Below are 72,089 nucleotides of genomic sequence, written 5' to 3' on the forward strand. Positions count from 1 at the left end.
ACTGTTTTCATCTCCTTCAAAGTTCTTACTCTTTTTACATATTCTCTCCCACCAGCACTCGGGATTAATCAGCAACAATCACAGTGATTAAGGAGAAACCAAGGGACTGGAAAATGAGCGTCATCTTCTAAATAGTTTCACATTTATAATGTAAGGCCTGAGCATCTCCTTATGGCTACTATGATGACAGGGGTCTGGAAAGGATGATTAATATGCAGACCACACCAGTCCTCGTTCAGTAGATTTTACAGGAAGTAGAAGTAGAATCTCTGGGAACAGGATGATTCATCACCATATGTGGGCTGAAAGGGGACAGGTGAAAGTATTTGCTACCTACACTTTCAGCAGAAAGCTCAAGCCATCATATGATAAAAGCGAGAAGATGAGCTTCCTGTCTGCCTCCCTCTAAAAGTGCGGAGATGAGCTTCCTGCCTCCTTCAGGTGATGGTGATACAGGGATGAGAACTTCTGCTAAGCATGTTTTTGTTTGTTTGTTTGTTTGTTTTTGAGATGGAGTTTTGTTCTTGTTGCCCAGGCTGGAGTGCAGTGGCGCGATCTCGGCTTACTGCAACCTCTGCCTCCTGGTGTCAAGCAATTCTCCTGCCTCAGCCTCCCAAGTAGCTGGGATTACAGGTGCCAAGCACCACACCCGGCTATTTTTTTTTTTTTTTTTACTTTTAGTAGAGATGGCGTTTCATCATGTTGGTCAGCTGGTCTTGAACTCCTGACTTCAAGTGATCCACCCTCTGCCTCCCAAAGTACTGGGATCACAGGCGTAAACCACCATGACTGGCCCAAGCATTGGTTTTTAAAGGGACATACTGACAACACCTGGGATGTGTGTGCAGTGCAGCCCTCCAAACCTACTGACACAAAAGCTCTGGCAAGGGGGCCCTGCAATCTGTGTTTTAGCCAGTCTTCCATTCTGATGCTAGCTAAAATTTGAGAATAACTATATTAAAGTATATGAAGAATAATACACTCCTGGTACCACTGTTTGAAAGTCATTGTAATATATTTAGTCTAACTCTTGTTTAAAATTGATGTTCATCATTTAGGGAATATCTTTGAATATATTTGTAATAGAAAAATGTCAATATTTAGAACCACAACTGCTACCTAGGGATTGTTGATCATTTTGAAGGAAAGTCTGTAATCTCAGGCCCTCTACTGGGTTTAGGTTATCTAAAGCCGGGCCTGGAATTGATTTGATAAGACAGACCTGGAGAGAACTGAATTGCCCTAAACAAGAAAGTAAAATAATTTAGAATTTTCTTGCACATTGTGGGAAGTGGAGGGGGAGAGAAGAGCAAGCAAATAGTGAAGGACCCAGGTGGAATGGCCTTGTGAGAATTCTTGAAAAGGAAAGAAATAGAAAGGTCTTTTAAGAAAGCATTAAGTTGTTGACTGGGCAGTGCTGGGCAGTAACCTCTCCTGCTCACCACCAAGCTTTGTGCTAAGTGCAAGAGCTGTAAATAACTGTGTAGCAGGAAGAAGGAAGGGGAGGAATTGAGGAATTGTGCATCTGGGCCTTTGCTGAGGTTCATGAAAAGAATAGCTGCTCAGTGTTGAGCTATGGATGAGAATTTAGCAGAAATGAGAAATAGAGGCCACAGCACCTAAGACTCCAACATTTGCTAAAATATTGAGGAGGATATTGGATTTTTTCATAGGATGCAGAATGGAGGTTTGAGCCAAACTTCTCTTTTAAAGGATTCCATGGTTGACGGAGACACCTGGGCTCAGAGATAGTCTAGATATTTGTCTCCCCAAATCTCATGTTGAAATGTAATCCCCAGTGTGAGAACCGGGAACTGATGGGCGGTGTGTGGTCATGGGGGCAGATCCCTCATGGCTTGGCAGTCCTTGCAATAGTAAGTGAGTTCTCACAAGATGTGGTTTTATCAAAGTATGTGGCACCTCCCACCCTCTCCCACTCTCTTGCTGCCACTCTTGCCATGTGAGAGGACTTCTCCCGTTGCTATGATTGTAAGCTTCCTGAGGCCTCCCTAGAAGCTGAGCAGGTGCCAGCACCATGCTTCCTGCACAACCTGCCAAATCGTGAGCCAATTAAACACTCTTTTCTTTATAAATTGCCCAACCTCAGATAGTTCTTTATAGCAACACAAGAACAGGTTAGTGCAGGGTCCATGTTCATTACAGCAGTTACATAAATGTTTTTGTAGTGAAACTAAAAAATGACCTATTGGGTACTGTGCTTATTAACGGGGTGAGAAAATAATCTGTACACTGAACCACCATGACACACAATTTATCTATATAACAAACCTGCACATGGACCCCTGAACCTAACATAAAAATTTTTTAAAAAAGTAAATAAAATATTAAAAAAAGAAAATAAAAAAGAATGGCAATTCCATATTAAAAACCTGCGTAATTGAGGCTGGGTGCACTGGCTCACACCTGTAATCCCAGCAATTTGGGAGGCCAAGGCAGGTGGGTCACATGAGACTGGGAGTTCGAGACCAGCCTGGCCGATGAGACAAAACCCTGTCTCTACTAAAAATAAAAAAATTAGCTGGGCATGGTGGCACATGCCTGTAATCCCAGCTACTCGCGAGGCTGAGGCACGAGAATTGCCTGAACCTGGGTGGCAGAAGTTGCAGTGAACCAAGACCGTGCCACTGTACTCTAGCCTGGGCAACAAAGTAAGACTCTTCTCAAAAAACACAACAAAACAAACAAACAAACAAACAAAACACCTGCATAACTTGCCTTTTAAACTTTTGATGAGGAAAGGGTGTGAAATGGCCCAGTAGCAGTCCTCTGAGTGACTTCTTGGGCCCTGCATTACATCAGGCTGTTTCCTTTCCCTTTCAGACCTTATGTGTTACCTTCCTGTTATCACCCCTACCCCCTTTTCGTCAGTTCTGCAGGCTGCAGGACTTTCTCACACATCTCACAGTTCCTTAAGTGCCTTCTTTCCCTCAAAACTGCACCCCGCCCCCCCAACTTTTTCTTCACTGCTGCAGTGAATATACTGGCACTCTGTTCAGCAAAGTGCCCTGTCAAAAATGTAAAATGCTCTACAAGGTGGATCAGTATTCTATCAACTTGGATTTGAAGCCATATGTCACATTTACTTAAAAGGACATCGCCTTTTACACCAATAAGATAGACTTTTTGTAGCAGCCTCAGGATCAGGCTATTAGTCATGCTCTAACTCTGTAAAGGAGGAAACCAAGTCATGCACAAGTCACAGAATCATAGCATATGAGAGCTGGGAGGACCTATGAGATTACTGAGTCCCTTTATTAGCAGATCAAAAGCCTGAAGGGTAAATGAGATGCCCCAGCTGAAATGAGTACTGTTTCACAACACAACGGCCTCTGAAAGTCCTTTCTGTCAACAACATTAGAGAAAGGCATCAGATCCTGTACCCACTGCAGTTTTATTTGGAAAAGTCCATGCTAATATAAGTCATTATAGTAAACTTTGCAAACCCTGGCAGTTACAATTATTGATTATTTCAGGACATCAGTGAAAGATTGGAAATGACAGATTTAAAGAATATTGTTTTTTTTCTTACCTGGGTCAAAGTGAATCTTAAGAAAATACTTAACCTATGAGAATGTTATATAGGACTTTGCTGCCTGCTTCTAACTGATAGAGAGGGAACTTAGCAACTAAGAATATATTGAGTCAAATATTTTGAATAGAATGTTTAGTACATTTTAGTTACATTGCATTTTAGGGACCGCAGGACATCCTTTTAATTAAAAAACAAACACACCTGAAAACTTGCCAACTATTCTATGGTCCAGAGATTTAAAAGATTATTGGGATACCTATCAAATGAAATTTCACAAGCAGAATGATCTGTAAATGTACTTACTGCAATGCTGCTTTTCTTGAAAAAAATGAATCAGAGGCATGCATACTACCTGTCTTTCCTTTTTTGTTTGTTATTAACTGAAGCGATCTCACAGAGAAGAGAAACATGAAACTGTATTTTTAATGCTGTCTTTTAAGTAAAGATGTCTTTAATGCCTATATACATTTAAATAGAAAATAATTTATAAATATCAGTTATATTGTTACATACACTGTAGTTGCTCACATCACTCAAATATCCTCTCAACAGAAATTTCTTCCTTGACAGTGCTCTCTCTCCTCACCCCAAGCAGGCATTTGTTCCTGGAATTTCCCAAGCTTTCCCATCTCTGGCTCTTTGGAGAGGTGCTAGGCCCTGTGCTGTCAAGGCCCTTACTACATATAAGCTGCACCATTCTCTCTTTGGGTTAACCCTTTCAGATGAGGAGTTAACCAGAAAAATTCAAGATTAGTTCATTAGAAGATGAATATTAGAAGATGAATAGATTCTACATAAAATTAGAAGACAAAATTGGCGACAAAGGAATCTTCCAAATTTTTACATTTGTGCCTCTTTTAGTCTGCTGGGGCTATTATAACAGAATACGGCAGACTGGGTGGCTTAAACAACCAATATTTAATTCTCAACAGTTCTGGAGCCTGGAAAGTCCAAGATCAAGGTGGCAGCAGATCCAGTGTCTGGTGAGGGCCCACCTTCTGGTTTGCAGATGGCTGTCTTCTCCTATCCTCACACAGTAGAGATTGGAGAGAGAAGCAGAAGCAGCAAGCTCTCTGTTGTTTCTTCTTTTAAGGGCACAGTCCTGTTCATGAGGGTTCTACTCTCATGACCTGATCACCTCCCCAAAGCTCCACCTCCTAATACCATCCCATTAGGGGTTAGGATTTCAACATATGAATTTTGGGGGGACACAAACATGCAGTCCATAACGCTGCCCCCTCTTTACCAAGTCACATGCTCACAATGCAGCACTTACAATTGAAGTCTTCAGTATCATAGCACACACTGCTTATTCTGAAACACCCTTCCTCCCAACTAACCACTGCTGCATGAAATGAAGGATGTCAGGTGTGATTAGTAACAGATGATCTGAGATATCACACCCACAGACTATTTAAAATATACCTTATTGTTCAGTTCACATGTCAAGTCAAAGTTAGGGTGCCCCTTTACTGACCTTGGTAATTTGTATATATGGGAGAGGAAATGGATCAAAGAAAGTAGGAAGAACAAAAGTAGCAATGTTATGCTTGGCAGTCATCTACACATGAATGTAGTTTTGTGAATGAAGAAAACCTCGCATTACTTAGCATAAATAAAGACATTGGGCAGCCAGGAAAAAAACAATAAGAACAGACAAATTGAAAAGGGATGGGAAAGGAAAGAAAAACCACTTAATTTGGAATTCATCCCTGATCCACTAGTGGCAGCCACAACTAGCTTGGAGACCTTGCATAAATTCCTCAACTTTGATGGAATGCATTTATCTTATCAGAAAATAACACAACATTACCTATCTATAGTCACTGTGAGGATTAAATGAATTAGTGCACGCAAAGCACCTAGAACTGTGCCTGTAAGTGCTCTATGAAAGCTGGCAGGTATAATAACATTACCTGTGTTCAGAGTAGAAATTCTGTTTTACTGATTCCTCTACAGGTAGTGCCTGCAACAGGGCCTAGGTTAAGACGTGGCATGTAGTTGATTTTCAATAAATGTTTGCTGTGCGATTGGATGAATGTCAAAGCTGGAGAGATCTGATAAATGTACAGATTTAGATTGTAAACAATCCTCCACTGAATAGTGCTAGATATTTCAGAACAATGAATAATTCAGGAGGATCATGATTATGTTACTGGCTGCCATTTAATTGTACATCCTTTTAATTGTCAGTATATTTATGATCCTGTTTTGGATATCTCGGGGGTGGTATGAAATGAAAATCAAAAGGTGGGAAGATGTAATGGGAAGGAAGAAATGAGCAAGGGTTTTCAGGCATCAAATGACAACTGTAGCAGCTCCTCATGGTAAAGCCACAGGAGTTGAAGGAAGGTGTAGCTTTGAAGGAGAGAAAGTTTTAGGGGACCAGCTCTTTTGTGGATTAGATTTATGCTGTGTAGCTGAGAATCAAAGCACAACACTAACTGGAGACAAGATTTAGATTCATTGTAAAGAAGACATTTCAGAAATGGCAACAGTGACCTTATCAAAGGGGTGAGTCATTGGAACTGTTAAACAGAGACTAAATAACCACATGTCATTCATGCTATTGATAAGATTCCAGTGTGGCCTAGAAGACTGAAACTGTAACCTCCATGGGGTGTTTCAATACTGATTTTTAAGGTGGGGAAATGAATCTACAGATTTGGGTTCCAGTCTAGGCTCTGCCACTTAGGGAGTGTGACCCTGGGCAAGTCATTTACTTTCTCAGGGCCTCTTAAACCACCTGCACTGAATGGAGTTTTTTTTAAATCACATGAATTAACGTACAGTCTCGTTGAACATGTTGTTAAGGCCTACTTGCTTTTACTATTTTTCATTTCCTGCACATTCATCAAGTGCTCTTTTCATTGGAGGTTGTGCTTAGCATTGTGATTTATTTTAGTAAAATGCATATTTTCTTTGGGAGCTTTTTTGGTGGAAATTCTACTTATTCAACTAAAAAAACCTGATATCAAGAAATAGAAAATTTTACTAAATAAAATATATTAAATTTATATCTCAATTTTTTTTCCACAAAGAATTTAAAGCAGGTTATTTTTCTGATGAAAACACACCCTGTAGAGTTGTTAGAAGACATTCTCCTGTTGAATTTTAGATTGTTGGAATTTAGTGGGTGAAAAATTTATGAACCTTTACTCATGCTGATAAGGACAAGATTCTCATCAAAACTTTCTATAATTTGCTTTTTAACTTTGTAGAACATGAATCAATAGTCTGTGATGACCCTGATGATTTTCCAGCTTTCAAGGACCATTCAAGTAGCTTGGATTAATTTTGCTAGAAAATCCTCAAGCAGTTAATTTTTAATGGAAACTAATGAGAATTTTATCCTGAAAACCATGTTCTTTCATTTTAATATATAGTGTATGGTTGGCTGCCTTTACTGATACACCACCACCTTTAGGAGAATAGTATCAAGAAGCAGTCTATAAGGTGCTGATTGATATAATTTTGTCATTCTTTTGGGCATAGGTGGCGGTAACTAGGTTGGGAGTGCAGTGGGGTTTGGAGGAAAGGAAAGGGATCAGATTGGAACACTCACTGAGCACACCTACTATATGCCAGAATTCTCATTTAATTTCACAGTGCATATTATCCCTGTTATCTTGGTGATGAGTTGAGTTCTAAGAAGTTGATTGACATGCCCAAGATCCCAAATTTAATAAGCAGTAGGAGTGTGATGTGTATCTTCATTTCTGTTATTTTAACAACCAGTGCCTTTTGCTGGCATGGGCCTCCTCTCACCCCGATGAACTCCAAACACACACATGTACACAGGTTGTTATCATTGTTATCCTCACTTTTGTTGTGGTGCCACTGAAGAGATGATTTAAAAAAAAAAAAAAAAAAAAACCCCAAAAGGTATACATAGTCTGATTTTGTTTCTACTCATGAGATTTTGCTGTTTCATATTATATCTTTTAGAAATTAATTATACTAAATAAGTTATATTGTAGTTTTTGAAAGATATCAATAAAACAAAATAAATATTAGTCTCTTATAACCATATGGCATCTTGTTTCACTTTATCATAGTGAAAGGAGGTAGTGTTATATGCACATTTTGTTTTATATAAAGGCATCTAAAATAACATTGGAGAGGTATACTGGTATTTTGAAGTTTTGAATGAAGTATAGTTACAGTTTTAATGAGAGATAGTGGAATACATTTGTGAACTCTAAGTTATTTCCCTTGATACCTACAGAACTCCATATTTTCATGGGGAATACTTTTTTTTTTTTTTGCAGACAAAACTTTAATGTTTTAAGTAAAAGATGGCATGACTCTTCTGTAGCTAGAATGAAAATTATGCTGAATGGACTATTTCTACAGCCCATGCCTCAGTTGGAATGATAGCATACAGGATGTAAAGTGTGTATGTCTCACTCTTGGCTCTGACCTCAGGGCCTAACTTTTACTTAGTTACTGTGTTTGCCAGGATATGTATTGAATTTATCTAGTTTTATATACTTACCTCTCCTGCTACTTTGAGAACAATTTGAGGGCAGGAACATATTCATTTTTAGATCCCTAGAGCCTAGGATGTACAGAGTCTCTAATAAACAGTTTATTAACTGTTTTTGTTTTTGAGATAGGGTCTTGCTCTGTTGCCCAGACTAGTGTGCTGTGATGTGCTCATAGCTCACTGCAGCCCTGAACTCCTGGTCTCGATTCTCACCTCAGCTTCCCAAAGTGCCAGGATTACAGGCACGAGCTACCATGCCCAGCCAATTAACTGTATCACACCTGATGACTTATTCATCCACCCCATTTTCCCAGATAAAGTTGGTCTTAGCTAAGGGAACTGCTCTCAGCTTTGGAACCAGCATAGGGCAGATGAATTTCAAAGTCTCTACGTCTCCTGTGGTTTGATCTAGCAACTCGCCTCTGATACCTCAACTATACCCCTTTTTTCCTCCAGCCACTTTACCTGCTCCCTAGTGTTGAAACTCTGCTTTCTCTCTCTTTCTCTCTCTTTTTTTTCTTTTGAGACAGAGTCTCGCTCTGTTGCCAGGCGGGAGTGCAATGGGGCCATCTTGGCTCACTGCAGCCTCTACCTCCCGGGTTCAAGCAATTCTCCTGCCTCAGCCTCCTGAGTAGCTGGGACTACAGGCGTGTGCCGCCATGCCTGGCTAATTGTTGTATTTTTGATAGAAATGGGGTTTCACCATGTTGGCCAGGATGGTCTCGATCTCCTGACTTCGTGATCTGCCCTCCTTGGCTTCCCAAAGTGCTGGGATTACAGACATGAACCACCACGCCTAGCCTGAAAGTTTGCTTTCTCTTGAAGATACTGCTTCTCTGGCAAACTTCACTATTGGAGGCCCTGCCTTCTCTTATTTGTCTGGGTTCATGGGAACTGATATCAAATCTGCAGAATTCCTTACATACCCCTTGAACCCTTCTAGACAGTGCTGCCAACAGAAATATAATTCTGGCCTCCGTATGTTGCTTAAAATTTTCTATTGGCTGTATTAAAACATAAAAGAAACAGGTGAAATTAATTTTAATTATGTGTTTTATTTAGCCTAACACATCAAAATTATTATTATTATTATTATTATTATTATTATTGAAATGGAGTCTCACTTTGTCACCAGGCTGGATTGCAGTGGCATGATCTCAGCTCACTGCGACCTCCGCCTCCAGAGTTCAAGTGATTCTCCTGCCTCAGCCTCCCAAGTAGCTGGGATTACAGGTGTGTGCCACCATGCCCAGCTAATTTTTGCATTTTTAGTAGAGATGGGCTTTCACCATGTTGGCCAGGATGGTCTTGATCTCTTGACCTTGTAGCCACCCGCCTTGGCTTCCCAAAGTGCTGGGATTACAGGCATGAACCACTGTGCCCGGCCAAAAATTATTTTACATGAAATGAATATAAAAATTATTTTAACATGAAACGAATATAAAATTATTTTAACATGAAACGAATATAAAAATTATGAATAGGTTGTGTTTTATTCTTTTATTTGTACTAAATCTTTGAAATCTGGTATTTATTTTATACTTTAACAATATGTCTCAATTCAGACTAGCTATATTTCAAGTGCTCGATTGTCCCGTATGTCTAATTGTTATTGTATTGGACACCTGGTTTAGATCATGTTTCCTCTGCAATTTCTCAATATTTCAGAGCCTTTTCTTTATACCACCTGTTTGTTGTAATCTTTGCTATGACCAATAAGATAATTTTTCACTTTTGTAAATTACTGTAGCATCAACTGCCCCTTTCTCTGCTATCATCTTTGAAAACTCTAATATCTATTGAGAGATAGTGATCTCTCAATGTCTTATCACATCTCCACTTTACCCATCACCATCATATCATCTCTACAATCTCTTAAGCCGCATAATTCTTTCCTCTGATTTTGATTAATAGCATTCTGTTATTATCTATTCTCACACCCTTTCTCCAACTTTTTTTGAATTTGGGGAGAATCATTTTTACAGTTATTTTAGGTATGAGCTTGTGTATTACTTAATTAAATTGTTGTGCCTACCAGATCTCAGAAAAACTATCATTGATCCATATGTCAAATATTTATTAAACATCAGCTATTTATTTGTTATGCACTTTTCTAGGTGCTGAGGATAAAGCAGTGAACACACAGCACAGACCCTTGCTTTCATGGAGCTTACGTTCTCCTGGCGGAGCAGATGAGAAAAACCATTGTCACATGTAGGATGTCAGTCAGTGATAAATGTCATGGAGTAAAAGAAAGCCGAGAAAGGTGGCCAAGTGTCAGGGGTAGAGTTTAAAATTAGATAACATGGCCAACAAGGATCAGTAGAGAAATGACTTTTATGCACAGCACTGGAGGAAGTTAGGCAGTGAGCCACTTGGGCATCTCAGGGAGGTATGTTTCAGGTAGAAGGAAAAGCAAGTGCAAAGGCCTCAAACCTACCTTCACGCTTTTGCTAATATGAGAAGCCAATAGAGAAAAATCGTCGAGAGAAAAAAGTGATAATTGGTTTTTCCTCCAAATAGATGACTAATGGAAGCAGTAATAAAACGGGAAATGGCAGAAGCCACCAAATCCAGCCCCACTCACTGATGAGAAAATTGACACTCAGAACAGTTTTGTGACTTTCCCAGGATCAAGCTCTAAAACGGGAGGTTTGACCCTGGACCCAGGTATCCTGCCTCTAGGCCTGCCATTTTTTTGTTCATGCTGAATACGCATGCTAATTTTGTGGTTCCCCTGGTGGCATGGTGTAATGGTTTAATGCAGTTCTAATGCTAAACTCCCCTAAGAGTTACACAGATTCCCCAGGTTAAGTACAGAGTCCCCAGCAAGAACACCCTTACTACAGATACCAGTCACAAGTTTAGGGGTGCCCAGGCCAACTGCATTTCTGACCAGCTACAAATTTGGGTTTTCCCTCAGATTTGATAATTCACTAGAATGACTGACAGAACTCAGGAAAGCACTGTCCTTAAGGCTACATTTTTATTATAAAGCATACAAATCAGAACCAATAAAATGAAGAGACATATAGGACCAGGTCTGGAAGGGTCTAGAACACAGAACTTTCATGTGTTCTCCCCACTCTTTTTGTTTTTGTTTTTTTTTTGGAGACAGAGTCTTACTCTGTTACCCAAGCCGGAATACAGTGGTATGATCACGGCTCACTGCAGCCTCTACCTCCTGGGCTCTAGTGATCCTCCTGCCTCAGCCTCCTGAATAGCTGGGACTACAGGTGAGTGCCACCATGCTCAGCTGATTTTTGTTTTTCTGTTTTTTGTAGAGACAAGGTTTTACTATGTTGCCCAGGCTGATCTCAAACTTCTGGGCTCAAGTGATCCTCTCACCTTGGCCTCCCAAAGTTCTGAGATTTCAGGCCTGAGCCAAGGGGCCCGGCTTATTCTCCCTTAAGGATCAGGACACACTGTCCCCTGGGCACATCAGTGTGTTCACCTACCTACCAGAGAGCTCACTGGAGACTTCGTGTTCAGAGTTTTTGTTGTTGTTGCTGTTGTTTGTTTGTTTCATTACATGGTGTTAAAGCAAACTAAATACGGCCTGAGAAGGCCTCCATATTTCTATGTTTGAGTCCTTGTGGATGCACTGTAACCTCTCTTAGTAGTCAGACAAAATTGAAAACCTAAATTAATAGTGTGCACTTTTAACAATAACTGAGTGTTGGCCAATCCCAGTGGCCATACTTCAGCCACTCATAGACTGCTGAATGTTTAAACTGTGTTCAAATAAGGCAAACGCAGAGCTGTAACCAATCTCACTGTTTCTGTACCTCACTTCCAATTCCTGTATGTCACTTTACCTTTTTTGTCTATAAATTTGTTTTGACCACAAGGCACCCCTGGAGTCTCTGTGACTCTGCCATGATTCTGAGGGCTGCCCAATTTGCGAATCGTTCTTTGCTCAATTAAACTCCTCTAAATTTAATTTGGCTCAAGTTCTTCTTTTATCAATGGGCATGATTGATTGAATCATTAGCTACACGATTGAATTCAATCATTAGACCTTTTCTTCTCTCCAGAAGTAGGGCTAATATCACCTGACTCAAAAGCCCCAACCCTTTGATCACATAATTGGTCTTTCTAGCTTGGCAGCCCCCATCCTGAAATTATCTAGGGGCCTACCTTGAGTAGCTTCATTAGCTACTCATTTAGCTACTCATATTGTGGAACCTATGTGTGGTCTGAGAATCTACCAGAAATAATGGAGACTTCTATCAGTTTGGAAATTCCAAGGGCTTAGAAGCTTTCATCACAGGAACCTGGGACGAGGACCAGACACATTCTTTATTTATGCAACAAACAGAAATTTAAAAACTGTTTGGCTTATAAATTTTATTATAGGAAAGCTGGCCCAGAGATAGGAAAATAGAACTAATTGAGGCCAAAAATTCCTATGAAGAGAATCTTCATGGTCAAAACTCAAGTTCATCTCTTTGTTAGAGAGGTAGCTACTAAGGATATAAGAGAACAATAAATGAAACGTGTTTAACTCACGTTTCTGATTCAAGCCTCTTCTAGAGGACATGGCATTGTAGACACATTTAAATCACTGAGGATAAAGTTGATGTCACCCATTCCTTGGCTTGAGGGCTTTGGCAATTCCCCTTTCATTACCTCATAGAAGAAGGAAGATCTTTGCTAATGAAGTTCTTTCTGGTGTCTCCTGGGCAGAGGGTAAATCTCACAACAGATATTTGTTCAGTTGCTTACTGTGTCTCCTCCATCATCGTCCATGATCCCTGTAGGATTTTTCAAGTTTAAACAAGCACTTACTTGTATTTGATATCTAGTTAAAAAGCTAAATAAATAGCTTGGTTGGAAAAGAAGGAAAACATTGCACAGAGAGTTAAATATTCTGTGGTAGACAGAACTTGATCATTTCACAAGTACTTTTCATTTGCTATTTTTACTGTTGCAAATTTATTGAAGTATTTTAAAAATTCATTCAAGTGTTTGTTCAGCAAATCTGTTTTTTGCATATTTGGCATGTGAAGGGCACTGTGTGAAACCATGCTAATAAACAGGACTAGGACTTCATTGCCCCTTTCACATCTGCAACTAAATGATTACAGTACAGTGTGGTAAGTTTAATTGATGTAGTTATTTCTCATGTGTTGTGGAAGCACAGAAGAGAGCTTAAACGAATCCCAGGGAGTAGAGATACCGGGTCAGAGAAAGCTTCTCAGAGGAGATAATGTCTGAACTAAACTGTTTAAGGATGAATAGATGTTTTTCTGGACAAGGGCATAATGAAAGATTTTTCCGGGCAGTCAGTAAGATGTGAGCAGAGACCTGGAGGTGAGACGTTGCATGATATGCTTGAGAAACAAAAGTAGTTCTGTGGAATGTCAAGTGAGTTGTAAGAAACGACCTGAAAAAAAGAAGAAGTGATCACATCATGTGCCATGTTAGTAGACCATGAAGGTCTTTTCAAAAAGATCAAGAAAAACAAGAAAGTACCATTAAAACAAGGTGCTCTCATGTGAGAATATAAATTGTGAGATAACATGTTTTGTACACCTTAGGAGAATGAGTAATGCTGCTGTGGGAGGATAGTAGAGTTAGGAAATAAAAGAAGAGATTCTGTTAGCGATAACGAGGTAATGGTTATGCAAAAGACAACTTATTCTAGGAAAAAAGGGTTCACTGAGTACTATTATGTAAATCTGAATACTTGGATCTGGTCTATAGCTTAATATTGTGCAGAATGGAGGCTGCTTAGTGACATGTTAAGATCTCTATTCAAATATTTCCAAGTTTAGAACGGAAGCAAATTCCAGCTTGGGATGAATAAAAATTATTGTACTATATATGTAGGTGGTTTATTTATGGGTATGAATGTACATTTATGTATCTATTCACTAAAATATAAGTTCCCTGAGGGCAGAAATGTGGCTTTTTTCATTTCATTTCATTGTTGTGTCCTTAGAGCCTAGAAAAATGACTGGTATATAGTAGCCCCTCAGTTAAATTTTGTTGGAGGAACTGAATGTGAATAAACTAAGATGTATACCCTGGTTAAACTGTATGGGGGAAAAAGCTTAATAATAGATATTCAGCATTTAGTATAGTAAATTCAAAATCAACAAAATGTTAAGCTAATATTACCCAAAGACTAGAGTTATGTTTGGGAAAAATGTCAGCAGTGGTTTCCATATAAGACAATTTATTTTTAGCTTAATTGCACAGAAGTGATCTCATCTTTATTGTAGATTTCTCTGGAGAATTAATGTGTTGATGATCCTGAACCTCTGTGCAGTTCCTCTGGGAAGAGATACATACTTAGTCATGCCTTTATATTGGGATAAAACTTGGAAAAGTGGTGCCAGCCTCAGTTTGTGTTGACTGTATTCAAGAAAGAAGTTACATTACATCAGCAAGAGTTACTTTCCTTTGGAAATTTATGCTCAGCAAGTAAGTCCAGTATCCAGAAGAAAAATTAGGCTAAAGGCTAAAAGATGTTACACATATGAAAGGTTGTTAATAAAATGGAACTTGTTACCTATAGGAATAATATCATTCCTTGCTAGTTTCATTGCCATTAAAATACACTGATATTGGGCCGGACGCGGTGGCTCACATCTGCAATCCCAGCACTTTGGGAGGTCGAGGCGGGTGGATCACAAGGTCAGGAATTCAAGACTAGTCTGGCCAAGATGGTGAAACTCCATCTCTACTACAAATACAAAAATCAGCTGGGCGCGGTGGCAGGCCTCTGTAATCCTAGCTACTTGGGAGGCTGAGGCAGGAGGATTGCTTGAACCAGGACGGCAGAGGTTGCAGTGAGCCGAGATCACGCCACTACACTCGAGCCTGGGCAACAGAGTGACACTCCATCTCAAAAAAACAACAACAAAAAACCCCCCAAAAACATTGATAATCTATGAGTTTTTCCCTCTGATTTTAGCTCCTTTTAGCTCCTTGGATAATTTATGTGTGTGTGTGTGTGTGTGTGTGTGTGTGTGTGTGTGTACACACAAATAAAATATCCAATTAAGTGACCTATTTGCTTAAGTCTCAGAGCCTGGCACAGAGGAGCCCTCAACAAATACTTCTTTCAGTGAATCCCTTGTGTAATGTTAGAATATTGAAGCAGTTGGTATATGATCATGATAATTCCTTTGCAGGTTGGGAATTAGTTCTTAGAGTGGTAGGGTTTCTAATTTATTAACTTTCTCAAATGACTAATGGAGTAAAATCAGTTAAGTATTAATAAACGGGTTTATTATATATATCTTTTTACAGGTAAGAAGCCATTAAATATTTCCTTTCATATCTCCATCAAAGATCTATTCTTATTAACTACACCCAGCAAGATTAAATAAATGTAAAGGCTTCTGGCCACAAACATAAAGGCTCCTGGCTACAAACAAATTGAAAAAGGTGCTAGGACCCATGAATTAAGTGTATCGTGTATCTCAGTTATGAGCTACAACCCCAAAGAAAGCCTCATGATGTTCACCCTTCCAGGAGCAACACAAATTGCAACCACAGACATTCATCCCATTAATACCTAAACTCAAAAAGGGCAATTATGCCTATTATTTTTGCTTAGAGATTAAAATAGTACGTGCAGATTTTAACATCTCTCATATTTATTAGATGACTCCAATCTATTTCTCCCTTGTTTTTTTCTGTCAATCTTCCTCAACAAGCATGCCCTAGTTTCCCTTTCTTCATTATGCTACTCATTGCTTAATCACCTGCCAGAGTGATATTCTATGTTATTCTTCTTCTGATAATTCCAAGGATGTCAGGGGCCTCCTAATCACGCAGTGTTCATTCTTTTTCCTTGATGAGATCATTGGCATTGATGGTCATCCCTCGGCAGTATTTCAATGCTCCCTCTGCCTCAGGGCATCCCTGTGACACGGGATGGTCAGCATCATGCTCTCTGACTGCTTCTCCTTACCCTCTCTTCCTCCAGTTAGCAATTTTAAGATTCAATTCTTAGCCTTTTGCTTTTCCCTTTTATTTTCTTTCTTGTGAAGAGGCTTTAATTCTGTCCTCTTGTCAGTCAATATCTATTTCAAGACAGTAAGTTTGGAAAACAACAGGGCAAAACAAAGTATAGAGAGAGCTGGGAAGTGCATTGCATTTTAAAAAGTATTTTACTCTTTGATGAGTTAGGGGAGGATCCCACCTAACTATCTAAACTGCTCTATATTAGACTAGAATCCTGGAGCCAGGATAGATCCGGCACACCTACCTTCCCTTTGCTTTAAGTCTGGGATTCAATCTGCTCCCTGGTAAACAGAGAGTGAGGCTAAGAGCTCTCTAAATCATGTGTTTGGTCAACACATGAGTCTGAATAGAACTCTCCTCCCTCTAGGATGAAAACAGAGTGAATCCTAAATTCGGGGCTTATAAAATAACAGTGCAGGTTAAGGGAAAGAGTCATCAAACTTAAGGATTAGAAAAAGATTGTACTTCTGAACATACATATTCTTTTGCAGGAAATAACATGCTATTTTAGATACACTTCAGACATTCTAAATTGACTACTGAGGGGAGAGTCTCCATGAAAGACTATAAAGGTCAAAAGAAAGTATGCATTGAGGTAAAAAAAGAGAGAGAGAGAGAGAGAGAACCTGGATAAGTGGACAACATGAGCAAAAGATGGCAAGGGAAAAAAATAAGCCAACCAAATGAAATGGCGAATTAAAATTTACATTGGAGTGTTTAAGGAACAGAATTGGCATAATGAAAAATATACTCAATCATAAGTAGGATTCTCATAAAACAGGCTTCTGGAACACAGAGAAAAAGGGCATTGAGATGAGGAAGGCAGATGAGCAGGTGACAGAAGTGAAGGACTGAGCTCAAAGGTCCGCTTACGTCAGGATATAGGAATACAAATGTGAAAAAGACAAGTTTCTTGTTTTCAGTATCCTCATAAGGTAGTCAGATACATAGATGTAGAGGAGGCTTCCTGGTAGACATAAGATTTCAGTTGTGCTTAAAATAGGTAATACATGAGCAGGCAAATATGAAGGAGGAAAGGCATTCTAGGAGAGTGGCAGGTTGGATCGGGACAGAGAGATATGAGACTGCAGGGTATTCATTTATGATTCAAAAATATTTCGCATCATCTTCCATGTGTGAACCTCCAATTTTGGTTTGAACAGTGAGCAAGACAGAAATGATCTGTTCCTTCACTGAGCTTATATTCAAGAGGGAGGAAGCCAGACAATATACAGGGGAATGAATACATACATAAGGTAATTTTACATCATGATATGTCTTGTGAAGGAACCAAGTCAAATATGGTAAAGAGAAACTCGAGTTGGGGGATTCCCCAGTTAGGTAGGGTGGTCAGGGTGGCTTCTCTGAAGTGATCTTTGAGGTGAGACATGAATGATAGGATGAAACCAGCCATGCAGAGTTAGAAGACCCTTTAGAGAGAAGCAAGCACAAAGGCACTGAGGTGCAGGACATGTTCAGGAAGTGATCTGTAGCCTCACATATGTGGTTAGAGCTGTAGCTAAACTTCTAATCTGGGTTCTTATTTTCACACAAAGACTGGAAGAAGCATTTGGAGAAGGTACTAGTCTTGGGAGTTAGAGTGAGACTTGGTTCTGTCCTCAGCTGTACCAATAACTATCTTGAGAACTTTGGGGAAGTTATTTAACCTTTCTTGACTTCAGTTCTCTGGTCCATGACATGAGAGTAATGGTCTGGAGATGTACACTTGCACTTGGGTAAACATACTATCTTTCCCTGGGGATACACAGTGGTGTTCCAGTAGATGTCAACCCAGAGCCACAGTATAGATATTGTGCAGCTTCCTGGACTATTAATTTCACTAAGGGTTTGGGAAAATGTATATGTAAATAATATTCCACACTAGAATACAAATTCCTCTTGCATTTTAATATTAAAAGTCAAATGCAAAGATATTTCATGCTTTTGATAAGCTACTTCAGACACTATTTCTACAGTCATAAAAATACTTCCTACATGAATTTCAGTGGAAAACATTCAAAAGCATTAATGTAGACAATCTCTAAGGTATTTTTTAGCCATGACTTGTGATCCATGATTCTCTTAAAGGCTCTTCATTCTTGAATTATTTATTGTTAACCTTTTTTTAAAATGAGTGACCGAATTATCCAAAGTGGATTATTTTATGTTGCTTTTAATTCAAGGAAACTCCTTGTCAATTCAAAGAAAGGACTTTAAAAGTAAAGTACTTCTAAGTGTTCTGGAGGGTATTAAACACAAAGGTTAGAGAGAGGGAAAAGAATCTTATAAATTACTTGTGATAAATATTGCTTTCCTTTCCCAACAATAATCACAGATGCTTGCCTCTCCGACTGGGTCTTAGAGGAGATATGCTCTCCTTCTGATCAGAATTTACATTTTAAAATATACCTATGTTAAAAGCACATTTTCTTTTCTACTAATTTGGAGTTCAAGCAATATTTTCCAGAGATTTATATGGGGATACTTTAACTGTAAGTAAGAGAAAACACTACTTAAACTGGCATAAACAATCAACAGAGATGTGATTGTTAGAGATCACTGTAACTAAGAAAGCAGCTCTGTAAGTAAGAAATCTGAGGTCAATTAATTCCTTCTCACTTGGAGGGTATGGACAAGTAATAAAGGATTTTTGATGTCAGAAAACAGAATTGAAGTCTGGTGCGCAGACAGTGCCTTGCTCCATTTCTTTGGGACCTCAGCTCTGCTGTGTTCTGTGTCTCCATTTTTCTTAAATTGGCTTCCACTCTGGTCACAAGATAATTGCTACCAGCAGCAGCAATTGTCCCTAATTGCAGTGAGAGAAAGAACATCTTCTTCAATCAGAGACTAAAAATCTTTTCTTTCCTTCAGTCTGACTAACTTAGGTCCTGTACTTACTTCTGAACTATTATCACCAAGGCTAATGAAATGATCATGATAAAAGTAGGCTAACTGGACTTAGCATTGGGTTTAGAAATAGGATTGTTCCCCCGGGAATGATAGGCTGCACTGGAGAGGGGAAGCCTGAACTAAATCATGTCTCCATTAGGAAAGAGGAAGGGGAAGGGTGGATACGAGGTGGGCAACCCCTCTTATATGTAAAGTCTATAGAAACAACTAGAAATGTTTTACTTATGAGTCCTAATTTGTTCCTTACTGGCTGCACCCAAGTTCTTTGGAGTGGCAGTTTCCTTCTTGTGGCTGGAAACAGAGAGGGACTGAAATTTTTCACTTAGAAAATATTGACGATATTCCTACTGTGTTTCAAAAACTGAAACCCATAGGCTGGTCACAGAAATGAATGATAATGCAGGGATGACGAAGAACATAGGGACATGTCTTACTGATCTTATATATCTTCAATCAATATGTGTTCTATTATAAGCTCTAGAGGAGTGGGGACATTTTTTGCTGCTTTGTTGGCTGTGTATCTCTAACATCTGACACATTGCCTGACACATACTGAGCATACCACACATATTTATTGAAGTAATATTTTTTGGAGCCAAAATCATTAATGATTCTTGAAAGGACAGTGCAATAATACAGGCTTGAGCCACCGCGCCCGGCCTTTAGAAAGGACAATGCAATAATAAAGGGATGTATAACAGTAGCTCACAGGTTTGAATACTTGGATGGCTCTGTAAGGTAAGAAATCTGAGGAGGTCAATTAATTCCTTCTCACTTGGAGGGTATGGACAAGTAATAAAGGATTTTTGATGTCAGAAAAGCTATGAAACCATGATATAAGGTAACAAGTTGGAGTGGTGTCTATGTCATAGAAGCCATTTCATTCACTAAGAATACTTAGCATAGCATCTAACACATAGTACACATTTAATAAATCATTGATGGATGAATGGTGAGCTTTCTAATTAGATGTGGGAGAATATTGTGATTAGATTAAGTAGTTCATATCCTACTGTGCCTGCATGCTTTTATTTTTTTCTTTGCTCTTAGTGGTGTGATTTGTGATATTATTGGTGCTTTGTTATTTTAATAGAGAGTTACATTTCTAGTGGAAAAATGTGGCCTTGTGAAATGTGCTTTGTCTCACTATTCCATGAGAGTCAGCTTGTGTGTAGCACACGGCATAGACTGGGCGCCTCACAAAATTGCCTTCTTAGTGTCTGAAGGAAAATAACTTGAAGGTCTACCAACCAAATATGCAAATTGAAGACTAAAATCACATAGCACAACTTGACAGCACATTTAGAAAGGACTTGAAAGACCATCCAGCCTAACCCTTCTGTTCCGTACCTGGGAAAACCTACAGCCACACTTGTGGGGTGGTGGTCTGTCATTTGAGTGAAGGCAAATGATAGAGGCAGAACTCGAACTCAGGTTTCTCAGCTTCACTGCAGTACTTCCACCAGGCGAGGAATTAAGGATAATTGAGAACAGCAGGCTTATTTTAAAAGTTTGATTTTAGGCAGTCGCTAGCTTTGAGCTATGGGGGTATCGTAAGCCCTGAATTGGCCTTTATTTCGCTAATGGGCTATTTGGAATAGGGAGAAAAAATTTCAAGTAACAATCTCTCCTTAGGTGGTGGAGAACATTATTACATGTAAAAAACTGAAGTTATTGTCAGAGGAACTGGTAACATTGACTGTAGAACACTGAGAATTTTAAACAAAAGCCTCCGCAGTGACTGCTAACATTGCTAACACTGAGGAAAGAAGCACTCCTTACAGAATGTTTCAGTCGCCTGTGTTGAGGAAAGTCTATACATTCACCTCTTAGTACATCTATTATCATTAGTCTTGGATTACAGTATCTAATAAACAGCTTGTTTATTAATTTATCAGAATCCATTCTTTCATACTGTTTCTTTTTATTTTTCAGAAATTTTCTTAAACAGGTATTACTGGCCAGGCGCAGTGGCTCACACCTGTAATCCCAGCACTTTGGAAGGCCAGGGCGGGTGGATCACCTTAGGTCAGGAGTTTGAGACCAGCCTGACCAATGTGGAGAAACCCTGTCTCTACTAAAAATAGAAAAGTAGCTGGGTGTGGTGGCGCATGTCTGTAATCCCAGCTACTCGGGAGGCTGAGGTAGGAGAATCGCTTGAACTTGGGAAGCGGAGGTTGTGGTGAGCCGAGATCGCGCCATTGCACTCCAGCCTGGGCAACAAGAGCGAAACTCTGTCTAAAAAGAAAAAACAAATAAGCAAACAAACAAAAAAACAGGTATTACTATAATCTAGTATAGTAAAATCTATATTCGTAGTATATTCTCCAGGTTTGGAAATTTGTTTTACTTTACTGATAGACAAGATATGGTAGAAATTCCTGACATTCTATATTCCTCTACATGACTTCAGACAAATGAGAACTACATTTGTGTTCATTCCCTCCAGTTGTATTGTACTTCTCGTAGGTCATACTTGAGCATGTGTTTTTATGCCCTTTTGCCTTTTTCAGCATACTTGTCAATTGCCCAGTGTAACTCCTGGAAGAGTTGGGGAGTGCATGCTGCTTTGCAGTCTGCCTGAGCCCTGTTTCATTGGTACTTCCATATTCTCTTTCACTTCTGGGCATGAGTGTGGATGTACAGATCTTTATCTTCTCTGATTTTGTGTATGGGATGGTGATTTTAAAAATTCTTTTGGTGTTGTTTCTCGAACCTCATCTGCAGAATCCTATGGAATTACTTACACGCTCTTCCTATGAATCTTATCTCAAGTGCCCCAACTCTGTTTAAAGAGCCAGAGTCTCTTCATTTCTTTTAAAGTGATATGTCACTCATGTAATTTATTTATATTTTGAGTGAAGAAATTCTTGTCTTGCTTTATTAATTTTTATCTGGCTTCTTTTATGAGTGAGGCATCGTTTGTTTTGTGGTACGTCTCAATGTTCTCTCAATTAGCCAGTTCAGAACAGGATAACTCTTGAAATCAGCTAATCAGTGCATTTCCATACTAAGTTTTAAGGAATTATACTATAATATGTTGATATGCCCAGAGAAGACAACAGGAATTCAGAGAATGTGATTGCCTCTTTCGGCTAATGATGTGACTCTGAGGAAGTTGCACAGACCCATCTCTGTCTCTACCCGCAGCATGGGCCCCATCGTATGTATCAGTAGTGTTTCCTAGCATTTCCCCTAGATTTTAAATGGAATTTGTTTAATGTATAGTGCATTCAGCAGATAGTTATCATGTCCCCACTGTGCGCCAGGCTCTTTGCATTGTGGTGATATTGACAGATATGATGATATAGACTTAAATATAGTGTGATATGATGTAGACTTAAATAAATATTAGTGTGAACTAACATTGTTTCAGCGCTTTCTGTGTTCCAGGCATTGTGTTAGAATATGCTGAAAAATTGGCTGGGTGCGGTGGATTATGCCTGTAATCCCAGCACTTTGGGAGGCCAAGGCGGGTGAATCACCTGCCATCGGGAGTTCGAGACCAGCCTGACCAACATGGTGAAACTCCATCTCTACTAACAATATAAAAATTAGCTGGGTGTGGTGGCACATGCCTGTAATCCCAGCTACTCGGGAGGCTGAGGCAGGAGAATCGCTTGAACCCGGGAGGCAGAGAGCTGAGATCGCGCCATTGCACTCCAGCCTGGGCAAGAATAACGAAACTCTGTCTCAAAAAAGAAAAAAAAATGCTGAAAAATTATCTCATTTAATCCTTTTGAAAACTCAGGGAGTATAAATACAACCGTTGTTCCCGTTTTCTAGATGAGGAATTGAAACTTAGGGTAAAGGATCTTCCCAAGATTTCTCAGCAAGTGGATAGTAGAGCTGGGATTCCAACCAGGTCTTTCTGAATCTGGAACTAGGTTGTTACTCTGTACTGACTCAAAAGTACAAGTGCGTTTGAGGATCTGGTGGAGGGGGCTGTGGCAGCCTTTATCTGATGACTTCTACTTTCTTTTTTCTCAGATCTTCTGCTTAGAGTTGAGTGGGGGTATATAAAGGGGATAGAAGTTTGTGAAGAGTTGAGAAGAACTCTTGTTGAGTAGGAGGGTAAGGTGATGGTGGAGAGTGAACAGGTGAGTTGAGCGTTCCCGAGGAATCAGTTGATGCTGTGGACCATGACTTAGTGAGATATCTAACTGCCAAATAATGTACAGTATGGCAAGACAAGTTTTTTGGTCTGTTTGTTTTTGCCCAGATGGAGTGCAGTGGTATGATCTCAGCTCACTGCAGCCTCGACTTTCCCAGCTCTAGTGATCCTCCCACTTTGGCTTCCTCAAATGCTGGGATTACAGGAATGTGCCACCATGTCAGCCTAAGACAAGTTTTTTAAAAAGGAAGTCATACAACCTGATAACTATTGGTATCAATTGGAATTAGGTTCAGCTGCTTGTAAACCCAAGCTACTAGTCATTTAAGATAGAGGTGCATTTTTCTCTCATAGAAAGTAAATTTTGAGGTAGGTAGCAAAGGACTTGATATTGATGCAGTCATCAGTGGCTCAGCTTTACCTGCAGCATGGGCTCAATCATATATATCAATATTTTTTTCCTAGGGATTTCCCCTAGACCTTAAATGGAATTTGTTTAATGTATAGTGCATTCAGCACATATTTATTATATGCCCCCTGTGTGCCAGGCTCAGAGGGAGATCCTGTCTTTTTGATCTACTCTTCTTAGGCCAGGCTTTCTATCCTCAAGGCCACCTCATATTCACAAGGTAACTGCTGGAGTTCTGGCCATCGTGCCCACATTCCAGATAGCCAGAGGGAGAAAAGGAGGAAGGGCAAAAGCTATTAACTGAGGCAGTTCCCTTTGAAGTATTTTCGCAGAAGCCTGTCAATGACTGTTGCTTAAATCTGTTTGGATACTCTTAAGCACAAAGGAATTCAGGAATTATAGGTTTGGTTTTTATTTTCTTAACTCAGGCACATTGCTGCCTATAACTATATAGGGGCCTGCTTTTTAAGAGAAAGAATGGATATTTTGTAAATACTTGCAGTCTGCAACACTTTCCTACTCAGAAATCTGTTGTACACCCAACATTTGGAAAGCTTAGTTGAAAATCTGACAATGTATGGGTACATTGTGAAACTTTCTTACAAGCTTAGACTGTAAATAGCTGCCACTGATTTTTCTTTAAGATGACAGAGAGCACGGAGTCCTGGTTTTATAGAAGGAGGGTGAAAGGCAATGATGCTTCCTCTCTACCTCCCCACCCCCACCCCAGGGCAAGCCTTGCACCATGTAAATTGCTTTGGGGGTTACTGATGTGTTCTAGAGCCAGGGAAGCTGGATATATTAAAAAAATGCTTACTGCTGATTGTTTTGTGTATTTATTAATTGGTTTTCCTCATTCTTTCCCAAAGAGAATTTCACAGTTGTTGGCTCTTCTTATAAACCGTTGGTTTCTAAATGAAATACAAACCAGCTACGTCCTTTAAAAACAGATAAGGTAAAATAAACACTTTTGAAACAAGCATGATTTATTTCATATTAATAATTTTTCATGTCTCTGTTTATGGAAGCAGCGGTCCCCTTTTTCTAATCCTCTTTCCTTGCAGACAGCAGGCAGGTGGGAAAATGAGCAGTAGCCTCTGTAGCTACTTTTTAGTGACGATTGGGAGAAGTTAAAGATGGCCTGAATTCATAAGGTCATGTGAAAGAGGAACATTCAGAGTGGAGGGAAAAATAATGCCTTTAGATCTATAGAACTTATTCTTCAATCATTTAAGTGCCTCCTATTTGAGATTCCAGTTTCTCTGGATGGTTTTAAGCAGGTTCAGATGGAGCCATTCTTTCTGATTTGTGCATTCAGTCCTAGCCTAGTTCATTTTTTTTTTTTTTTTTTTTTTTTTTGAGACGAGTCTCGCTCGGCCGCCCAGGCTGGAGTGCAGTGGCCGGATCTCAGCTCACTGCAAGCTCCGCCTCCCGGGTTTACGCCATTCTCCTGCCTCAGCCTCCCGAGTAGCTGGGACTACAGGCGCCGGCCACCTCGCCCGGCTAGTTTTTTGTATTTTTTAGTAGAGACGGGGTTTCACCGTGTTAGCCAGGATGGCCTCGATCTCCTGACCTCGTGATCCGCCCGTCTTGGCCTCCCAAAGTGCTGGGATTACAGGCTTGAGCCACCGCGCCCGGCCTGCTAGTTCATTTTTAACTTAGTGTTATGTTCTACCCCCAGTGTACAAATGAGTGATTGGGTGCAGTCAGTGATGTCAGGCCACCTGTGGGTGCCCCATCCCTTCTACGCTCTGAGTTCAAAAGCAGGAGCCTGCAGTACTAGGAGAAATCCATACATGGGGCCCAGAAATGGGAAGGTGGATTCACCTGGGGATTGTTTTAATAGAAGTAAAGAAGAAGGCCAAGAAATTGCTCAGGAGCCTGGCTGGGAGGTAGCCCAGACACCTTTCAATGATCCAGATAAGGCTTTTGTTCTTGTGTACTGATCTTATATATTGACATGTCAGGAGCCATGAGCAGGCCCTTTCCTGTGTATTTTGTGTGGAATCTTGCATGGGGCTTTAGGCAGTTGACACACATTGGATTTATGGAAAATAGTTTTCTCTGCTATTTTGTGTCTGCCAGGACAACATATCAGGTCGGAGGCTATCATAGCATTTTCTTTGCTGTTGTAAACAGTTATCTGAGCCAAAGGGCTTCTGAAGTCATCTATTATGTCCCTCTAGGTGAGACGTGCTGTCTCATTACTGGTAACAATGGTTCACCTGCCTCTAATGGTAGCATCAGGACATCTCATTTCCCAGTAGTGACTTTAATTTCCTCTCACCATTTCCTAGATGGTTGTGTTCAGAGGCTGGGTTGTGCCATGGCACATGAAAGAGAATGACAGGATACTTCCTCATTTCATGTTACAATTTGCCAGAAGATCATTAGAGGAGTCCATTTATGCCTTACTGCAGATGAATGGATCACATGATTGCATTCCCATTATTTGGTACTGGGATTGAGGTATTAGGGAGGTGGGGAGTATTACACTCAAGATAAGTAGAAGTCTTAGTGGGGCAGCAGTGGTCCTCATGGACACTGATAAGAAGCTGAGTAGAGATTCCCCCAATATGATAAAGTTTTAAGGAAAGGCTTTTGGGGTATGGGCCTGATTTATGTCTGAGTTGCATAACTTTCTTTCCTAGACACATAAAAATATTAAAAGTAATCAGTGACCTAGTGGGGGAGAGGTTATTCTTCACCAGACGTCAAAAGGTCTCCTTAGTTCTTGGGTTCCTTCCATAACTTCCTTGATGGTCCTTTTCCCTCCAGTCACTGGACAGTGCTTAGTGCTCTTTGAGCTTTTGGGACATGAATGTGACATTTGCCTTGTCATCGTGTCTCTCACAACATCCAGCTGGTTGAAGGAGATTAGAAGGCGTGTGTGTGAGTATAATCAGGTGGTTGTTTTTTAATCAGGTTCATGGCAAGGACCAGGGGTGACTGCAAAGGAGCAATTATACCAGTGGGCCAGGAGACATTAAGCTGGGTAGGCGGGAGAGTAAAAGTACAAGGAGGTACAGAGAAAGTCACTGGCATACTCTGTTAATTAGGTGGAAGAGAACCTTGCTCAACAATGCTGGACAGCTGAAGTTTTATTATTTGATACAGGTTCATCAAAGTCAGGCATTTTTTGGGTAGTTTTTTTTTTTTTGACTCATTCTTATTCTTGATAATCTTTATGTGTTTTATTAATCAAATTGACTTATTGATGAAACTAAATTTATTACCAACCTATTCTTTACATATATTTTCTTGATATGCCTTTAAATATTCTATTGGATTTATATTATTGATAATTGTTTTTTAAATGTTTCTAGTTAATCTGCTCTTCTTAGCCCTTCTTATATGAATTGACTATATATTATATTCAATGTACAAATAAGTACATCTAGAAATATTTTAACTTTACTAAGGTAAAAATTTGCTTCAGGCATTTTGTATATAAGACATTTAACAAAAATTTATAATATTGCCTTAACATATCTCCAGCTCTTTCATTTATTTGAGTGTCTACTTTATCCTACTTTAGTGAAGGTACAAGTGAACATTATACATTTTTCTGGCTTACGTCACTTCCTTATCCCTCTCATTGGAATGGATAATTGAGGTAATTATCTGGGGTAAAAAAAGTCAAGCCCTAAACCAAATTCTTGCTTCATTTCATTGGTGTCATTGAGGTGCCTCCCTTTATGTCATTAGGAAGCAGACAACAGTCTGTTTATGTAAGCCAAAAATAAGGGAGAATGATGTAATGATGCATGCAAAGAAGTCCCTGTGTAGTCTAGAAAAGGAAATGGAGTTGCAGAGAAAGAATTTGCAATTTTTCCCCAGCACTGCTCAGAGGGCAGATGTTTTGATTATTAATGAATCACCTTGCTCTTTACCTAAAACATCACCAAGGTAGAGAAGGGCAGTTCCTTGGGGTATCTTGTTCAGATTCCCTAAGGAGTATAATAATCTTAGCTCTGTTCTGTTCTCACCAAGCAAGCTGCCAGTTACTAACTCTGCTTTCAGGTGAACACCCTCCCCCTTCCCCAACTCTAAGGAAGGACACGTCCCATGCAGAGGTGTCCCTAGTTCTTGCGTCAAAAACTATCTTCCACTTAAAAAATTGATAATTTGGGATTTACATAGATTTCCTTCTTATTAGACCATAGTAAATCCATTCTTTCATACCTGTTACAGCCTGGGGGAACCTAACAAAATTGCTTTTCTGAAACTGCAAAAAGTCATGGTGATTATAAAATGACAGCCCTTTGTGGGACTGAAGCTCAAATGACCTCTGGCCCCGCTCATTTCTGAACCATTAATGATGAATGTTCAATACTTGTGCATTAATTTTTTCATATTCATTTTAAGGTTATTTCAAGGCATAAAGAAATCTTAAATGAAAATACAATTTTTTCATGTATTCTTAGTTTTCATTTCATATTTTCATAAAATGTTTTTAATGTTGTAGAATTAATGATATTCTCGAAGTTTTGGAGAAAGTTGCCAAACGGAGATTGGTGTTTGAACTTAGGCTTGACGTTTTCTTTTAGTTTATTTTGATGATATTACTCTTTCATGGGGGCAGCTAACATAAATAATGGGGAACCATTGTAAATGTGAGAAAGAAGGATATTTTTTCTTCTGGAGAAGAAAACTACCTGTTGATGTGTTTTGTTTTTTTTTTTTTGGAATACAGATTGTTTGAAAATATTTTAATGTTCTAAAACTTTGGGATTTGGGAGACTTAGGGGGAAGTACAGAACAAAAGGGAGTACATTTGGGAATATCATTGGTTGGGGTGATCATTAGTTTTATATGTCAGCCTGCCTGGCCACAGGGTGCTGAGTTATCTGGTCACACATTATTCTAGTGTTCTCATGAGGGTGTTTTGGATGAGGTTAACATTTGAGTTGGCTGACTGAATAAATAAGATGGCCCTCCCTAATGTGATGGGCTTCATCCAATCAGTTGAGGGCCTCAGTAGAGTAAAAAGGTTGACTTTTCTAAAGTAAAAGAGAATACCCCTTGCCTAACTGCCTTCAAGCTAGAACATCACCTTCTTTTTTCTACCTTTGGACTCCATTGACTCCTCTTGTGTCTCAAGCCTGCAGGCCTTTACACTTGAACTATACCATTGGTTCTCCTGGATCTCAGGCTTTTGGACTCAAACTGTAATGAATCATTGGCTCCTCTAGGTCTGCAGCTCACCAGCTTACCTTGCAGATCTTGGGACTTGTCAGCCTCTCCATAACTGTGTTAGCCAATTTCTTATAAGTCTCTCTTTCTCTCTCTCTCTTGCTCTCGCTGTCTCCCTGTGTGTGTGTGTGTATGTGTGTGTGTGTGTGTGTGCACGCGCGCAAGTGTGTGTGTCTGTACACCTCTGATTGGTTCTCTTTCTTTGGAAAACTCTGATACGCTAGGACTCAGTAGTTTTGGTTCAGAGATATAAAGAGATAGATGGTGGAGTGTAATTATTTTGAAAATTACAAACGCTAGAGGGAACATTATATAAAATGGCTTAATTTGTCCAGTTTAATGTTCTCTAGAATATCTGATTTAAAAAGAATGATGCTGAGAAAACAGAGGAAATTAAAATAATGTTTTTAAAGTGTCTCAGAACATTCTTTAAATGTCTAGTGATTGAAATTAATGCAGTAAATTTCCCCTCTGGCATATTTTAGGTGTTGGATAAATAATCATGAAAATGAAGCACTACACTTGGCATATGATAAAAGGAAATTATTTCTTTACCTTCTGTTTATCAATTAATGTCATACACAAATTGTAACATCGTGAAAAATATACAGTTTTAAACTCTAATTTATTCTTTATACACGTTGTGGCATAGTTTTCCCATAAACAATTAAGAATAGATGCTCTTTGATAAGGCTTTTTCTCCCTATCTCTGCTAATCAGCAGTTCACTCCTGGATTGAGGGAAGTGCCCTCACAATGTGTGGAAAACAACTCTTTTCGTTGCTATGTAAGATGGACTGTGTTTGAAATAAATGTATTTGGCAAGTGTAGAGATTATTGGCTACTGAGTTTTGTTGTTTTTGTTGATTAGAGTGGCAGCATGTGAACATATTCTAAATTAGGGCTATGCTGATAAAAGTATAGGAAGGTTAAAAACAAGCATAGATACAACATGCAGTGAAGAACTTAAAATACTCTTTAAATATATGGGATGCAATTTTAAGATTATGGTAGACTTTACATTAAATTTAGTACATCTGAGAAATGTGTTGGAGATTACCAGAAAATAGATAATAAAATTTGGAACATTTGTAAGGAAACAAATATTTTCTAGCTTAACCAGACAAACAAAACAGTCTAATCTTATTTATTTTATAAAGATATATTCCTAGTGCTATATGATGTTTGTCTTATATTGAATGCAGTTAATTTTAACAAAGCAATGAAAATACAAGCGATTTTGTTTTAGAATATCAGGTCCTTCTGAGGTAGGGTAAGATGTCAGTTCAATCGCTAGGCAAAAGAGTACAAGAAGCTTTGTTTTGATACAATGTTTTTTTTTTTTTCCTATTGGTGCTTCAGTTCCTGGACTTTCTTGGCTTTTTTCTACCGTGCTCTAAGCATTTTTGCAAAAGGGAGAAGAAATATACAACTTTACCATCCATAATGATCATTGTTTGATATATATAGCCACCACAAGAACAAAAACTGTTGGAATGTGAGATTTGAGCGTATAATCTGATCTATAGTCTCTTTTGTTGCATTTTAAAAAACATAATATTTTTTATTTGGAGGTTTTATTTGGGTTTTCTTTTTTTAAACATGAAAGGTACTTTATAGCACTCTAGTAGCTTCTGAAGGGGTTTGCTGGAAGGCGAAGTGCGAGACTGTTGTCTGTACAAAGTCAGGACTTCCCAGGAGAGCTGAGTTCTACATGCCTAAACCTGATTAGGCATAAACTGTGTGTGGGCGGAAGGGAGCATGAACACCAGCTTATTCTCTCAAATTCTCCAGATAGGAACATCTCAGCCCCTTAGGGCTTGGCTTCCCTGCTGTACTCCAGCCTCAGAGAGTTGATGTACAGATACCTCTGTGTTATTTGCAGGGGCCACAACCTAAAATAGCATATGATACTTTTTGTCCACTAATTTTGAATTTTTAAAAAAATACCATTTTCCCTTTTATTAGGCTTTCCGATACAATCATTTTATATTTACGGCAGAGGTAGGCATACTTAGGACCCATAGGCTCCACAATATGCACCATTCTGTGTGTGCCCACACATGCCTGCATGTATGCACATGCTCAGAGTGCCACTAGCCCACCCGCCCTTGCCCCCAACAAAATCATCCTCCAGCCCCTCTCAAGGACAGGCCAGGTGCCTTCCGGCATGATCAGTTTCTCACAAAGACCTCCTGTGAGAAGAATATTCTGAATGCGCTTCCTCTCCCTTTGCTTCCAATTTTGGCTGAGTGTTAATAGGTGCTCAGCAACCTGAGGGGAGAACTATATTTTCCTCCTCGTCTCATCCCCAATGTCTAACTCAGTGTCTGGCTGTCACTCATTAGATTTGTTTAGGCAGCAGCAGGAAGTAATCCTGAAAGCAATTCTGAAAAGTCAGGCTTGAGGCCTCACAAGTTCATTACCCAGCATACAAGACCTAGGCCCCACCCTGTTTAATATCTTTCTTCTCAACAGATAGCCTCACGTGCAGAAGCTACACAGTTGGTAGATCTGTGCCAAATCTGGAATTTGCAGTGGCTGATGACAGACAGCAGTGTCGATTCCGTCACTCTGCTTGATTCCACCCACGTCTGATGCCTGCTGAGAACACACTCTGTGTGTGATTCCACCCTGTTTCCGTCTCACTCGCCTTTGTCATGATACACTCTTCTTTTCTAAAGCTAGCTGGCTCTTTGTCTAGACAGCTCCCTCCCCCATCTCCAGATGGCTTTGTCTGGGAAGCCTACAGACTTTTCTGCTACCACCCCAAGATGCAGAGGCAATTAAGTCAGGTTAACTCTCATGGTGTTACACCAGTTAATAGGCATTTACCAAACAGGTCAGCATTTTCTAGAAAGAAAATGACAACATTTTCCTCACTTAGTGAATTCTCTGGGACATTTATTCCTTTCAGTACTTAAAACTCATCACTTGGAACATGTCAGAAGGGGCATCTCAAAAGCAAGATTCTGGTCTGCTAAGTTTTCTTTTGGACTATCTGTCCAATATGTGGACTTCATTTGTCTGCAGAAGACTGGGATTTTAGGAAATGAATTCCCTCAAGATCAGGTACATTGGGAGACACAAAACTGGGCCATCCAGAGACATGATTTATGTCTCATAAAATAGAGAAGCTTGTTATTTTCCAAGGTTTAGTCTTTTTTGCGGGGGGAGATGTGGTCGCTCTGTGTTGCCCAAGCTGGACTCAAACTCCTCGACTCAAGTGATCCTCTTGCTTCAGCCTCCTGAGGTAGCTGGGACTATAGGAATGCAACACCGTGCCCGGCTTAGTCTGATTTAATTCAGCTCCCTGATTAGACTCATCTACAGTATCTTGATATTTTTCTCCTGCCAAGGTACATGCAGATTCTTTGGTTTTCAGGTTTTGGATTCTTTATCTTTAAAACTTTTTGTACTCTGAACCACCAAATCCCTCACCAGAGAAACGCCGAACAGGGAAGGCCAAGAGCCAGTTTTTCCTTTTTTATGTAAAGTAGACTCAAGTGTATCCTATAATAATACTTATTTCTTTCTGATATGCTTTCTTAAAACCTGAGAGAATGAGATAGAATTGAAACTAACATACTAGGAATGGCTAATCCACTGTAGTCATTACTGATGTGCTAGTCAAAGTTTTGGCAGTTTTTAATTATAGTGATATCTACATCACAGTTATGATTAGCAAAATTAAGCAGAAAAGATGATGCAAGTAAAATTTGCAATAACACAATTCATAACCATTACATGTTTTTTTCTAGACAACCTGAATGAATAAAAGATATAAATGCCCAAATGAAGAGTGTTTATAAACTTTACCTATATTGTTAACAACAACAAAATAGGTAGCAAACCTGGAAGAATTTCTCTTAATCCTGGGGCTGGCATTATTGATTATGTGCCTACCCCCATATTTTGACTAAGATATCTTAGGTCAAATTAAAAACAATTACTTTCCTAGAATTTGCTATTTGCACACGAGAAAAGTGGTTAAAATTTAGAGATAAAGAAAATGTCTCCTTATTTCTTATAGTATCCTTCTATAGTCTATAGAGCATTCCTCATTGGTTAAACAAGGATAGTGTAATTCTGACCTCATAGGATTGTTATAAGAATTTAATGACTTTAACAAGAGTATACTATTACACATAGTGCAGTGATTATTGGCTATTATCATTATCAAGTCCAGGCTAGTGATGATACTTCAAAATCAGTATTTAAATACTTCCAGGAATGAAAAGGAATTATCGACTAACAGACTATTTTCAACATTAAATGATATAAACAGTATAATATTTTAATGTCCTTCCATTTTCATTTATCTTAAGTTAGAAGTTTCAGATTTATGGCTTGACTGACCTCCTGATATAATTGAATAGAAAAACATTCCTCTTTAGACTGAAGACATTGAATTTCTATCTCCAGCTCCAGGAAGCAGCTGATTATGTTGTCACATTATTATTTTAAAGAGCAGCTTAATATAAAGTATGCCAGAGCTGTTGTTATTTTAACAAAATAACAAAATAATTCTCCAACAATGACAATGCCTTCCTGAAGCCCAGTTCATTTAGTTGTGTATGTGGGAGAATGTTTTAAGGTTAATTTCAGTTAGAAGATCTTTGACGCATTATTGCTGCTGAAAACCAGATGTTTTACTGGAACATCACTGAGGGTTTTTTGTTGTTGTTTTGGTTTTTTCTGAGGTTGTGATACCTGTTGCTAAGATATTCAGGCTTGTATCATCTCTGGTGGTATTTTCTAAACTGTATTCCATAAGACATGAATCTTGCAAAATGCTCCAATAAACAGGGACATTGTGATTAGATAAGTTTACTGCACATTCTGTGCCTACCTTGGGAGGTCCACATTGCATGTTAACTAATTAAAAGCTTTGAGAAGTTTTGGAATGAAGAAATACATGGATAAAGCGTATTATTTGTTATGGTATTTTCAAGTTCCAAGCACTTGTTTCAGGTACTAAAGCAGATCCAAAGCTGCTTTTTGAGGCCAATTTTTGCCCTAGATGCTGTGGCCGCCGACTTGTATGGCAACCTTTTACCCAGGTGAAGATTGTAGGCAGTTTTTCAGCTTCTATAATGGAGTGTTACTTTTGCACGTTCATATTTGGTATTTGAAGTTCTTTCAGGCATGACATGGTACTTGCATTATGGGTTTTTTCATTAGAGTTTAAACTTGAGGTAACTTTCATCTATATCCTGTGACAGCCACAGCTGAGTACAGAAAGAAAATAGTAGTCATGCCTTTTCTATTAATTTAGGTTCTGCTCATAAATTAATGATCATCGTTCATGAGAGAGATATATTTATTGACTTCTTCAGTTGTAGCCCCCACAAAAATACCCTCACTAAATGACATTAATGTTATTTTTTAAATTTTATTGAAGATATAAATAATACATAACATTTTAGGATTATTTTTTCAGTCTTCCGTTGCATGTTTTGTTGAAGACATGTTGCTAAATGTGCCTTATTTAAATTTGCCTTATTAATACTTCTTGATAAAGCCTGTTTGAAATATAGTAATACAATATTTGTTTTCCCTTAAAATTATTTTATCTTATCAGATACGAATGAAAATAATTGAATATTTTTTCATGTTTTTTCTTTTGCCTAGGCTGCCAGGAAAATCAAAGTCACATTTAATACACATCATACATCATAGTCATATCTACACTTTTTTTTAGAAAACAGGCTTCTGTATTTCTTCAATTCCTTTGGTACTTAAATTTTATAGTGAAAGTGAAATACTTCATATGCAAAGCCTGTATCTAGAAAATTAATCTTGAAACCATTTGAATGGATACATGTTTTCATAGATATAACGTTATATGTGTGTTAGATTTCACACTGGCCTTCAGAGCTTCCTACTCCATTTATAGCTTTGTAATCTATACATGGAAATTATGGTTAAAAAAAGAAATACTCCTATGTTTTATAAAATTAAGTATGCCAACATTTTGGAGTGTTATTTAAGTTGATCATTTTTTTAAAAGTTGTAATCATTACAAAGTAAAACCAAAATTTAATGAAACATATATGCTGGCTATGAAATCCAGAGATGTGGGTAACATTATTTTATTTTTAAAATGTAGGTTGATTTTATGACTTTTTCTAGAGTAAGCTAAAGATGGAGGTTTATTCAGTGAAAACCAGAGATGTAGTTATTGTAGGCAACATATCTCAGATGCTGGTGCCAGGAATTGATGGCAGCTGGTTGCACCCTGTGTTCACTCTAATGTTGCTCAATGCATTGAATTATGCATTGTTAATGAGGGATGACACATTGAACATGCCAACAATGTTACATCAGTAAAACATTTTTATATATTTTCTTGTATGTTTTTGGACATCCTCTATATTTTCATTAATTTTGCATGATAATAAATGAAGGAAAATGAGCTATAATGATCTATGGTTACTTTTTATTATATCCAATACCATCTACATACTATTTTCTTGATTCTAGGAAAGCACCAGGAACTGCTCTTACAATTATCCCAAATAAAGTTCTCACATATTTGGAGTCATTTCTTTAAACCTTCTCGCTCCCAAAATACACCCCTTTTTTTCTTAGTTATACGAAGTCATAATATAATAATTATAAACAAAGGCTGTATGCCTAGAGAGTAGAATGCCAGGGGAAGAGAATGATGACTGAACTCCAATCTTAAAAGGCAATCTTGTGGAAAGGGTTAGTGGACTGCCTCTGTGTATACTTTGCAATAGAACTACAGCCAATAGGTTGAAGCCTTCAAAACACAGATTTCTGCCTTTAAAAATTTTTTCTGAGAGTTATAAGTGTTAAAAGCATAATCAATCATTTTGTAGAATTTCCCACCAGTGGATATATTTAAGTAGAGCTTCAAAGCCAATTTCCAGATGTTAAAACACCTGTTTTATGGGATCTCAAAGCTTCAGTTTCTCCCCCTGTTGTATCACCTGATAAATTACCATGCTCCGAGTTTTGCATCATTTGCTTATCTACCCATCTCCAGGAAGAACCCCTTGAGGGTAACAACGATATATTACTTATTTTTATATCCCCATCTGTTAGCACAATGCTTGGCACGTAGTAGATGCTCAATAAATGTTTATTGAATAGATGAAGGTATAAATGACTGCAATTGAAATAATGGTTGAAAAATGTTTTCTTCATGTTGTAGAACCTATCCTTCAAATTGAAGTCTGACTTGGAGATGCAGTATGTAAAAGTGACAAAGATGGAGCTGTTCTAGTTAAGTGGAATTCTAGTGCCTGGGAACCTACCCTCTGAGTCCTTGAAGCACCTTTGAAGAACTTCTAGGGACATAGTTTCAGAATCACTGGTTTACAAAGTCAAGCTTAGAAAATGTTTTTGATTTGCTTTTTGATTTCTAATTTTTTGATTCTCAGCCTCTTCATTTCAAGTTTCCTGGGTTTCATTTTTCACACTCACTATTGCTTTTCCTTGTCCTCAAAATGTTTTTGAGGTTAAGAGAAGGTGTGCTAAATAGGAAGTGCCTGTGCTTATGTCCACCCCTAGACCCAACTTCATAGGTTCTTAAGCTGGAAAGGTTGTATAACTGACACATTCTGCAGCTCTTGCTTAAAGATTTCTGCTGCAGCCTTTTGGTTTCAATACAGTTTTGGTGGTCATACCATGGCTTCAGTGTCCTGGCTTCGGGTCCTGACTATGGGTGAACTGGAAGTTTTGCAAGCCCATGGTCACTACTCAAAGGTAGAATTACATTTTATAGAATGCAGGAGAAGAAAGTAAAGGGAAGGCCCATCCCTGAAGATAGATGTAGGCCCTCAGCCCTGCTTCATCTTTTGTACTTAGGCAGAGAGAGAATGGGAACTGGGGAGAAAGGCTAGTGATGAAGTAGTCATTAAACTGGCCAGGAAGACAGAAGGAAGGAAATAATGAATGCTAGGAAGAGATGTGTCCTGAGCCTAAGTCTTGCTTCCAAACAAGAGAAATTCATATTTCATGTGTTTCTATGTCTGAAATTGCATGTACTACCTGTATAGTCATCCTAGTGATAGTGCTCTTCAACCTTGAAAGTCTATTAAAAGAAAACTTTGATTAAATGCACTGAACAGAGACAGAAGAGTATTGTGATTGATTATAATCTGCTTAGATGAGATAAAAACTTAAGTTGCTTAAGTTGTGGGAATGAGAGTTTGGATGCTATCCAAAATAGCATGAAAGGCCTTTGATCCAGTTTTCAGTAGATTTGACATTATTATGGCAGTAACTTGGAACTATTTTATTGTGTTCAGCCAGTTAACTAAAGATAATATTTTAGACATATTAGAAGAGAAATAGCTAGGGTAAAGAGAAAGAGAAGGTAGGGGAGGGGCCAAAGAGAAAGGAAAGGAGCCAAAAGATGTTTTAAAAGATCGTCTAAACCTTGTTCTCACACACCCTGTCTCCACCTCCATTTCAGTGGCTTTCATATTGCTTATATAACTCAATGAGGACATTCTTTAGGCACTTAGTAAATTCTAATTGGCTGTAAGTAGGAAAGAAGTAGAAGAGTAGAGGGTGAAGGCAGCAAGGTCAGGGAAGAAGCCTTAAACTGACCATGTGAGCTGATAATGCAAACATCTTTGTTGAAATGTTCTATATACAGGATTTAGGTTGAAACTAGTTTTGTATATGGAATGATTTTTCAAAACCCTTATCAGTCTTGTACAGCTAAATAACCTATTTGTTTGAGCCATCCTGAATTTAGCATTCACCACAAGCTCTCTGCTCCATCTGCGTTGCTTGGTCTTTGGCATATGACCTTCTCTCATTATTCATAGAGAACATTGGAAGAGTATGATGACTGGTGTGAAAGAGGCCATTTGAGATAGAGGTGAGGAAAGCATAGGAGTTCATGTCACTAGGATCTAATGCATCATAATGTACTAACATGGCAAAATAGCACAACAAAGACATGAATGATAACAAGGATAGAGAGAAGAAATGAGATTTTCAAAAGATTAAAAACAGAGTGAATTAGCAAGAAAAAAAATTTAAAATAAGTAATAAATGGTATTATTGCAAATGTAAAGAAAGCATAATAACAAAAATATTGAGGAATGTGCTGAAAAGGAAGAAAGAGGTGTTTGATGCTGGATGCAGTGTGAAGTCTAAGCTCCTCTATTCAGGGATAGAGTTACTATATCTGAGGCAGTCTTGGTGGCAGTGTAGGCTTCCTGTGGCTCCTCTTAAATCCAAGGGTTGTTTTCAGATCAGAAGTTCAAGGTAGTTATTCTCCAGGCAGACATCTTGCTTCCACTACTCTTAGACCTGCAATGAAGACATTTTTATGGCTAAAAATTATTGCAGCTACCATCATCAAAAGAGTATCTCTGAAGATATACAGACGTCTTCCAGCAAAAAGCTCCATATCATTCCTCCCCCCGGTTTAGGAATATAACATCCTCCATTAAAATATCTCTTATATCCTGTATACCATACACTCCAATCTCACTCCTCATAGACAAACTGTCTGCAAGAGGGTGTTTAATATGCAACACTGTTTCTTCAGATCATATTTGTTCATCAGTTTATTTTAATACAGTGTCTACCCCATTACCATTCTGAAACCATTCTAACAAAGGTCACCCATGACAGCTAACCTGTTCAGGGCCAGATTTTACATGAATCATTTTCAGCACCTATCCTTTTTCACCTCTCTGTGGAAAGGGGTGCCTCCTTCTTGAAATCCTCTCCTTCCCTGATTTCTGTGATGGAGACTTTCCTGGACGTTTTGCTGTTCTCTGGTAGGCCTGCGTCAGATCATCACTGGCTTCCAGCCTGCCACCCACACCCTGCCTGGTCTTCTGCCCTCCTGCCAAGCTGTGTTCTGCACTCCCTTATTCATGTCATCTTGTTGGTTTTGCAAAGGAAAGTCATCAGCATCTGTATTTTCAGCCAAGACTAGGACATTTAGAAGCCATAAAAATGGAAATCATATCTTCCTTTTGATGTAATTCAAAATAAAAACAATATGGAGCCATTAAAATAAATTTAAGAAAGTTAACAAAGTTCTTAAAATTTCCATGATACTGATGCTGCTTTGGAAAAATAACACCTTTATTAATTTTTTTTCACTTTGGGTAACCCAATTTTGCTAATGCCCTAATTTCTGTGATCTTGAAGGGCAATCCAACACTGTTCTTGTCACTTTGCATATCTTCTTAGGTTGGCATGACCCTTTCTCCTTGTTCTAGCCACCCTCCCCTCAAATAATTCAGAAAAACGAATGGAATTTGTTGCTGTGCAATTGATGTAGGAATCTCCTTCTGTTTTACTTTTCTACCCGTTTTCTCCCCTTTCTTTGTTGTTATTTGAGGTTTCTCATATTTCCAACCTCGTCTAGTCTTTCCTCACACTACTCCTTTCTATCGTCATCTCAGTGGTACAGCATTTGAAATTACTGGAATGTGACAAGTGCTGCTGACCCCATGTCTTTGGAATGCTGACCCCCCACTTCCTAGAACACTCTTGCTCCTCCCTTTACCTGACTAACCCCTGGTCACCACACAGATCTCAGCTTGCCTCCATTTCCTCCTGGGAAACTTTCCTGGCCCTTTAGATAAGGTGAGATTCATTTACTGAATGTTACCCAGTCCTTATCTCTTCCTTGTTATGCTTAATGTACCTGTTGTGGCTTATTTAATATTCATAAAATACATATGAGCAGAGGCCATTTATGTCTTGTTCAATGCTATATTTCCAATGTCTAACGTTTTATTACTACAAGTAATGTTGAGTTGAACAGATGAGATAAAAGTACTAAATTGGCAAAATCTTACTTTATTTTCCCCAACCCAGTTCAAATGTCATCTTTCCTTAAAGTTCTCCTCCCTACCAGCAAAAATGTGCTTCTCTCGTAGAACTTACACATTCCATCATGATTGTTTAAAAGTCAACCAGCGATCGAGACCATCCTGGCAAACACGGTGAAACCCCGTCTCTACTAAAAAATACAAAAAACTAGCCGGGCGAGGTGGTGGGCGCCTGTAGTCTCAGCCACTCGGGAGGCTGAGGCAGGAGAATGGCGTGAACCCGGGAGGCGGAGCTTGCAGTGAGCTGAGATCCGGCCACTGCACTCCAGCCTGGGCGACAGAGCGAGACTCCGTCTCAAAAAATAAATCAATAAATAAAAGTCAACTAGCAAAAACTGACAAGGTTTTGAAAGAGAAGGAAAGACAGAGGAACTGTCTCAGAATGGAGGCGATTAAAGAGACATGATGACAAAATGCAGTGTGGGATCCCTGGAGTGAATCCTGGAACAGAAGGACCATAGTAGAAAAACTGGTGAAACAAAGTTTGTAGTTTAGTTAATAGTATTGTACCAAGGTCAATTCCTTATTTGTGGTCATTGGCATGAAGGTTTTGTGAGATACTGACATTAAGGTAAGCTGGGGGGAAAAGTCTACGGAAACCGTTTCTACAATTTTCCATTTTTTTCTCAAGATTTAAAGCTACTTTAAAATAAAAAGTTAAAAAGAAAAGCCAACTAGGAACTTTCTATAGACAAAGTATATCTTAAGAATGTAGATTTCTAGCCCCTAACAGTGTCCAGTCTAGTAGGTGCTCAATAAACACCAAAGTAATTTACCCTTGCTTGCTTCCATTTTGGTTATTTGCAGTCTGTGTTTGCGCCTTCCTGTTCTGGCCTTACCTAGCAACAGCTTGACTCCTTTAGGGATGACCTAGTCCCAGAGTGCGTATGCTTGAGAGGCCAGTATCCTGCCTTTCTGTGGCAATGATGCTCTACTACATACATCCTATGTATTGGTAATTTGCTTTCATCAGTACTGAGGTTAATAAGGAAGATATATAAAATAATAAGAGAAAATGGGATATCTGGTCTCTTGTCTACCTTATTTTATTTTTTTTGAGACAGGGTCTCACTAGGTTGCCCAGGTTGAGTGCAATCACAACTCACTGCAGCCTCAACTTCCTGGGCTCAGGTGATTCTCCCACCTCAGCCTCCCAAGTAGCTGGGACTACAAGTGTGCACCACCATGCCCAGCTAATTTGTTTGTTTGTTTGTTTGTTTTTGTGGAGATGAGGTCTTGCTATGTTGCCCAGGCTGGTCTTGAATTCCTGGCCTCAAGCCTAGCCTCAAGTGATCTTCCCACCTCAGCCTCTCAAAGTGCTGGGATTACAGGTATGAGCCATTGCACCAGCCCTACCTTGATTTTAAATGGTACAAGTTTTGCCTTTGAAGTTAAAATTTTTAATATTTGCATGCCTAGATAGTCCAGTCAGATTTTCAATTAAGCATCCTTTTTTTAATTATGATTTAATATGTTCTTTTTTTGTTTTACACATAGAAAACTGACCACCTTTTTACTAATAGCATCTCTTCTCAAATTTTGTGCAGGAAATGTTCCTCTAAAATGTCTCAAAGACATAAAAGGATATACTTATCCTATTACATTGTGGTAGAAATCAGAAACACTATGGTTTTTATTAAGATAACTTGCAAAAGTTGAAAAAATCATTTAAAAACCTGAGAAACTCTTGTAAAATCCTCACTGAGCATTGCCAAGAGCATTCTAAACTTAGTCTGTCACTTGAAAATGACTATATAATAACACATGTAATTAATAAGAGCTATAATAAGACCTTCTAATCAGCTGAAAATTCAAGAAAGGTTTTTTAAAGGTTGAATCCTTTATATAAATTTTGAGTTGATGTGTAGTTATTTTCCCCTTGCTCATAAAACCTTTGATTTGCAATTATTTCCTATTGAAAACACAGAATATTTCATTTCAGTCATACCTGAATTGTCATTTGCTCTCATAAACCATGTACTCCTAACAACAGAGTTAAGATTATCTTAGCAAAGAAAAGTCCCTCTTGTCTGTTTCACAGTATCCTCCCCTGGGGTTCTCTGCCCTGGCCAACTACTGACCTATGTAATTCCATGGCATCTATCATCTTTGTATCTACACACTAGGCATTCACACCTCACAAACACAAACATCCACATATGGAAAGTGTGGAGCTTGGAGCAGAGGTTTCCTACAGTGAACATTTTTATAAAACAAGAACCAGGCAACTTGCCACATTCATGTTCCTTCAACTTATAGTAATGGGTAACTGGATGTGGCAATTTGAACTAGAATTTAAAGAAAAAAGGAAACACAAAGAGCCTCCATTTGTTTATATATTGCAACTTTGAAAATGTTTACTGAACACCCAAATGCTATCTACTTTGTGAGGTATCACAAATGCTTTTTCAGGATCAACACACATAGAGACTCGGCAATATTTCTTGTATCTAAGGACTTGGGATGGTGAAATCTCCTTTGTTGAGGACACCACAGCATCACAGAAGTAGCCAATCTTTTAAACTCTCTTTTGCTTTACCAATAAAAAGACAAACAAAAAGCAGTGTTACTTTTTTGGGGGACGGAGTCTCGTTCTGTTGCCAGGCTGGAGTGCAGCGGTGTGATATTGGTTCACTGCAACCTCTGCCTCCCAGGTTCAAGTGATTCTCCTGCCTCAGTCCCCTGAGTAGCTGGGATTACAGGCCTCCGCCACCATGCCCAGCTAATTTTTGTATTTTTAATAGAGGATGGTGTTTCACCATGTTGGCCAGGATGGCCGCCATTACTTTACCTCTTGATCAGCCCGCCTCAGCCCAATCTTACATTTTAGCAAGCTTTCTATTTAAAGGAATGGGGCTTTCATAAGCAAAGGACTAATATATGATGAACTCCCTAATTAGTCTTTTAGACACAGTCTCAGAATATAAATTCCCAGAATTTCATACACTTTTCTAACCTTTATTGTTTTAACTCATAATTGAATACACCACCAGCCAACTCTCAGATCAATTGATTTTCCATTGGTGATTCTTGCTCCTTATCATTTGGACAAATTAATACTTTCATTACTTCCATTTTTCCATGCAGTTCTTGGCCAGTGGGTTGGGCATCATCACCATGCAGGGGTTTGAAATATTTGTCCAATAACTGATGTGCAAAAGTCTGGGTTATAGAAAGGTTGAAAACGTCTCTGCTAAGATTATACTACAGTGCCCTCTAGCCTATATTGCAGGGAGAAAAATGTTTCCCCTTCCTGCTGTTCATTTCTAGTGGCACATTACAGTATTTGTTATATAAAGGATATGAACTATTAAATACCATACTTCCTAAAATGCAGACATAAAGTTGCTTTCTAATAGCAGACATAAAGTTGCTCTTTTAAAGAGTCGGTGCCTTATTACTGAAGAAATATCCACTATCCTAAAGTGTCAACAGGTGCAGAAACACTGCACTGCTGTGTCTAGGGACTATCTGTTGAAAACCTTTGCTTGGTTGAGTAAAAGTAGAGAAGAGTTTAACTTCCACCTCTCTTCCTCATCCCCCATCAGAAGGCAGCAATCCATAAACCCTGTTCTTGAGTGTGGCAAGTGCAGATGCCTTTGGTGATACTTAATTATCCTTGATCTCTAAGTCTTTATTGCCATATCATTTTGGGAAAGAACAGTATCTATAGATTCAAGCCTTCCTGTGTCTATGTTGTTTTACGTTCAACAAATAGACTTTAAAGAGAAAATTTAGTATTTCCTAAAATCTTTCTTCGATTACTTGATATCTGTGGTTTTCTTTCCTACCTCCCCTTCAAACAGAAGCCTTGAAATACTAAAAACTTAACCTTAAGAATTTCATTAAGCAAAGCCCACAATATTTTTTTTTGGAGATTTTCTTTAAAAAATAGCTTATATTTCTTCAAAATCTTCAAATTGTAAAAGTAGGTGAAGAGTAGGACATAATTTATTCTACTATATCACTAAATAGCTTTGAAAGTTTTCTTAAAAGGCAGTCTCTTTCCTGATTATACAAAGCATTTAACGGGAGGAAAAAAGTGCTCTTGAAATATTGCAGTACATAGACTTTTAAACTTACAAAAAAAAAAAAATACTGCAGCACGTTTACACTCTGCCATAAAGTACTATAGTGAATAATTAAAACAACTAGAATTGTCAGAATAAATAACTATGGATTGCAGTGCAGTGCTCTAAATTTTTTAATGCTTTTTTGCATGTTGGTTTGCATAGCATAGTAATAAGCAAAGGATTTCCCAGTCATTACATGTGAATTAACAAGAAAGTATTTTAATGGGTGTTTTGGTCTTATTTCAGAATTTGGCTGGTTATTTAATTCTATACCCTTCTCTTGCATTTACTCTAAAAAAAACTTTATTTGTATAAATAATGTATTTAAAAGTAAACAAATCAGAACTCCATGGTCTGACAAACAGAATTTAGCAATTAATTTGTCACATAAATGTGAAGCTTTCCCTAGTACCTCACTTCCAAGCATTGAAGAAGTGAGCATTTCACACAGAACATGTTATCTTTACTATTCAATAATTCAAAAGCACTAACAACAATATGCATTTAAGGGTCTGTATATTTCATTTTGAAATATAAACTCTTAAAACAACAACATTAGTATTTCTGTGTCTATATCCAAATATATTAAATGATTTCTAAGTGAATTTTTCCAGAAGATTGTCACTATTTCCCATATTAGGTCATTGGTATGAAAAATTCCAGTTCACTTTTGTCTCTCCATGTATCTCTTTTGCAGTATTCCAAAGTGGTCTTATTTGGTAACCTCAACTTTGAGCTGATGAATAAAACTGGCAGTTTTCATGAATTGTCTCCTAGTCCTGGAGCAAAGGACTGAGTATAGGAGGAAGACTGCTGAATGACATCTGTGAGACTGCTCAGCTGATCTGAGATTTGAAGCTGGTGGTGTTCACATACTTCTGCACCATCCCAGAATCTTTGCCTGAAATCATCCCTCAGGCCACCTGTTTCTTGGAGTTCTATGACTATGTCACACTGTGAAGGAGCAAAAGTTTTTATCCATGTTTGTGATATGAGTGGCATTCTCATTTAACCTCATAATATATTAATATGATCAAATTTTGCTAAATACGTGAACCTAAATCCAAAACAGTGAATTGTTGAGAGTAGGAAAGAAGGCTGGGGAGGTAGGAGAGAGGGAGAGAGTCTAACACTTGTTGAATACCTACTAAGTGCCAGATGCTTGCTGTGTATCATCTCACTGAATCATTGCAACACCATTGTAAAGAACTAGTTCCCCAGTTTTGCATGTGAAAAATATTAATTGCTTTCCCAATGTTACCCTTGCCCAGTGAATCATGGGTCTTAATTCCCAACCAAGTATTTCTGACTCCAAACCTCATGCTTTCTGCCCATATGCACATAATCTGAAGGATCATCTCAGCAAGAAATACTTAAAATTTTTTGTTGCTGAATGCATTATAACTTTGAGAAGGCTTTCTGTATGCCATTCCTTCCCAAACATTACAATACACTTGTGGAACACTCAGTGGAACTTTAGTTCATTATGGCAGTGATAAGGTAACAAGGAAATAAGAGCAGTTCTTTGCTCTTCTTATTGCTCCCTGTCTCTTGCCTGATGCCATGTTACCCTCAGACCAGATATAAGACTTGGACCTGTGGTTTAGGTGTCATTTGCAGAACAGTAAGTCTCAGGTATAATCTTAGTTCCTGATTGTAAAGGTCAATCCAGGTTTATTAAGGCTACTGTACATCTCAGCTTTCCTGACATAGCCTTGAATTGAAGGGCTTTTATTCTTCATCATAAAAACGATCTCTTAATATGTGCCATCTTGCCTTGTAAGACTATTTGATACCTTTGCAAAAAAGAAAGTCTCTTGTCAAAACATATAATGATTTTTCTATTTGGAGGGTCTGAGGAAGCATAAGCAGAACTGAGTGAAATATGGAGGGCCTCCCTTTCCACAAGGTATGTCCACACAGAGTGATTAAGTGGTATGCCCTTTGGCAGCAAGAATGACAAGTCTTAGGCCTACTTCTGCTTTCACTTTTTCTTTTGTCCATTGCTTAAAATAACTGAGCTTTATATTTTGTTCACCTCGTCATGTGAAATTGCAGATGTTTGCTGGTTTCATTCTTTTCTTTTGTTGAACTAATTCCCCCTCTAATGGATGGTTTTTGTTTTCAAAACAACGCTCTACATTTCAGTTTGAATAGCTCCCTCTGAAATAATAAAGTTGTTCTTTTACCCATGTAATCAAAATTTCCTTTCATTTTAAACTTAAAAATAATTTAGAAGATGTGAGTGATAAATTTCCATGTAGCCGATTTAAATATTCTGGTTCATTTTCATTCATGTATCCCTACTCCCATGGGAGAAATGTCAAATTAGGGAAATAGCAGTGCATTCCCTTCCTACTTTCAGAAAAGTACATTCCCTTCCTACTTCGAAAAAACACGCGAGATTTAAGAGCCAAGGCCAAAAGTATTTTATCCTAGCTTTTAGCACAGAACTGCTACTTGCCTACCCAATATCCATTCTCCATTTAGTCCTAGAAACCTGATTTTTTCCAGTTGGCAATGTACCCAGTTACACATTCTTATTTCCTAGCTTCTGATGGGTGGTCAGTGAGATTAGGTAGAAGTCCTTGGGTATGCTTTCGGGAAGACTATGTGAAACAGGCTAACTCAGTTGAGAGGGAAATCTTTTTGGCCCTTTCTTTCTTCCTCCTCTTTTTGCCTGGAATGTAATATCTGAAGCACTATAGTTACCTTAGGCCTTGCAGATAGAAACTATGCAGAAAGATAGGCTCCAGAGTTCCTGATGACTTTGGACCTGCTATAACAGCATATGTGTCTGTTTTAGTCAGTTCAGGCTAAGACTGGGTGGCTTAAGCAAAAGATACTTACTTTTCACAGTTCCAGAGGCTAGGAAGTCCAAGATCAAGATGCTGGCAGATTTGGTGTCCAGTGAGGGCTATTTCCTGCTTCATAGGTGTGATGGCAGTGTTTGCCCTGTGTCCTAACATAGTAGAAGGAGAGAGTGAGCTCTCTGGGGTCTCTTTTATAAGGGTGAGTGTTAGGATTTCAACTTCTGCATTTTGGAGGGGTACAAACATTCATAACAAATGCTTACATCTCTACTTCCTTTATCTGAAGAGGAAACAAACCTGTCTTGTTTAAGCCACATATTGGGAGTTTCTATGATATACAGACAAGCCTAATCATAACTGATCTATTTTCTTTACCTTTCCCATGGCTGTAATACAAAAACCTCTATTCCTCCTTCACCAATCTCTTTACTTCTCCCAACTCTAATTTCCTCCTTTTCCTCTTATTTCTAACATCCAAGAGGACGTTTTCAGGCAGGAAGTGCCTGCCTAAAAATCACATATGCTATCCTGCCTAAGAATGGAGAATGTATTCACAGCTATTTCTGCTAGTGCTCAAGAGGACATTTTCAGGCAGGAAGTGCCTGCCTGAAAATCACATATATAGACTGGTCCTGCCCAAGAATGGAGAATATATTCACAGCTGTTTCTGCTGTCCCTTTCTTTGTTCTCCTATGAATATGGAGATTTTCAAAGAGGCCCAGAGACATTTCACAGCAGCACTCATTACAGTAGTTGTGGGATAGAGAAGTATAGGACCGAGTAGTTCTTCTGCATGCATGAGCAATTGAAGTCTAGTATCTACCCCATAGCAAAAGATGAGTTGTATGAGGTTAGAATCTCACATGGATTGGATGCAGTGGCACATGCTTGTAATCCCAGTGCTTTGGGAGGCGAAGGTGGGAGGACTGCATTAGGCCAGGAGTTTTCAACCAACCTGGACAATGTAGCAAGACTTCATCTCTATAAAAAGTAAAAAAAAAATAATCGGATATGGTGGTATGAATTTGTAATCCTAGCTACTCAGGAGGCTGAGGTTGGGGGATCACTTGAATTCAGGAGTTCGAGGATGTACTGAGCTACGACCGTGCCACTGCATTCCTGTCTGGGTGACATAGCAGGACCCTGACTCAAAAAAAAAATTTTTTTTTTTCACATGGAACAGGAACAGAATTTCTTTCCAATGATGTCTACAGAAAGTACGTTCTGTCCTGCCAGCAGCATTTCACTGAAAGAGTGTTTCATTGACTAGTGAATGAGAGAGCTCCCTTTAAGCCTTTATTGGACCTGGGTATTCTTACCTGCCTTCCTGCAACTTTCTATGAGATTGCTAATGTCAAAGAAGATAGAGATCAAGTTCAGTCTGGGGTGACTTAAAAGAGTGATCCAAGAAGCAATGTGGACATAAATTGAGAAATTATAGTGAGTTACTCAGGTAGAAACACAAAGAGAAGTGCCAGGGATACAATATCAATAAAACAAGACCTGATCCCTTTCTATGCTGCAAGCCCCTGCTGTAAGAAGATACTGATGCTGTCACATGCATGCTCTGTCATAATGCTCTGTTTCTCCTGGCTATTGCCAGGATCCTTGGTGTTGAGGCCTTACGTAAACTTTCCTGTTCAACAAGTCAATCCCTATCAGCACAGGCTGCTATCCCTCTAGGCATGAAAGCACTTGGCATGTTTTTAGAGAGTAATTTCAAGGTAGTTATAATTGTTGCTAATAAACACACTACATTGGGCCAAGCTGGACTAGGAAAGAATGTCATAAAAAGAAATCTGTAATGATAAGGGATTGTAAATTGCTAACCGATATCCTAACAAAATAGAGCTTTTATTAAAATTAAGACTCTCTTTCTGATATGAAAGAACTGGGAAGGATTATTTTAGCTTTACTTGGCATAGGTTCTTCATGATAAGAGGAGTGTATATATATGCATTTTGAGGGCAAAATCCAGAGCTTGGAAAAGGTCCAGAGAAGAGCAAATGCAATTATCAATAGGTTGGAAAATTGGCCCTTTAACAAAAGGTTGAAGGAGTTGGATGCATTTAGCTTGGAGTAGAAGCAATTTAATAACTGTTAAAGAGCTGTTATTAAGGAGGACACTGACCAATGTTCTCTCTCCCCATCGAGGACACAAGTAAAAGGAATTGTTTAAACTGGAAGAGAAGAATGGGATTTAGATTAAATATTAGGAAACATTTCTTAAGAGTGAGCATCATTAAAGAAAAAAAATGCCATAAGCTATAACCAGTTCCTGAGGAAGGCGAAGGACTCTTTGTCTCGGGATATTAGTGTAGTGGGCACAACACAGGCTTTGAACCCAGACAGAACTGCTTTTGAATCTCAGTCTTGCCTCAGCTAACATAAATAAAAGGATCTCAAAAAATTCCTCCACTTTGTAGATTTTTTGGGGAATGTGGAACATAGAATTTGGACATGCATTTAGGTGATAAAGATGATAAATAAACATTATTTTTCCCTTTAACTACTCTACTGTTGTTGAGATTTTACAGTACACAGGTTAGGCAATGTATTCTTGTCAGTACTGATTATTTTTCTTTGCTTTGCAAGGATTTGGCTTTTGTTTTTTCTTGAAAAAATGGATCCTAGCAATTTGTAGCAGATTATTATTACTTGGTTTTACAAAGTCATTACTGGTGTATATGCGTGTGTTTGGATTCACACTTACATCTTGAACAGGGAAACATTAGAAAGGTATTTCAAACTCAAAGTAAAAAGATACATATTAGAATTCACAAAAAGAGATCATTGGACTAAACATGGTATGCTAAGGCATAGCATTAATTTCCCCTCTTTTGCCATAATTGGATCTGTTACCTGGTGTCATTTCATCAACTGTTTGTGAAAATCTCTATTTAGAGAAAACCTTGTCTGTTTAGCTCATCTGCCACTGTCATGACTGCCTCCCATGCATTCGTAGGTTGGTCTTTGAAGCACATGTTCTGAAGCGGCTGATTGCCTTCCTCGGCTGTAACCTCTGGGTCTTAATTAAGGGAACTGTGTATTTTTCTGACGTAAGTGGTATTATAGCATGTGCAGTTGTTAAACTAGTGGAGTTTTCTCTATTTTCAGAAGCTAATAAGGAGGCAGAAACTCTGACAGTTGCTCTGTCTTGATTCTCACCTTCATGGAAGACTCTAAAACTGTGACCTTAAGCTTTCTCCCTAAGTGGGGGAGTGTGATTCTTAGCTCTTGGGGCAGGGCTTTAGGGCACTTTCAGTGAGCACTTACAGCTCTTTCTTTCTTTTTTTTTTTTTTTTAAAAAAAAAAAAAAAATTTTTTTTTATTATACTTTAAGTTCTAGGGTACATGTGCATAACATGTAGGTTTGTTACATATGGTAATACTTGTGCCAATCAAAACCACAATGAGATACCATCTCACACCAGTTAGATGACAATCATTAAAAAAGTTCCAGGAACAACAGGTGTTGGACGAGATGGTGAGAAATAGTAACACTCCTCTACACTGATTGAGATAGAAAGGGAATATAGATAAAACTAGATATCAAACCATGTATAGGAAAAGAGTAATGGCAATTCTCAAGGATCTAAACTAGAATACCAATAACAACTGACCCAGCCATCCCCACGTACTGGGTATATACCATACCAAAGGATTATAAATCATCCGAAAAAGAGCTCGATACTTATAAACAGAACACATGCACATGTAATTGTTTAAAATATGCGGACCCTATTACACAAATAGCAATAAAGACGTTGGAATCAACCAAATGTCCATCAGTGACAGACTGGATTAAGAAAATGTGGCACATATACACCATGGAATACTATAAGCTCTTTCATGAAGAGTGTTGACACATACCGAGTGCCTCCTGGGTGCTGGGTGCCCATCTAAGTGCTTCCTATGCATTAATTCATGCCATCTTCCCAACAGCACTGTGAATTTCTAACTGTTTATTATTGCTCGCATTTTATAGATAAGAAAATGGAATCACAGCAAATATAAGCAACATGCCCAGGAGCACGCAGCTGGCAAATAGCTGAGCTAGCACTTGGACTTAGGCAAACTGGCTCCTGAGCCTGCACGTGTAACCACTGTGCGACACTGCCTCTCAGAGCAGCTTCCTGTTGCCTTTGGAGCAGGTCTTTGGAAGAGTGTCTGCAAAATGCCTTGACACATTCTAATTATTTGTTCCTTTATCATGGGAATGTTTTTGAAATCTTGGAACCAGAAAACTGCCAAGCTATCTTCTTAATTCTAGTTTCGTGACACTTAACTTTGAATACAGAATTTATTATGGCTGGTTAACTTAGAACTCTCTTGATTCTAAAAACAGCTTCCTGACTTATTCTTCAGTCTGCCAGAGCTGTTCTTTGCAGCAGTATGTTAACCCCTTCACATCTTTCTTTATGTCACTACGACATTAACTTATACCACAACCATGCCTCTGGAAGGGGTAGCCATTCACATGCAAAAGCATATCACAGATGACACCTTAGAAGCCCTTCTTGACTGGATTCACAAAACACTGACAAAAACCCTCTATTCTACATCCAATGGTGCATACAGGCCCACCAAAGATTTTTTTTTTTTTTTTTTCCAAATTCCTCAGAGGTAATATTCTCACAGTCACTCTGGCTTTAACTTTCAGTTCCCATTGAAGTGTTGATCTCCCTTGCCATTTGCTTCCCTATGCTCCATAGTGACCCATTCCTGGCTTCCTTCTCCCCCTAGACTTCCCTGCGATTGCACACATACAAGGCATTTTTAGGTATAACAGACTTTATTGAACGTTTGGGGCAACAGGGATCAGTTAGCAGTTACATCAACACAACACAACCTCAAACTGAATTTAGAATTTTCTGTTTCTAAATGTCCTCCAGCCATCCCACCACAGAATTCTCTTAGGTCACCCTTGTAGCAAGCTCCAGTCTCTTACAGCTTCACCTTACTCCCTTTCTAACTATACTTTAAATACAGTTTTTCTTACGTTTTATGCGCGGTTGTCTAGCTGACAACTCCTTATTTGGCTTCATGCCTGCCTTTGTCTAAAAACTGGTTAATATCTTGCTAAACAAAATGACCATTGATTCTTTACCAATATAGCAGAACAGGCAATGACTTTTTTCTCAGTGACAGGAATTTTTACATTCCCCTCTGATATAAGAAGTGGCCATAGTCAGTTTGAGTTTTAAATACATTTATTCTTTAGGCTAAACTAGCAACAAAAATGTATTAGTGTTGTATTTTAAAATATGATAAGGAACACAGTATGCTATAGAGTGTATATAACTTCCTCATCTTCTGGTAAATGAACATTAATATGAAAGTAAACCAGTACCACTGGTTACATTAACTGCAGGAAGCAGTGGTGGCTCTGCGGCCAGCTTTACCTTTGGGGAGAAATTCTTGAATAAGGCAATGATTGCTAATCAAATCTCATTTCTGCTTATTAATGGTGCCCAGTAGAGAACTTTACCCATACCTCAGGGCTCAGGTAGAAACAAGGGGAGATAATGGATCCAGACCAAGTGAGGCTGTGACCGTTGACTACTATAAGGGTGAATTAGTATGTTCTCACACTGCTATAAGAGATACCCGAGGCTGGGTAGTTTATAAAGAAAAAGAGGTTTAATGGACTGACAGTTTCACATGGCTGGGAGGCCTCGCAATCATGGTGGAAGGCGAAGGAGGAGCAAAGGTATATCTTACATGCCAGCAGGCAAGAGAGCGTGTGCAGGGGAACCGCCCTTTATGAAACCGTCAGCTCTTGTGAGGCTTATTCACTATCATGAGGACAGCATGGGAAAAAGCCACCCCCATGATTCAATTACCTCCTACCAGGTCCTTCCCATGACACATGGGGACTATAGGAGCTACAATTCAAGATGAGATTTGGATGGGGACACAGCCAAACCATATCAAAGGGCATCTGAGTAATCCACAGACCTATCACAAGAATGGGTGTGGTGGAGGCACTTCATGGTACCAGAGGCTGACAGTCTGGCACATTGGGGGTGGATTCCAGGTGGGGCACAGAGCAGAGTCAGGCACAGCTAATCCATAACAGAAGCACCTGCTTCTTCACAGCAGCATGGCAAACACTGACTGGAGGATGACAGCAAGACCCTGAGAGAGGGGCTTAGATGGGCCTGTGGCTAGGGTTCTAGTCCTACAAGGAGCCAAAGTTATTGGTCATCATATCCATGAAGGTTATGGGAAAAAAAAATTGTTTCAACACAGTAACTGGAAAAATTGCCATCAGAAGGCCTCAGGGACCTCTACTGCTTGTCCCTTGCAGGGTCTGATTGACAGCACAATTTAATTCCCAGGTCTGTGTATGGGAGGCAGTATGTGTCTTCTGATCTAATTCTTGCCATTTTCATGATTAGCTCAGGAGCCTTGGCAGTCCTAGGCATATGAGGACCTTGGAAGGCAAAGTCAGGGAAATGTGGCAGGGCCAGTGGTCATAGAACATCATTCAGCACACACTGGGATACAGAAGACCCTAGCTTTCCTCCTGGGGCATAGGCAGCAGAAAGAGCATTGTTTCTGTTCTTATAAGGCAAAAATTAAAAAGTGTGTCAAGCTACAATTTATGAATTGTCTGGAATTCATGGAGGACCTTGGTTGTAGGATAACCAACTGACTCAAAATCTAAGAAGAGAGTGGGGCCTCCAGAAAGAGACAAGACGTACATGCTGGCTTGGTAGGGGGCAGACACTGGTTGGTAAATTGATGGAGGCTGAGAGTGAACTGTTAGGAAACTGAAGAACCTGAGGAGAGACAGAATTGTGGGAATGCATATACTCTGTAGGGCTTTCCTCCATGAACCCCAGTGCGTACTTACAGGAGATATTGGAGAAAGACTTTTAAATGTGTCCTTTCTGGATAAAATAAAGCAGGAAAGGGAGGTACTTTAGTTGAAAGGCCGGGACTTATGGATGAGGAAGCAAGGACATGGACTTTTGAGGAGCGAGCATTCCAGGCAGAAGGAGCAGCAAGTACACAGGCCCTGAGTTGGGAGTGGACTGGCTGGTGAGAGGAGTAGCAAGGAAACCAGCGTGGCTGGAGCCGAATGATCAGGGAGGAGAGGAATAGAGATGAAGCTAGAGTGGAATCAGGGGCCAGATTGTGTAGGGTCTTTGGGATGACTGAATGACAGACTTTGGCTTTTGATTTGAGTAAGATGCTGAAACCATTGGAGGATTTTGAATAAGAGGTGATTTAACATGACCTTTGATTTAAAATGATCTTAAAAATATTTGGCAATTTCCAATGAGGTTCTACGTACATTAACCTTTTGACTCTGCAGTCACATTGCTGGGTATTTATCCTAGATAAATGAAATGTATGTTTGCACAAAATCTTATGTGTTCATGTTCATAACAGCTTTATTTGCAATAGTCCAAAATCAGAAATAACCCCAAATGTCTTTCAGTGCTCAATGGGTAAATGGAAAAACAAACTTTGGTATATCAGTACGATGGAAAACTACTCAAGAATAAAAACAGCCGTGAGCAGTGGCTTATACCTGTATTCCCAGTGCTTTGGGAGGCCAATGCAGAAGGATTGCTCGAGCCTAGGAGTTCTAGATTAGCTTGGGCAACACATTGAGACCCCATCTCTACCAGGAAAAAAAAAATTAGTCAGGTGTGGTGTTGTATACCTGTAGTTGCAGCTACTTGGGAGGCTGAGGTGGGAGGATCTCTTGAGCCTGGGAGGCTGTGTGAGCCACAATCGCACCACTGTACTCAGCCTGAGCAAAAGAGCAAGACTCTGTCTCAAAAAGTAATAAAAATAAAGAAATATCAAATACATTTAACAACTTGCATGGATCTCAAGGACATTATGCTAACTGAAAAAAAAAAGCCAACTCCAAAAGGTTTTATACTGTATGGTTCCACTTATATAATATGTTCAAAATGGAAAAATCATAGTGATGGAGACAAGATCAGTGGTTGTTGGGGTTTAGAGTTGGGGAAGGGTATACCTATAAATGAGTGGCATAGGATGTTTCTTTGTGGTGATGGAACAGTTCTGCATCCATTTTGTTTTTTGTTTTTGTCTTTGTTTTGTTTTATTTATGAGGCAGCATCTTGCTCTATCACCTAGGCTGTACTGCAGTGGTGCTATTTGGCTCACTGTAGCCTTGACCTCCCAGGCTCAAGCAATCCTCCTGACTCAGCCTCCCAAGTAGCTCAGACCACAGGTGTGCACCACCATACCTGGCTTGTTTTAAAAAAAATTTAATTTTTGTAGAGATGGGGTCTCGTTATGTTGCCTAGGCTTACCTCAAATTTGTGGGCTCAAGCAATCCTCCTGCATTGGCCTCCCAAAATGCAGGGATTGCAAGTGTGAGCTACCACATCCATTCCAGTTTTGTGTCCTGATTGTAATAACGATTGCATAAATCTATATGTGTGATAGCATTTCATAGCCAAAATGTGTATATATGTGTATATATAAAAGTGAGTACACGAAAAGAGTGGTAGACTCTTAAAAAGATCTCTTGTTTAAAGTATGTACCAATGCCAGTTTCCTTGTTGTGTGATGTACTATGGTTATGTAACTTGCTCTCATTGGTGAGAACTGCGAGAAAGATACACAGAATCTCTCTGTATTGTTTTTGCATTTTTTTTGTGAGTCTAAAATTATTTCTAAATAAAACATTTTTTAAAAAAGAATCTCTCTGGGAGTTATGTTGAGTCAACACTGAAGGACAAAGGGGAAGCAGGGAGACCAATTAGGAGGCTGCTGTAGTCATCCAGGTAAGAGATGATGGTGGCTGGGACCAAGGTGGAATTGGTGATGGAATTCCTACCTGTCCCTTCCAGGCTGTGCAATGGGACAACTTTAAGAAGAGCCAGAGTCTCCAGTTGTCACTACCCTGTCACCATCTCTACTGTCATCTCTGGACCCCATCTTTCACCTGTGCTCACCCTGACACACTTCTGCCCTTGTGTCTCCTCATAGCAAGTGTAGGTGCTACTTCCCCTGAGATGCCATGAGTTTCTTTTTCCTTGTTGCCAGGATTGCCCTGAGCCATCACAGGCCCTTGATTTTGACTATCTAAGCTGTATTTCCTCTGCCCATCCGTTAGGAAGAAGATTGCTGTCTGGTTTGAACTGGAATTTCTCGCTGTGTCCCACTGGAGGTATATCATAGTCTGCTCTTCTCACTCCTCTGTCTCAGGAAACATGGTGGGATTCTCTTAGGAGGCTTCAAATTCCTTTTCCTCCATATAGGGGAAGAATTTGCCTCAGTCATATTTTCTAATGGTGTCTCCTCATCTCTCATCTCTTTCCCAAGGTACTTTCCCATGTGAGAGAAGGAAGAAAATCTCCATGTCAAAGCATTTTTCTTCCTACTGATTCAATTTTATGGTGTTTATCCTTGTCATCTTTAAGGAGCATGGCTACCTCAATGCTCTGGGGGGAAGCACCAAACAGAGGCTCAGTCCTCCCAGTATCTAGCCCCTATGATGAAGAGAATGCAGCTACTCCTCTTCTACTTTTGATGATCCACCCCTTCGGTCATCTTTCTAAAATCACCACACCAGCCCACATCCTTCTGGTGCAACCTTCAGATGGGAGAGAAATCCATTCTTACTTCCTGACTGCAGCCAGGCCTTCCGCTGTCCCATCCTTCTGAAAGTATGTGCTTTGTAGCCACTCAGATATGAACATTTTCCCAGGGGTAGCTGCTCTGCTAGGTTCTTGATACATAAAACTTGAGCCCTTGAGAGGTCCTGGACCATTGAGTCCCAACTGCAACCTACTTAATATTTCATAGTAAGGCTTCGCAAGGCCTTGTATGAATTTTAGTCATCCTTGACATTATCTCCAAAATGGTTGGGACTTTTGCTAGTGGTTTTCTAAATATGGACTAAATCTTCATGGTGGAAAAAAATATAAAAGCTTTACCTTGCTTTGAGATCTTTTCACTTTTACTTCATTAAAACAAATTCCTTATCGAAGTATACATGACTTCTAGTTACTTTATAACAATTATAAAATTGGTGTTTAAATGAACTATATAATTTTAGAACAACACTAAAATATAGCAACACTTTACTACTTTCCCCATTTCCCTCTCAAATCCGTATGTTCTCTGTGATGTTAAGTCTCTGAGGAAGACCTCATAAAGTCATTGAGCATCCACTGGTGATCCTGCAAGATAAAAGATCCACAGCCTGTGTTTCAATTCTGGCACTGATGAAGTTCTTTCTAGACACAGCACACCTGTTACCCTGTCACATTCTCTGTCCTCTTGCTAAAATTTTTCTTTAGACAGATAATTTCTTTTTCAGATCTACAGATGGTTAACCCATTAATATGTATAATAAACTCATTTGTATTCCAGTTATAATTATTTACATTTATTAAAATTTTATCTATTCTTTTTTCACCTAATTTTATATTCCCTGGTGCTAACTATCTGATATTGAGCAGAGAATAATATTTAGTTGCAGGTGTGGTACTTCCAAATGTTGTGTCATCTTTCTCTGATACCCAGACTAACAAGTAAGTTCTTTAACAGCATTATTCAGCATTATCCAGTTTTGACTTGTGTTCATCTCTGTTTATGTTAATAGCATCAGTGTTTTCACAGGCAATTGTTTTTTTTTAACCTAAATTATAGTTAAAATCAGTTGTACCTAAAAGTTTTAATTTGAGTTGGATTTGCATTCAATAAGATTAAACTTAGATTTCTAATAATCATAAGGTAAAATATGTTTGTGGATCAAGCATTGCCTTTGGAGCAAAACTGACCTGGATTGGAAATTTACTTTGCCACCAAATGGTTATGTTCGTGAGCATTTTAAGTTCTCTGAGCTGGCCAGGTGTGTGGCTCACAACTGTAATCCCAACATTTTGGAAGGCATAGGTGGGAACATTGCTTGAGCCTAGGAGTTCAAGACCAGACTGAGTAACATAGTGAGACCCTGTCTCTACTAAAAATGTAAATATGAGCCAGGCATGGTGGCACACACCTGTAGTCCCAGCTACTGGGAGGCTGTTGGGAGGACAGTTTGAGCCTAGGAGGTCAAGGCTACATTGAGCCGTGATTACACCACCGCACTCCATCCTGGGTGACAAAGTGAGATCCTGTAAGAAAAACAAAAAACAAACAAACAAACAGAAAACAGTAGCTGAGCCTCCGTTTACCTCTCTATGAAATTTAATCTAAAGGCCATATATGTAAAATAGTACAATGCGTGGCATATATTAGGCACTCAATAAGTGGCAGTTATTATTACTATTAGAAATATAGCTCCAAATTCAATGATGTGAAATATAGCAGGTTAGTACAGTGTAACACATGATGACATTTGTGTTACACGTTTAGGCCTTAAAATTATGCAAATAAAATAAACTACGAGCTTAAGAAAATTTATATTACGTAACTTTGATCAAAATTTGGTAGTCCATTAACCGTTTATCCTGATCAAAGAATGAATTTTACCTTACACCACTGATTATTTAGTATACTTTGACTTTTGTAAACATGTCTTAAAATATTCAACATATATAACGTTAATAATGTGCAATGTTGGATCACAGTTCTCAAAAGGTCTTTGAAAAAATTATTATTATTTTGTTTTTGAGACAGAATTTCACTCTTGTTGCCCAGGCTGGAGTGCAATGGCTTGATCTTGGCTCACTGCAACCTCTGCCTCCCAGGTTCAAGCGATTCTCCTGCCTCAGCCTCCCGAGTAGCTGGGATTACAGGCGTGCACCACCATGCCCGGCTAATTTTTTGTATTTTTAGTAGAGATGGGGTTTCACTGTGTTGGCCAGACTGGTCTCAAGCTCCTGACCTCAGGTGAGCCACCTGCCTGAAATTGTTTTTAAAAAGGAATGTGTGTACCACATCCATGCACAGACAAACTAGACTTACAATAGAGAAAGGTGGCAGATAGGAAAAATAAGTTTGAGACTGGACTCTGGCACTGACTTTATTTCTTTGGACAAATCATGTAACTTCTTAGAGCTTCAGTTTTTTGTAGATCAACTCTGTCTTCTAGCATTGCTTCTTTATTAATGGCCCATTATGATTATAAAAGACCAAAATGTTTATTTAAATGTAGTCTTCAAATATTTTTAGGGCACTCTTACTCAGATTTGAATTTATTTATTTTTATTTATTCATTGGTATTTGATTTATTTAAATGTAGCGTTCCACATTTGATGATAGCAACCATGTTCAGTAGAAAAACATATCATAAACTCGCAATATTTTAGCTCCTATTAGCAAAAATAGGAACTTGGAATTCTTTAGATCTGTGGTTCCTAACCCTGAGTACACATTCCTATAATCTAAACAGGCTTCAAACATGTCAGTTCTGGCAGGGTAAGGTGGCTCACACCTGTAATTCCAGCACTTTTGTAGGCCGAGGTGGGCAGATCATCTGAGGTCAGGAGTTTGAAACCAGCCTGGCCAACATGGCAAAACCCCGTCTCTACTAAAAATAATATGAAAATTAGCTGGGCGTAGTGGCATGTGTCTGTAGTCCCAGGTACTCGGGAGCCTGAGGCACAAGAATTGCTTGAACCCAGGAGGCAGAGGTTACAGTGATAAGAGATCGCTCCCCTGCACTCCAGCCTGGGCAACAGAGAGAGACTTTGTCTTAATAAAAGTCTGTTACTGGCTAGGCCCTGTGGCTCATGCCTGAAATCCTAGCACTTTGGGAGGCCAAGGTAAGACGATTTATTGAGTCTAAGAGTTTGAGACCAGCTGGAGCAACATATTGAGACCCCATCTCTACAAAAAAGAATGAAAAAAAAAATTAGCTGGGTGTGGTGGTGTGCACCTGTGGTTCTAGCTACTCAGGAGACTGAGGTGGGAGGATCACTTGAGCCCCAGGTTGAGGTTGCAGTAAATGGTGATTGCACTACTGCACTCCAGCCTGGGCAACAGAGCGAGACCCTGTCTCAAAAAAAAAAAAAAAAAAGGGTCATTTTTTAGGTTTGTGCCCCTGACCAGTTGAATCAGAATCACCAGGGGATAGAACTTGATCTCTGTGTTTGTTAAAAGCTTTTTGAAGCCTAGATGATTTTGATGCACACCAAGGACAGACAGCTGCTGATCTGGGTCTTTTGTTATCTAAATTTATATTTAACTACAGTAGCATTTTTTTCTCTTTTGGTGAGGGTGCATCTAGGAATAAATATCTTCTCTGGCTAAGGAAAAGCACGTTTAACATGGGAGCCATCTCTCTGTTTCTTTTAGTATATTGAACTTCAAAGTTTTTAAAGAAAAGTATAAGCTTATAGTTATTTCTTAGAGGTTAGTTTCTTAACAGATTTTGTATTTTAGAATAGAAATACATAAGACATACTCTAAACACTGTCAAAACATGTATAAAATGTTCAAGTTACTTAAAAGGCAAATAAATATCTGATGTAAATATTCTTGACTTCTAGAAAAGAAAACACGATGGAGATATCTAGTTTATGATTATGTCATTAGAAATGATAACAGTACTAAATAACATTAATGGGCTCCTTATATGCCAGGCAGTATTTTAAGTGCCTTAAGGCAGACACTTGTTCAATCCTCATAACAATCTGTAAAGTGGGCACATTATTAATCCCATTTTACCCCTGAGGACATTGAGGCACAGGGAGAAATTTTGCATTTATAAATATTTTGTAAATATTATGATTAGGCATTATGATTTGAACATTAATCCTTCTTTTTCAAACATTTCTATGCTTCAGCAGTCTTTCTTATTTCCAAGTACTGCTATATTTTGAAATGCTAACTTTCATTAAAATATGTTTTACTCCTAAGGCAAAACCAGAAGAAGTCTTCAAATGACTTTATCTCCTAAAGTGACAGTTAGCAAAGCCAGAAAAACAAAGCATAAGATCAAGTGGTTCATGCACCACAGTTTTAATTGCTTTACTTTCTCGATTCCCCAGCTTTCCAGATTTGAAATTCATTTATCTAAAGAGTGATACTGGGAGATAGTGAGATAGAGTGAAAAGAGCACCGGGAGACATAGACCTCTAGTGTAGCTCTCACTTAGGTGTGTGATCTTGCAAAAATCCCCATACCCATTGAGACTTCATTTATATGCTATAAAATAGGGGTAGCAATAGTAATAACAGTAATTACCAACAGCAACATCGGTGTCTGCCATCGATTCTTCATGGTATTGTTGTCGTGGTCAAATAAGGTATTTGTTAGTGCTTTTTGTGGTATGATGATATATAAATATTTGTCTTTAAAATTAATCTTATCTTGCTCTTATTGTTACTGTTACTATCTTATTTTTGCTTAGTATTATCACCAACTAAAAGTGGTTCCACATGTCCAGAGCAGGTAGAGGATGGATGAATGGGTGCTGGAGATGGGAGCCCAGCTCAGGAACCTCCTCTTGTGGGTCGTTAGGAGATTTTACATTTGGGAATATGAGAGCAGTTTCAACAGGGAAACCTCTCAGATTTGCTTTTGAAAAAAAAAGTTGACTGCAGAGAGAGAAGAGATGGGGCAGGTTGTAACTGGGCTTCAGGGATAAGCAGAAATTGAAATCTAGGAACATTCCAAGATATGAGATCATTGTTAATTTATCAATTATAATGCACAGTTTTCACTTTTAAAATTAGTCATTTTATTCTATTTCTCATGAGCATTTTTACCTTAAAAGCTTCTATTATATAGGATTTGGGGATAATCTTTTTGTTTGTTTGTTTTGTTTTTTGACATGGTATCACTCTGTCGCCCAGGCTGAAGTGCAGTGGTATAATCTCTGCTCACTGCAACCTCTGACTTCTGGGTTCAAATGATCCTCCTGCCTCAGCCTCCCAAGTAGCTGGGACTACAGGTGTACCCCAGCATGCCCTGCTAATTTTTTTGTATTTTTAGTAGAGATGGGGTGTTACCATATTGGCCAGGCTGGTCTCGAACTCCTGACCTCAAGTGATAAACCCAACTTGGTTTCCTAAAGTGCCGAGATTACAGGTGTGAGCCACTGCACCCATAAATTTTTCATAGCTTGGATATACTGTATAATGCATTGGAGGATTTTTAACTTAGAGTCGCATATGATAACTTAATTTTTGTGTAACTGAATTCCATGTAGCTCTTGAATCTCCATTTCCCCATTTCCTTGTAATTTGCCCATTCAAGGTAACAAGGTCAGTTTCAGGCTGACTCACTCTTCTTTCACAGAAAGATAGAGCCTTTCAGAGTTCTTCTTCCTCCTGGGTGGCTAGGCGGCTTGGTGATTATGCAGCCTCGAGGCTTTGGAGGAGAGACGTTGGCAGGCTCACCAGCTGTATCTGGTTCTTCCTGCTCACCAGCTGTATCTCATCCCACCTGGTCTTCAGGCACGAGCCCCTGCCTTCAGGCACGAGCCCCTGCCTTCACTGCATCTGCTACTTAAGTGTCCGTGATCTGTGATCTGATCTTAGTATAGGCTTGTCTCTGCTGACTTCACCGCCGCGTTGGCTTTTTCCTGGTGCTGTTTTCTCTCTGAGAGTCAGGTATGCCCTCCATCTACTCCTGGCTTTGTTCTACTCACAGCCTTTGCTACAGATTTTTTTGTCTTAGACCACCCTGAGAGAATAGCACATTGGCCAGCAGCCCTCAGCCCCTTTCCAGGCCTCTCTTAAGGGGCATGGGACATTCCAGCTCCCCTCCCTGCTCTGCAGGTGCCAAGGGGAACTGGTGTGAAGCGCACTAGGGACAGCTTGTCCTCTCTGCTGAGACTCGCCTGCTGGCATTTCTTCTCTGTGGCAGCCTTCTTTCGTGGGTATGAGGCACCATTGAGAGTTTCAGTTGAACAGGGATCATGAGTCTCCTCAGCTTATGGGTGCTGAGTCTCTCTGGAAAGTTTCTGCCTCCCCTTCTGGGGTTTTGATCTCAGTTTGTAAGATCCACAAGGCTAATTGGAGAAATGGATAGTCAATTCTTCAGGCTCGTTTTGCTATTTTAATAATTTCTTTGGAGTTCAGCAGAAAACCTCTTTCTAAGTACCCAGCTCTTACAAGGGAAAAATCAAGGTTTTCATAGTCTTTTAAAAAACAGTTCTACTTTGAAGTCCAAGGTGGGGAAAAGCATCTTTTTTTCTTTCCTGGCCCTGTCCTCTCCTTTAAGAAATGGATGCCTCAGCTTCAAAGAGTGGAGAATTTTGAGACAGAATTGCCAGGAATTATGTATATTTTAGATGACATTTCAAAATATTATTCTACACGGATATAAGTAATATTACTTTTTGTTCTTTTCTGTTTTAAATATTGTTTCTTTCTGCTTTGCCTTTCTACCCAAGAAATTATATGTGGGTAATCATTGGGTAGGTGTTGTATCCAAGACTAAACTTTATGTGAAAGTTGCAACTTCTCTTTTTATAATCCATTTACATTTTTTTCTGTTAAAGCTTTTGTTTCTTATAACTTCTATATTTCATTATTGTTCATTTCCGATTGGTGTCAGTTCTGCTGAAGAGTAACGTTTTCAGCTGTATCCCCCATTCAAGGAAGTTTCTTTCCTTTACATCCTGTTCCTGCGTATTACAATTCTCTTTCCTTTAAGATAAATGTATCATTTATCCTAAGAAGATTCTAGAGAGTAATAGTCTCATTTTCCAGCATTAGCCTTTTGTATCAATTACAGGTTCTCAATGATACGCTTTACATAATTATCAGAGACTGGAGAGAGCCAATTTCTCAAATAGCTCTCTATTCCCTTGTGGCTGGCAAGAGTTCTAACACAGCAGCGGGAGATGCGGATCTCAGTTCCCTGTTGTTAGCAAAAGCACTAAGTGGTCTCACTGAAATTATTATAAAAATATATAGGTTAAGCGTGCAGCCTTTTGCACTGCATTTCCCCATTTCTGTGCTCTAAAACTGCTATTGTAATGTTACACAAAAGGCACTCACATATGACTTGAGTAAAAACCTGATCAATTTGTTGCCAGAATGCCTTGGAGAGCTAACATTCAGTAAGTGTAATTTTTTTGCTCACACTTGTATGTGCACTGACATGATCACCCTCTCTAATTCAGTGATGGTAATAGTGGCTAATATTTTTGAACAGTGTGTCAGGCATTATGCTAATGACTTTGCATGCATTATCTCATTTGATCTTTATAATGATCTTTATAATGCTGTGAAGTAGATAGCCATTTTGCAGATGTAAAAACAGAAATTTAGAGAAGTTGAACAACTTGACCAAGGTCACATAGCTGGAAAGCAACAGAGCTGAAACCTGATCTGCCCTCTTCCCCACTATGTAGTATAATGTCCAAACTGGGATGTCTTTAAGAGTAAAATGGGACACTGTTGCTATTTACACCGGGATGACAGTTGTAAATCAGGGCTTTTCTATGCAAACCAGGACGTGTGTTCACCCTAACTATGAACCCTCTCAATGGAGAGCTTTTGATCATTGAGACACTAAAGGAAGAACCTGGGGGTCCTTTTTAGGTCCTTTCCCCAAGTTTGGAAAGTCATTAGTCTCTAATCAGATTGTTTTTACTCAGAGGAGGCAGCCCTCCATGAATGTGTCTACTGATGTAATACAGTGTAAACATGGTCAGGGCTGTACCCCAGTCCCTCTCTATTTATATTATAGAGTTTTCATTTGTTTGTTCAATATGGATTTATTGAGCACCATGGGTTGGGTATTTTGATGAGTACTGTGAAAATGAAGATGAATAAACATGACACATGCCCTCAAATAATTTATAATCTAGTGTGAAGACTAAGGCCAAAAATTAAGGAATGGGCAGTACTAAGGGAAAAGGGGTGCACAGTTGCAATGGGATCATGACTGGAGAAGTGTGAAAGGGGAAGATGAGGGAACCCCCAAAGGAGAGTGGCATTATGGGTTTTCATGTGGGAAGAGACCAGAGAGACATTAACTGGTAGTTGCAGTTGTCCTATGATAAGGGCTGTTGCTGTGAGGATGGAGTGAATAGAAATGAACAAAGCAGAGTGGGTAGTAGACTCATAACTTGGTGATGGATGGAATGTGAGGGGTGGGAGGGAAAGACCTTTCCTCCCAGTTTTGTTTCTTATTTTGCTTGTGTGGTTTTTCTTCCCCATTTCTGGAGACAGAATCCACCAAAGGTGTCTCTTTGGTTATGAACCTTGCAGAGAATGGCAGAGTAGACCAAGTATTTAAAGCAGCCTTGGCTGTCTTGTCTGTAAAGAGGAGATAATAATCCTTCTGGCCCACAGGACTATTGTGAAGCTAAAAGGAGACTATGGGGAAGGTGCTTTTGTAACTGAAAGGCAAAATATGAAATAAACAGAATGCTATTGTGATTAATATTAATGCTTATAATATTTGGTTTGGACTTGCCTTGAAATAAAACAATGATGATGGCAGTGGTGGTAGTACTCACAGATGATACTTTATTTGTATGACTGCATATCCCTTAATATGTTCCTAACACTGCTTCTGATGTACTGATTAATTTAATTATAATAGTCTCATTTTACAGATAAGGGAACTGAGGCACAGAGAAATTAAGCAGTTACTCAAGATCACAGCTATTTAATTGGCTGAAATCAGCTTCGGTTCAGCTCTGCTGACTCCTCTTACCTCTTTTTTCTCCTGTTCCACACTTGTCAGATCTCAAGTACAAAATAGATACTAGTTTGCATCCAGTTTTTCTCTGGTGATCTTGGAGTCTTCTGTCTGTGTACACTGTTCCATCTACCAGCTTTCTAGGCAAAGTCCCCTTTAAAAATTATCCCTAGCATTGCATTGGCTCATATGCTGTATCATCGTGTTGATGGAAGAGTGGTCTTTTTTTTTTGTGATGGCACACTATGTGTTTATATGGGGCACAGGCAATAGGACTCAAGGGTTTAGTCTCTGTTGAAAGTTTAATGACAGAGGAACTAAGTGGTTGCCTATTCATGTGATAGAAGACATAAGAAGAGGAAGATGGGGATGGGAGGGAAGAGAAAGGAGCAAGTACATAGTAGAGAGGAACATACAGAACAGGGGACAGGAAAAAGTGAAATAATAAGAACTAGAAATAGGAATTAGATGCCACCTCTCTGAATGACTGAAAGGAAATTTTCAAGTACTTGGTTTGTACCAGGAATTCTATTAAACTCTTTAATATTAATTATCTCAGTTATTTTCACAACTACTCCATTCGTTGTGGAAGAAAATGCAGTCTGGCCATTTTTTTTTTTTTTTTTCATTCTAGCAATATCATGAATTTATTTTCCTTTCTCTGTGAGATGCTCTTATGTCACCGTGGAAGTAATCTTTTTTTTTTTTTTTTTAATACTTTAAGTTCTAGGGTACATGTGCACAATGTGCAGGTTTGTTATATATGTATACATGTGTCATGTTGGTGTGCTGCACCCATTAACTCGTCATTTACATTAGGTATATCTCCTAATGCTATCCCTCCCCACAATAGGACCCCTCCCCACAATAGGACCCGGTGTGTGATGTTCCCCTTCCTGGGTCCAAGTGATCTCATTGTTCAATTGCCCAAACCTATGAGTGAGAACATGCGGTCGTTTGGTTTTCTGTTCTTGCGATAGTTTGCTGAGAATGATGGTTTCCAACTGCATCATGTCCCTACAAAGACACGAAACTCATCCTTTTTTATGGGCTGCATAGTATTCCATGGCTGTATATGGCCTGTTTTCTTACTCCAGTCTGTCACCTGATGGGACATTTGAGGTTGATTCCAAGTCTTTGCCGTATTTTGAATAGGCCACAATAAATACACGTGTGCATGTGGTCTTCTATAGCATGACTTATACTCCTTTGGGTGTATCCTCAGTAATGGGATGGCTGGGTCAAATGGTATTGTAGATCCTTGAGGAATCGCCATACTGTTTTCCACAATGCTTGAACTAGTTTACAGTCCCACCAACAGTGTAAAAGTGTTTCTATTTCTCCACATCCTCTCCAGCACCTGTTGTTTCCTGATTTTTTAGTGATTGCCATTCTAATTGGTGTGAGATGGTATCTCATTGTGGTTTTGATTTGCATTTCTCTGATGGCCAGTGATGATGAGCATTTTTTCACGTGTCTGTTGGCTGTATGAATGTCTTCTTTTGAGAAATGTCTGTTCATATCCTTTGCCCACTTTTGATGGGGTTGTTTTTTTCTTGTAAATTTGTTTGAGTTCTTTGTAGATTCTAGATATTAGCCCTTTGTCAGATGAGTAGATTGCAACACTTTTCTCCCATTCTGTAGGTTGCCTGTTCACTCTGATGGCAGTTTCTTTTGCTGTGCAAATGGGGTCTGGCCATTTTGTTATAGTTGAGCTCTTTTTATTCTTTTTATGTGTCTTTTTATTTCTGACAGCCCACAGCCACATAGTGTGATTTCAGGTTTTTCTTCTTGCCTAGTCCAAGGGTCTTGGGTAGATAACTTTGCTTGCAATTTTCAAGCTGCTCAGCCTTCCACAGCCTTGAGCTTGACCCTTTCCCCCTCCTTTGTAATAATGTCTTTGGGTTTCATTTCTGCAATTCTTGGATTGTTTTAATAAGACCTTCAAAGGCTGTAAAACTCAATGTTGCATGTGATGGATGAAGCTGGAGTGGTAATAAAAAAAAAAGTTATCCATTCCTAGCAGGTCTCAGGAAAAAAAGAATGTGAATAATGGGTTAAATAGAGCTCTTAAGTTATGAAAGTCATAATTATATATGCAGGTAATTTTTAGTACAGAGATTTATTAATTTGCATTCAGATCATTAGAGCCAATTAGCAGCTTCAGCTTCTCCAGCTATGCTTTAAGCCTTTTACCCTTTCCTTCCCTTGTGAACCTCACATCACATCTTTACAGACTAAGGCTTAAAACTGACCTCTGGTATTAGCGTCCAGAAAAAAAGGAAGCTCTACACTGCCATCCTCCAGTACCATACACAAAACCTTTTCTCTTTTCTGTAGCGTTTCTGTCCACTGGGCCTTTGTCTTTAAAGGAACTCTGTTTACCATTCATTAGATAGTTAATTTGGAGCAATATGTGCAGAAATTAATAAATGAAAGGAAAAAAGTGAAAACTCCCTTTAGTCCTCTTTTTATTACTTATCTGAGACACCCGGTATTTGAAAAGAGGGGAACAGAAGAGTAACAAATTCTACTTAAAACTTAAGAACCTGACTTCAAGTATTGAGCTGCTGACTGGTGAGAACTACAGATATTTTCCTCACTCTCCTCACCACTTACTTGGAAATTATGTTTGTAGGGAACACAGATTAAGTGAACTTTAAGAAACATTAACAAAAGTATACTTGATTTTTAAGGGTCTGCCTATATAAATGTACAGGTCAGTTAATCAGTTCAGCAATCTTTGGGGATTCATTTGACTTGTCTTTGGTTAATATTGTTTATACATATTGTTCCCACTATTTATTTTCCATGGCTGGTGTTTTCCTCCTGTGTCTTTGCTCTATTCCAATTATATTATAAAATCCAATTATAAGTTGGAAACAATGTAGTCTGTGTTTCTTAGTGCTAGCCATTGAATCCTTATAAATAATTTTAAAATAAATAAAGAGTCCATCACTCTGTCTTCATCCTGTGGTTATGCCTGCAATCTCTCTGCTCCCATACCCACATGTTGAGAATGGACAGGGATCTCCCAATCATGATATTGACCAATGTGAGTGTTGACCAATGAACTCAACGTCAAGGCATTTTACTTCCACTGCATCCTCCATTTAGCATGGTGTATTTCTTTTGAATCCATGTTAATTTCCTGTCACTTTAATTAACATGGCTGTATCTGACATTATCCTAAAGTTTTCACCCACCCCCCCACCTCCCTTTTTTTAGCAGATGATCTTACCACCCACAATCCTAGTGAGGTTCTTGGGCTCCATCTGCTCCTTCCCTTATGCACTCATTTCTCTTTAACACATCAGTCCTTTGCGCCTTCCCTTCATTGCATGGCTGGTCATTCTACATCTGGCTGTCATGGGCTGACCTCTGCTGAACCTCAAGCTGTCTGGCCTTGTACACATTACGTAGTCTCTGTGCCTCATCATTAGCTGCCTCATTTCCTTCTCTCCCCTGCACAGTGTTAACCACTTGCAATTCTCCCAGTAGGCCTTAGCACGAACACTATGAACACTGCCTACTGTGTTTAGACACCTCAACCTCTGCTTAATTGGGTTCACTCTTTCTTACACTGCAGTTGACTCTGGCATCTGGACCTTAGACATGCTGGCCATAGGCTCCTGTACCCTCCATGCATACCTTTATTATAGTACTAGTTATACTGTATTTCAATTGCCCATAAGCTCTGCCTTATATACTCTTACACTGTTGTACCTACAGCAGTGCCTGGCACATATGCTTTAAGAAATTTAAGAAATATGCACTGAAAGTTGAGCCATGTAAAAATGAGGAGTGAAAGAATGAATCTTATAACTAGTTGCCATTCAATTCATTCTGCCTTGACGGTGCCTCTTAACTCTGTTACTATCTTTGTGTTCCCTCCTTTGCTGTTCAGCTTCCTCCAGCTGAAGCTTTTGTTTATTTTTGGAGAGGCGATTTTGAGTGCTGTTTGGAGAGTAGTTTCACATATGGTCTTTGGAGTCTTGCTGCCTTGGTTTGTAGCCTGTGTGGCTTGGTTTGCTCACTGTGTGGCCTTGTCCAAATTATGTAGTCTCTGTGCCATATGTATTTATTTAACCTATAAATGAACGATAGAAATAATACCCCCTTCCACAGGGTTGTTGTGCGGATTCATTGAGGGAGTTCATGTGTAGCACTATGTACCTGGTATGTAGTAAATGATAATTATATATAAACTATTTAAACTATTTGTTGCCTCTACTTTATTTTTCCTTTTTGCAAACTACTTCAGACGTGCAAATAAAAATAGAGATTAACATAGCAAACACCTATGAGTGCAACCCCAGTTTAAGAACGAAAATAACAAGATAGTAAAAGCCACCCGAGGACACTTCCCTATATTACCTTTTTCACTGTCCTTCCCTCCTTTCATGGTATTTGTCATCCATATACATATTGTATATATTTCCTGTGTAGCTGGGAATCATAAACATTATATAGTATGCAATGTATTACGCTGCTTCTTCATCTCCCTGCCCCTAGCCACCCAACCCCCAATGCCCCCCTCAAATCAGTGTCCATATCATCTCTGTTTCTGTAAGTTGTTCACCATCTGTTCCTGAATCCCTGTTACATGGATTCTCACCTCCTACAAGCTGTTGTTCAAATGTTACCTTCTCAGTAAGGCCTTCTCTAGACATTCTAAAATTGCATCACCTCTATTCCTCTTCCTTTCTTCATTTTTCTCCGTGATACTTCTTCCTCTACAACATATTATATATTCTTTCTTGTTTATCTTATTCTGTAGTTTTCCCACTAACAATGTAAGCTCTATGAGGTCAGGAATTTTTATCTGCATTGTTTTCTGCTGTTTCCCTGCTGCCTAAAATGGAGTCTGATACATAGTAGATGCTTTGTAGCACTGGCTTAATGAATATTGAATATGTAGAATATGTCCCAACTCCTCAGTGTGGCTTTCACATTGACCTTTATTTTCTCCCCTACCTGTCCCCTGCCTCTGCAGTCTCACTTCTCCACCCTAACATCATCACTCCAATTTGCCTTCCATTTTCTCCTCTCCCAGGCTTTGGTTCCAGTTATTTCTTCTTCCTGGAGCACCTCCCCTCTCACACTCATTTCTGTTTATCAAAGCTCTTCTTTTTCTTCAAGCTTAGCTCAAATCCTACCTCTTCCAAAAAGCCTTCTCGGTTCCTCTAGTTGAAATACGTCTTCTTCCCTCTTCCAGGTTCCTTTAGCACTTACTATCTCTCTTATAACTTGTTTCATAGTCATCCTTATTTCAGGTTTATTTATGTGTGTGTGTGTCCTGCAGGAACATGGAGTGTAGGAATCTCACTTCCATCCCACTCCATAGTACCCAGCCCAGTCCTCAGCCCATCTATTCAGTGGGTGCTCAGTCTATCTTTGTTTCATCGGTTGAATCTGAATGTGAGAAGGGACTTCAGAACAGCCATTCATATCCCTTTGTGAAAAGTTCTGAACTCTTGCTTAATCATTGTTGAATGACTCCTCTACATGGCAAAGCTCCAAGGAAACCTTAAGTCTTTCTTGAGTTAAAATTACCATACCTTGTTATAATTCTCTGAATATTTCTGTAATGTTGGCCCACAGTACAGAATGATCAAATTATTTTAATTCTGTATCACTTCTCTCATTTTCCATCCATTGTTTCTGTTGTGACTCCCTTCACTCATTTTTTAATTTTATTTTTAACTTAAAATGAATTTATAAGCCTAGTCCCATTCCATTTTCCAATCTGCCTTTCTGCCAGATATGTTTTATGTGTGGGTTAAGAGGAAAGAATGAATATGTGGGGTGTATGTGGAATGCTATTTTCTGCCTCACAGACTTGGAAAGACATTTCCCATTATAAAAATGTGCAAATTAGAGAATTTCCAGAAATATAAGTGTGTGTTCTGTGAGCAATAATGCTAAGTAAGAGGTAATGAGTAATTAACTTTTGATTTTTGGCTGCAATCACTTTTGTAGAGAAAGATCACTGATTGTGGCTGTGTTTAATAAGGTGAAATAGAATCTTAAAATTGTATGAGATGTTAGATATTACCTATTCCAGAATTTCTTTATTGTTTGAGAACCATTACACCCTTTTCTGACAAAAATTTAATAGCATTGCCTTTTAGTAGCTTAAAATACATTTTACCAACAATATCAACATACACGGATTTTCAAAAATCAATAGTTTAACACCCTGACGGAAATACAAAAGATATATAAAAATATACATGTCAGTATCAATATATAAATGCTTAAAGCACGACTTCTTTGGAAGACCTAATAAAGTAGTCGGATGTGTGCACATGTGTGTAGAATCTTCATGAATGGGGCAGCCTCAAATGCTGTCAGTTACAGGTGTGTTGTGTTGGCCACTCAGATACTGTAATTGACCTTATATCAATGCTATGATTTTCCTAGACGGTAACCGATCATTGATAAAGTTCCAAATGAAGCCATCTCACTCATACACAGTTACACACACAGATGTGCATATTGAAGCTGCATTCCTGGAAAAATCAATATATGTTAAAATAGCACAAAACAAAAAAAAATACTTGGGGTTTACATGTACAAAAGCTGTTAATATGTAGGCTGAGATAATTTTAGAAAGCGTTGAATACCTAAATGAATGGTAGAACATTTGGTAAATCATGCAGAACATGGAAAAGTTCTTTGATGGAATTGTCCCACTCATTTCCACCTCTGTGACTGAACTTTGCCTACCAAATGCCCACAATAGTGGTCCACAGTCATTGTGATCCCGCCTCCCCATAAATAGCCACATTGCTCCCCAATGGGGAGCTACCCCAGTTGCAAATCTCTGTCGTAGTCCTACCACCTCCTTAAGGAATTTGAGAACTAGAAAAGTTTTAGTTACTGGAAACTAGTCACTCACCTAGTTAAGATTCATGCAACTCATGAACTGCATGACAGCTTTGCTATGTCTGTAGCTGCTATATTCATTAGATCTATTGTCAGAAAAATCTAGACAGATGATAATTATGAGGAAGTGTGGAATAAGACTGCCTGGGGTTTTAACCTATCTTTTACTAGGTTTAGGCCAGTAATGTGTGCTAGTTAACCTTTCTTAGCCTCAGTTTCTCCACTAATGAGTAGTAGTACCTAACTCATAGGGTTGT

This window comes from Rhinopithecus bieti, unplaced genomic scaffold, assembly GCF_001698545.2.
Source record: "Rhinopithecus bieti isolate Rb0 unplaced genomic scaffold, ASM169854v2 scaffold_5924, whole genome shotgun sequence".
In the NCBI taxonomy this organism is placed as follows: domain Eukaryota; kingdom Metazoa; phylum Chordata; class Mammalia; order Primates; family Cercopithecidae; genus Rhinopithecus; species Rhinopithecus bieti.